Below are 69,224 nucleotides of genomic sequence, written 5' to 3' on the forward strand. Positions count from 1 at the left end.
AGTTTCTGGCCGGATAGGCGGCCGGATTATAGTTGGAATTTGAAAAAAAATGAGGATGGCTACTGCCTCCAATCCGGCCAAGAATCCGGCCGGATATCCGGCCAGGTTCCGGCCGGATTGTGACGTGGCCAGCCCACTTCCGATTTCGATCGTTCGTTTAGCAATTGTTTCGCTCGTACTCGTTTTCAACCAATGATTTTAAGGATAATAATCCGATTTTACTAGAGTCCTGCACCCTTTTGGAAATCCAATTTCAAAGACAAGCCAAACGAAGTTTTCAAAATATTTCCGAACCTTACTCGTGTTCAAACTTTCTCACCACCTAGGGACCTATAGTAATTATCTACTATTCGATGTTCAGGCACGCACGAGGACCTCCAAGAGGACCCTACCGTGGAAGTTTGAACTCTCAATCCAACCTACTTGCTTGCAGAACTTGGTGAGTGTCAAGTGTATGATTACTTGAACTCTAAGGACTTGATTCATGCTTGACTTACCTGATTACATGCGTAGCCTATTCGATTTTGACAAAAATGGAGTCGAGTGTGTACTTGATCGCACTCGTTCTCATTTGAAACGAATGACTCATGCTTAACATGATTTGCCTGGTTACATGACTTGAAATGCCTGCTTAAACCTGTCAAATGCTTGAATACATGACATGGTATGCTATGATTGCATACGTCGTTGGAGTGAATCTCCTCGACACTTACATAATACATGGGGGACGCCCAAACTCATAGGCCGACCTTGGAACTCGAGCCGGCATGGGCTTGGTCGGGAACCTTGGTGAGCCATGAGAATTACATGATAAGCTTGATCTATTTGAGAGATCTTGCTTGGCATACTCGTGGAGTATAGCCTTCTAAATATCGTGCGGGTCCGAAGCGGTGTATGGTGGACGGATGAGAAGTAAGTGGTGAACTACGGATATGAAATATCAACCCAGTTGACGGAGAGTCAACGCGGGGAGATATACGAATGACATCGGCAAAATGTGGAACTTAGCTCCTTAGAGCTACCATATCCTTGAATTGTTTTGGTTACATTTTGTTGGCATTATTAATTACTTGCAATTTATTACTTGAATTGTTACTTGGCTTGTTACCTGAGCTAAGTGCCTACATGTGTGTTCTTGGCCTCACGAGCATTTTGCTCACCCTGTAGATTTGTTTTCCTTAACAGGATTGAACTTGGCGAGGTATCGAAGAAACCTTCCTGCTACGCTTTTGTTTAGGGTTTCTATTACTTTTGATTTTGTCTTGGCTTTTGGGTTGTATTTTGGAATCCGAATGTAACTTTTGGAGCATGATGTATATTTGGGATATATGATGGTTGTTGAACACCCGATGTGCGGGTTGGATATTGAATGACTATTATTAAGTTTGAACGCTTCCACATTTATTGTATCTAAGTTATTGGCTTGTATTGTGTGGTCCGGCTATAAGTTGAATGGAATTGCTTGAGTCCTGGCGAGAGTTAGGCAGGCGTTCCGCGGATACCCTTTGGTTCGCTTTAGGGAGAAGTGGGGGCGTCACAAGTATCCCATATATTTGAATAATTTTTCACCTCATGTGACATATTAATTTTTCAATCGGTTAGTTATCGAGATATCTGATTCAACACTCTGCAAGGAGCCATCTGAACAAAAATTCATATTTAATACCTTTTCTTGAGATTTTAGCCTTTAGGAAGTATAAATTATAAACATGCAAGTCTCATTATATTAAATATCGGAGACATAGGGTTGCTTATCTCTAATATGGGATTCTCAATACATCATTCCCTCTATAGTTGATGCATGATGACAGTTTATTAATGTGAATAAATATACAATGTGATAATTGAAATATGACCTAAAAGTACTCTATTTAAATGTCAGGATAAGTCTAAAATGATGTGCAATATGTACATATTATTAATGCAATAACTAAAATTTAAATGTATTTTTTTACAAAAGGTGGTCTGTCCTAAACGAGTACCATATTAGGACTCTTATTTCTAAGGTTTGTGAATGCCAGAGAAGAGAAAACAAAGAGAAGTTAGTTCAATTAATAAATAACACATAATACGTTGGAACAGTAAAATGATACAGGAATATAAGATAAAGAAGAGAAAAGGAGTAAAATTCATCCCCTCATGTTTAGTGTTCATAATAGGATAAGATTGACTCTATCTTAAACGATTTTCTAACATGGGTGCATGAGAAAAATCCACTTACCAATAAATAGTCTAGACTCATAACCAAAAGTTCTAATACCACTTATTAGGGAGAAAACCTGAGAAAATCTACTGAAAAGGCCTAATATATAAGTTAAGAATCTAACTTTGATCCATAAATTTAAACTATTACATCTCAGACCCTTACTAAGCACTATTTCTCTATCTCTCAAATCAATGTATGACACAATTATTCACTCATCAACCTAATACAACTCCTATCTCCTATTATTTAGGATTAGCATGAATTGGAGTTTTGATCCCCAATCTATAATCTGTGCATGAATCTAGTCCCCATTCTATTTGTGAAAGCAAATGCTGTCCTCAATCTATCTAAATTTGCCTGAAATTAGGCAATTGATAGATTTCATTTAATTTCCTAATGAAATCATGACACGTCCAGTCACGTGATTTCACTTAACAGCTTTTCCTCTTCTTTTTTTTTAATTTGGAAACCAGTCCAAACTTAATTATTTTGTTGCCTTTTACCTCTTATTAATTAAACACACTAAATAAAAAGAGAAAAAAAATAAAAATCTATCATTTTCTTCACAAGCGAGAGAGAGACCCTCAGCTGTAGAGATAGAGGACATTACTGCAAACCAATAAAAAAAATCTTGAAAATCTTGTTGAGATTGTTGGTGGGGTGGAGCTGCAAAGGTGAAATATGAGTGAGGTCTAAGATTGAACGAAGCCATTCCTTTGAACTATTGTACAGACTTTAAACTTAATCTCCTTTTAATAATGTGTAAATGTTGATTTTATTATTATATTATAGATAAAAAGATGATCTTTGTATGTTAGAAGGCATAAAAATTGTCTGAAATATAGTTATGGGCATAACCTTAAAAAAACCCTAAATATAAATATTTAGAAATTTAATGTGGTCTTCTTTATCTCTCTTTGTTGCATTATTTTGACAATGAATGTTTGTTTATGTGAACATAATTAAGTGTAACCTTTGTCACTAGCTTAGTTTTGTATGACAGACATTTTATTAAGAATTGGTTAATTGACTGCAATAGTTATATCTTCTGATTTGGATTCTTCTATGTTTTCTTGTTTTATGTTTTATTTTTCACTGTATCTTAGAAAGTGGCTGAACAAAAATTACTATGAGGTGTCATCTATGGGGTAAGTGTGAAGAAGAACTTGATGTTCATTATGAGAGAGGTGAAGTCAGGATATTTGACCATGTAAAAGTTACAGGAATTAGTTTATTTGATATGGATAGGATACTAGAAAGTTAAGTTGGGGCTTATGGTAAAAAAAAGGTACCATATTTCGATAGAAGAATATAGCTTTCAACTACTTCAATATGATGGAGAATTGCATACCTACTGCGAAGACTATTTTGATTATGGTAGAATAGTTGATCTATTTATAGAAATTTTCTTTAGGAAACTAATAGACTCATAGTGGGGGTTTTAATATGGATGATGATGATGACTATGTTCTAGAAGAGAAAGATGATGAATTTGATGATGACTATAAAGGTGGTTTAGATAGTGATAGTCGAGAGTTTTCAGAAAAAGACTGATTATGATCAACACTCTGATGATGATGGCTATGAAAAAATTATTGATCAAAATTCAGAATAGCTAGAGGGATAAAATCAGAGAAAGGAGTAGTTGAAAAGGGATGCAAATTAGAAAGCAATAGAACATAATTGGAGAAATGAGTCTGGTGATTCTGATTCTAATATTAATAATTCCTAAATAGATGTAGCACCAAATTCAAATTCAAATGTATGAAACCTGCAACATTCAGATAAGGAAGAGCATAGTAGAACCCCTATTTTGATCCCAGGGATATGAATAATCCAAAATTTCAGTTTAGACAAACCTTTACCAATTTTAGGGAGTTGAAAGATACAATCAAAACCTAAAATATCAAAAGGGAAAGGCCATGAAGATTCATAAATAGTGACACAATCAGACTTAGAGTTAAATGTCTTGTTAAGAGTTGTGATTGGTGCATATATTCTAAGAAGATGAAGGGAACGTGTACTTTAGAAATTAGAACCTTCTAGGAAAAGTATATGTAGTGATTTTTCATGTCACAATAAAAGTGTCAAATTTGGGTGGGTAGGAAGAAGATATGTTGAAACATTTAGAGAAAATCTCAAACTAGATTATCTAAGTTTCAAAAATTTGGCAATAAAGGAGAATAGGTGTCATTTGAGCGAGTATTAAGGGTATAGAGTAAAAAAGATTATAAGTGATATATCCAATGGTAGTAAAGTGGACCAATACAAAAAATTGCCTAGATAAATTAATGAGATTAAGAGGAGTAATCCTGACAACATTGTTATCATGAAATGATACATGGCTATTGTGATGTAATCACAAAGCAAGAAAAATTTCAAAAGTTGTATATGTGTTATGCAGGGGTGAAACAAGGGGTCTAAAGGGTCTAACTGGTGATGTACTATTAATAGCAGTTAGAATTGATTTTAATAATGGATTATATCCAATTGTTTATGCAGCCATAGAGGGAGAAACCAAGGACTCTTGGATTTGGTTTCTATCACTATTGAGAGAGGATTTGTAGATTGAAAGAGACTATGAGTGGACAATTATGAGTGACAAGCAAAAGGAAATCATCCAAACATCTTAGACTATGTTTCCAAATATTTTGTGTTAAACACTTACACTCTAATTGGTCAGTTGCTGGATTCAAGAGAATGGTCTAACAAAGGCTTTGTAGAAGACTGCTAAGGCAACCACTGTCCCTCAATTCATAAGAAAAATGGAAGTAATAGCAAAACTTGATCTTAGAGTTTCCAAGTGACTAGATGAGAAGAAGCTAGCTGAAAGGAGTAGATCACACTTCAAAACATTTCCTAAGCGTGATATGCTAGTCAGCAACATTTGTGCATCATTCAATGGTAAAATCTTAAATGCAAGGAACGAGTTAATTGTTGGGTTGATGGAGTCCTTAAGGTAGATTGTGATATCTAGAATGCAAAAGAACAGAGATAGGGCGAGAGACAAGTGGAGTAAGCACAAAATATGTCCAAAAATTAGAAAAAGAGTGACTGATAACATTGAAAAGGCAACTCACTATTTTCCTCACAAAGCCAATGACATACATTATGAAGTTTGGTGTCCATATGGAGAAAAGTATGTAGCTAACATTGAAGATAGAACATGCTTGCGTAGAAAGTGGGACTTAACAGGTATACCTTGCTGCCATCTTTTTAGCACTATGGATTGCAATAAAGGATCCTATGGATTATGTTGATGAGTGTTATAGTGTTGACACTTAAGTGCTACAAATGTTGCATATTGCTTGCGAATGGAGAGCATGATTGGCTAGATATGACTATCAAATCACCACTACCACTTTCTTATGGAAAAGCACCAGGTAGACCCAAAAAAGTAAGAAGAAGATCTGCTGATGAAACAAAGCAAACAAAAGTGAATAAAAAGAAGGTTAGAGGATTTGGGCAAATCTACAAATACACATTTTGTGGTGAAAAAGAGCATAATACCATGACATGCAAGATGAGAAAGGAGGCAATATGTGCAACAAGTTAGAGTTATGAAGTTGACCAAGGTACTCAACCAAGTCAGGATGTAAGTCTTTTACAAATTTTAGATGGATTGTTTGATGTACATTGTAAGTAGTGCAGTCACAAGTAGGTATTGCTACCTTGATTGAGAGCATTCCCATTAATATATCAATTGATGTTCCTTTCGTATCAGAAATATTCATGTTCATCTTGGACTCTCAAATACTAGTGACTGCAGTTGAAAGACACATTCATGAAACACTTACATTACTTTGATATTGACAATTGTAGTGTTGGAACTAGTGATTGACTATTGTAGTATTTTTGTCCCTAATTATTCATCTTTTGATTATTGTAGAACTGGAACAAATGTTTGGCTATTGAAGCCTTTTGTCCTTGATAATTGTGTTTTGACTATTATAGTGATGGAACAAAAGATTTGGGTAGGATTGCTTCATCTTTTTGACGCTTGTAACTGAATTTGGATAGAACTGGTCTATCTTTCGACTATGAAATGTAATGAATTCTAGAAATTAATGCATATGTTTGATTTATAATAAATTCTTGGCATCAATACATGTGTTTGCTCTATTGAAATTTATTTGAATTGGGCGATTGGTTCAGTTTGCTAGGGTTATGATCTAGTATTTCTGAGAACAGGTTAAATCTTGACCGTTGCAATTTGATGTTGATAACAACAAAAACAAATTGTTACCATAGATTTCACTAAAGACAATCAGCCAACTTGAAGTCATTTCTACATCAAAATATATTCTCTCATTCATTAACAAGTACAAAACATGTTGATCTTGTGTTACATTAAACAACAGGGACATCATACACATTCATCCACATCAAACAAGAACTCAAAATTGTGAATGAATCCATTTATCTACCATAACTTAGCCTACTACCATACAGCGGTAGTACATTAATAACTTGGCCAACATTTCTTTTTTCTTCCTTCATACCTCACTATATCTTTACACTAGCAAAATAATCAATGACAATAGGGACAACACCACAATGACAACATAATTTCCGTTCCCTTGGTCTTAGCCTTTCAATGGTTATGTCCCTTATTGTTCATACATCTTAGTAGACTTGAAATTAGGGTAGTAGATTTTTCGCACATGCACTGCCTCTGTTGTCCTTCTCAATCAACAAAATAGAGAGAGAGTTAAGACTAGATACAAAATTAACCTTCCCAACCACAAAAACAAAGAAACAATCCATACCTCACTATATCTTTACACCAGCAAAATAATCAATGATAATAGGGACAACAACACCACAATCACAAACACAGTTTCCATTCCCTTGGTCTTAGCCTTTCAATAGTTACGTCCCTTATTGTTCATGCTTCTTAGTAGACTTGGAATTAGGGCAGTAGATTTTTGGCACATGATGGGATCATGCCACTTAAAATAGTTGCAACCTTTAGCATTGCCTCTACTGTCCTTCTCAATCAATAAAACAGAGAGAATTAAGACTAGATACAAAATTAACTATCACAACCACAAAAACAAATAAACAATCCACACGTTGAAGGTACAAGTGAAGTACCTTCTCTTTGGGTTGTTGCTTGTCCATGATGTAATCACTATTGCTGGTTCACTGCACAGATAAAATTTTTTTGGTACCATGGGTCCAATTCTAGCTGCAATGGGTACAGATTTTTGCCCTAACTAAGAAATAGGAAATAGTAAAATCTCCTACAAATGCTAGATTAGAAGAAACAAGAAAAAGGAATCCAATCTTATGGGGAGGCACCGTGTATTTTTGCTTTGGTTATAGGGTAGGAATTTTTGCCTAAGATGCGGTGAGAAGCTCGATTGAGGGGAAGTTTGGCTACAATAGAGTTTTATTCTCATTTTTTTTGGATTAATCAACTATCTTTTTTTTTTAAATATTAGTGCATCTTAGCTTCACTAATTAATAAGAGGTAAAAACCAAACAAAATAGTTAAGTTTTGGACTAATTTTTTGATTAAAAAAAAGAGAGAAAAACTTGTTAAGTGAAGTCATGAGACTGCATATGCCATGATTCCTTTAGAAAATTCAACAAAATTTGTCAATTGCCCAATTTTATGCAAAATTGGATACAATGGGAGACCACATTTGGCTTTGCAAATAGATGGGAACTACACTCACGCATGGGTTATAGATTGAGGACCAAAACTCTAACTCATCCTTAAGATTAAAAAAGTTAGAAATTTCTTTTTAGTGTAAATGAGAGGTCTCAAATTCAAAACTTATTTTTTATACTCCCCACCCCCGGTACCATCCACATCTTTCTTTTTTTAAAAAAATAAAAGATTATTAGTTAGCATGACACACAAAATTTGTTGCTTTCCAGTATTGTCTCTTTTTCAATTCTCTTGATGCCATTGTTCCAAGGCATTTTCATTTTTTTTATTACTTTACAAAATTTGTAAAACAACTATTCTTGTTCAAAGTTTTTATTTTGTTTTAGGTCACTAAGTCTATATTTTAGAATACTTGCTCGATTAGAAGCAACCAGCACATCTATAGTCTTTTGCATGTAGAAGGCATAGCAAAAATTATAATTGCATTGTAACCTGGTGAGTCTGTCATATTATTAGCTTTTTAATCAATTTATTTTTTGTAATTAGATTCTATTTTGATTACCTAACATTAATGAGGTGGTGTGAAAGTGTTCAATTGTTCATTATTATTTATTGGCCTCCAAATTAAGATTTTTTCCTTTTTTTCCTTTTTAACTCTAGCTCAATCACTTTTGGTAATTAAAGAACTACGTCAAAAAGTATTGACCTAAATGCTTGTACTACTGTGTTTGGGGTTTGCTTCCCTAAATTAAATTTTGAATTCTGTCCTTGGCTGGAGCTCTTAGTTAGGGCCTCAATTATATTTTTGCATGTTTAGTTGCTAATTTTGCTCTTCAGGGGGGGTTTTTATTAAAATTTTATCTAAGTTTTTGCAATTGATGAGATTACCTTTACTAAAGAGGAAAATATCGAATAAAACACTTGATGAAGTTATCAGGTTTGCACAAAAGGGGGTATGCTCAAAATGCTGGTAAGGCTATGTGTTTCTTGTTTTAACAAAGGGTTAATGGTAACTTGCATGGCTAAACAATTCAAAGTTCGCATCTTGGCCCCTAAACTATCAATTTTAGTGGCATGGTATCCCAAACTTTCGACTTTTTGTAAAGTAGTTCAACAACTTGAATTCTGCTAGAACATTGTTGCCTTTTATTAAGTAAAAGGACCATCAATAATTAAGTAAATTTCAAAATTGGCCCTGTTAGAATATTCGTTCAACTAGTAACTTTTCAGATTATTAGTTTGATTATTGACATTTTTTAATCTAGATTTGATATATTTTTCTCAACAAAATACACAAACTAATTTTTATTCAGAAAAAAGAATTATTTATAGTTAGTTTATTCGGAAAGGAATGTGGTGCAAAAAAAATGATGGTTCTTATTGTCTTTTTCTCCTATGAAATGGAAAAATAAATTTGATTTATATTCAAGTTATTGTACTACTTTGGTAAAAAAAAACTTACTAGCTCTATCTCATATTTCTAGTCAAATTTTGGAAACTCAACATTTTGTGAAGACGTATAATCATTACACCTGGGCGTGGGAATTTGTTTATATTAACTAATGTGATTCTATGATTTGAGATAGTAGTGCATTAGGAGAGTTCTGGGAATTGTAAAAAATTATGTATTTAATTGGAAAATTGGATAGTTTCTTTCATCTTTTATTGATGCTAAAAAAGTAACTCTTATTTTGGAACAACGAAAAAAAATGGAAAATAACACTAACAATGACATGAAAGGGTAAAATTTGGGATGCTTTAGAATTGCAATTGATAGTTTAGCAGCAAAGTGCTAAACGCGAATATGGAGAGGCTTATGGCAAACTTTTCCTGGGAAGAATCAGAAGGGGTGCATAAGGTGGTTAACTGGCACAATTTTTGTTAGAAGCAAGTTTTCAAATAATGTAATGATTTGGAAACTTCCACTGAAACAACTTGCAAATGACATTCCCCAGAGAACATTTTGGCCACTCATTTTATCTGGATGGATTATTTTTAGTTTCTTTCATTTTGCATGGAAAAAAGAGTTCAGGAAGACTGTAGAAGTTATTGGGCTATTAACAATTGAGACTTATAAGGACAATGATTTATGGACTTCACTTTTTGGTTTCTATAATTCTAATTCTTTAATTAGGTAAAATGACTAAAATATTCATGACTTTTGACACTTCGCATTTTCTTACCTAAATACTGCATCCAAAGAAGAACTTTTCTGGTCTTGAAAAACAACACAAATAAATTTTGGATATAAAAATCATTACCGTTTATATATTGATAGAAAGACAACAAGTAACTTGTTTGTAGAGGGTAACAAATCTTTCTTTAAGCTTATTTTTCTTGTTAATTGTGTTCTTATGTTTGTATGTAGAGGTTATCCATCTCGTATTTTTAGACTAACGTGGTTAATACCTGTTACCAAAACTTCTGATTACATTTTCCCAAACATGTTTATAAGAATATAATATAATTAAATTAAGGATTAATCTAGTATATACGGACACTATCATCATTAATTATATGACAATTAATACTAATTTGTCAAACTCCATACAAGAAGTACTGTAGTACTTTTTGAGATAATTTTATGAAAAGTACTGTAGCACTTTTTTGATATGATGTATGTGAGATAAAAAGGTGATTGGAAAATGTGTTGATGATGCAAGCAAATCAATGTATGTAAATAAGGTTAAATAAAATGAAATAATTGACAATCCAAATACACTTATTATTTGTTGTTTTTAAAAATTCAGAGAGTGCAATAGTGTATTTGTTTAATTTGTTGGTTCACCCACAAATCCTGATATAAGTCTCTTTAGACTCTCCCTCTCCCATAAAATGGTAGTAGGGTAGATAGTTGCTATTGTAGATAAAAAGAAAAAATTAATACTAATTTGGTAAGTATTTGTTAAGAATAACAACAAGAATAACAATAAGAATGCTTGCTTGGAGGCCGACCCGTCTATGGAAGAGGTGAAGAGGGTCATTTTTGCAATGGATGGCGAGAGTGTAGCAGGACTGGATGGTTTCACGGGTAGGTTTTTTCTTTTGCATGGGAGGTAATTGGTCCAGATGTCTATAATGCAGTTTTGAGCTTCTTTTGCGGGTCTGAGATTCCTCGATTCCTTACTTCTACTTCTACTATATTGATCCCAAAGGGTCCGAACCCTTACGATTTCTCGAAATTTAGACCGATTAGCCTGTGCACTTTCTTTAATAAAGTGTTGTCCAAGATCTTAGCGGATAGACTGGACTCCCTTTGGTTGAGCCCGGTGTCACCTCAACAAACTGGCTTTGTTAAGGGACGGAACATTACTGAGAACTATCTTCTGGCACAAGAAATAATGTCTGGGATACGCAAGTCATCAAGGGGAGGAAATGTTGCTTTAAAGTTGGATATGAGCAAAGTCTATCATAGAGTCTCTTGGCTATTTTTGGTAAATGTCCTGTGGCGTTCCGGGTTCGGAGAAAGATTTATTGATATGGTGTGGAGGCTGATTTCTAATGTGTGGTTTTCGGTTATTATCAATGGAGCCTCCTATGGTTACTTTAAATCGAGGAGAGGATTACGACAGGGGGATCCATTATCACCCGCGCTGTTTGTGCTTGGGGCAGATGTTCTTTCTAGGGCATTAAACATCCTTGCTTCACAAGCGGGTTTTCAGGGATTCAAAGTTCCACTTGGGTGCCCTCCAGTTACGTACTTGGCCTTCGCTGATGATGTGCTGATCTTTGCTAACGGATCTGCTCGAGCCTTATAGAATATTGTTCGGGTACTGGATTTGTACAGAAAATCTTCGAATCAGCTGGTGAATGGGCAAAAGAGTGGCTATATGGTTCATCCTACCATCTCCATAGCGCGGCGGAGGGTAATCGAGTGAATCATTGGCTTTCCTCGACAGCAACCGCCTATTCGGTACTTAGGGGTCCCGCTTCATCTTGGAAGAGGTAAGGCTTCGGATTATGGGGAGGTAAGCCAGGCTATACTTGGAAGAATCCTTTCATGGAATTCCAAGTTCTTGTCTCAGGGGGCCAAGCTCGTTCTCATAAAGCACGTCCTATCATCTATTCCCTTACATTTATTATCGGCCGCAGTCCTACCGGCTGCAATCTTCACTGTTATTGAGAAGGTTTGTTCTAATTTCTTGTGGGGATCGAACGAGGGGGGTCCCGATATCATTGGATTCGATGGGATCAGTTATGCTTCCCGACGGAGGAGAGAGGAGTAGGCTTTCGCCTCCTCCGGGACGTGTATACGGCCTTCTCCTTGAAGTTATGATGGAAGTTCCGCACGAGGACTTCTCTCTGGACCAAATTTCTGCTAGCAAAATATTATCGCTCCTGTCACCCATGTCAGGTGGAGTACAGTGCGGGGGCATCGGTTACCTGGAAACGACTGGTTAATGTGAGCCATCAAGCGGAGCTTTCCATGCGGTGGTTGGTGAATGCGGGTTCGCCTCCACCAGCACCAGGTTCTCCTCATTTGTCTCCACCCTCGCACCCAAATGCGCCTCTCCTTCCTCTGCGCAAACCAGATCAGCCAGCCGCTCAAATTGCTGCTCTGCCGCATGCTGGATTACCTCCTCCACTAGCTGTCCATGCATACCATGACCGCTTGGAGGCCGACCCGTCTATGGAAGAGGTGAAAAGGGTCATTTTTGCAATGGATGGTAAGAGTGCAGCGGGATCGGATGGTTTCACGGGTAGATTCTTTTCTTTTGCATAGGAGGTAATTGGTCCAGATGTCTATAATGTAGTTTTGAGCTTTTTTTACGGGTCTGAGATTTCTCGATTCCTTACTTCTACTTCTATTATATTGATCCCAAAGGGTCCGAACCCTGACGATTTCTCAAAATTTGGACCGATTAGCCTGTGCAATTTCTTTAATAATTGGATAATTGGATAGTTTCTTACTTTCTTTCATCTTTTATTGTTGCTGAAAACGTGACTCTTATTTTGGAACAACGAAAAAATGGAAAATGACACTAACAATGACATGAAAGAATAAAATTTGGGATGCCTTAGAATTGTAATTGATAGTTTAGCAGCAAAGTGCTAAACGCGAATATTTTATGAGTGCAAAGTGCAATTAACACCTAGACAAATACAGTCTATTTTTTTTTTCTCTTTTTGTCAACTTGTGATTTTTGCTATAAGCAGGAACTTGTGATTTTTGGTATGACAATTGATTGGGTAATAGGGCTCTTTTCCATAAAGTTCAGGTTCATGGGACCTTGACATTCAAGGATTTTCTTGTACATGGAAGGTGGAATTCAATTTTCTTTGCCCACTACTTCCCAAGGGACATTACAACTCTGATATTACAGTAGCCACCCCCAGAGGCTGAGCGGCCGGACGAGATTGTGTGGATGCCGTCGACATCCAGGCAGTTTTCGTTATCTTCCGCCTTCCAGGAGGTCAGGCAATCTTGGAATGCCTCATGGCTCTTCTCTCACATTTGGCATCCTCAGATCCCATTAACAGTATCTTTCTTTATGCTCCACCTACTACTGCAGAGACTCTCGCTCGATAATATCTTTGGTAAGTTTGGGATCCAATCGCCATCAAAATGCTTCTGCTGCCGTATGGCAGCAGGGGAATCTATTGAAAATATTTTTGCATCGGAACAACTTGCAAGGGAGATTTGGGATTTTTTTGGGTCCGTTTGTGGAATAGGTTTGCCTAGGGGTCAGTTGCGTGACAGAGCGATGGCTTGGTGGTTGTCCAAGCAATCAGAGGTCCAAAAACGGCTTGTGGTCTCTATTCTCTCGAGTTTCATCTGTTGGCACATATGAAAGGCGATACATAAAGCGCTTTGGGAAGGGATCAGATTGTCGTCTGGAGATATTTGTCATGGCATTTTCCAGGATGTCGCTATGGTGGTTGCGGACAAGTTTAACAATGGCAGTTTCCCATCGACTTTTGGTCAGTTTTTTGAAAGTCTTTCCCAACCTTCATCCTCGCTCCAGTGCAGGTTAGTCTGATGGCGGGCAGCAGGTACAGGGATAGTGACACTTAATATAGACGGGTGTTCTAAGGGTAACCCAGGAACAAGTGGCGCGGGTGGTGTATTTCGGGCCTCAGATGGTCGAGATTTGGTAAGATATTCAGTTTTCTTGGGGGTCGGTACGAGTTTGCGTGCTGAGGTATTGGCTCTGTTAGCGAGTCTCTGACTTTGCGGTCAGAAAGGCTTTACACAGGTTCGAGTACAGTCCGACTCGTTGGTGTTGATAGGCATATTGCAACGCAGATTTCAGTGTCCGTGGCAGATTCGTAGATAGGTATTCTAAATATGGCAGCTGGCTGAGGGTCCAGGGCAATTCTCTCACTGCTTTAGAGAAGCAAACACGGTGGCAGACATACTCGCTAATGAAGGTCTCTTGCACCCACTTGACCCGATTAGGGTTTATGATCAACCAAGTCGCCTGCCACAGCTGGCAAGAGGGGTAGCCAAGTTGGATAAATTAGGTCTTCCCTCTCTCCGATTTCTTAAAAAATCGTCTGCGTAATTGGTCTAGGCTCCGTTTATTGTAGTAGAACAATTAGGAAAGGGCAATTCCAAGACAGATGCGAGGGGAAATTCGTATGGACAGGAGATGGTGCACTCGTACCAGTTGCTTGATAGCTTTATAAGGGGAAACTCTATCAAAATTTTCTTAAAATAAATAAAATACTTACTGCTGCTACTGCTGTTACTACTACTGACTACTGCTACTGCTACTGCTACTACTACTACTACTACTGCTACTACTATTACTGCTACTAAAACTCTGTCAAAATTTTCTTAAAATAAATAAAATACTTACTGCTGCTACTGCTGCTACCACTACTGACTACTGCTACTGCTACTACTACTACTACTACTGCTGCTACTACTATTACTGCTACTAAAACTCTGTCAAAATTTTCTTAAACTAAATAAAATACTTACTGCTGCTACTGCTGCTACTACTACTGACTACTGCTACTGCTACTACTACTACTTCAGACTGTCCCTTGGCCCGTAGGTCCTGATACAAGGTTAGAATTCTAGCATATACCACCACCATCACCACCACTAATAATAATAATAATAAATAAATAAATAAATATAGGAAGATAGCATCATGGATAAAGAAGCTAGGAAACCATATTGATTCCAGATCCTTTGTGCCAAAATTCTTTTCTATAATATCAAGTACCACTTAAGTAATACTCAAAAAGCAATGTTTGAAAGGGCAAAATACACTTTACTCCCCTGTGATTTAGCAATTTTTTTCATAGCCTTCTTATAGTTTCAAAAACTATATATAACCCCTTTATAATTTAGATTAAAGTGTCAAAATAACGGAAATAATAATCTGTAACAGAATCCATAACAATGTCGAAATTATCTTTGTTTAAAAACTAAAATGGTTGAAGTGACCAAAATATATAAATATAACATGCATGACACTCTAATCTCATATGATTTTATATTTTATTATATAACTCCCTTATAGTTTAGTGTTTTACCATATAACCCCCTTATAGTTTTCATAATATATAAATAACCCCCGTAGTTAATAAATAATTTTCAACTTTGTATAATGGTACTTTTGATATTTTAATTGACTTAGTTACAGAATACAAATTTCGTAATTTTGACACTTTAATCCAAATTATGAGGGGATTATATATATCTTTTGAATTCATAGGGGGTTATGTGAAAAATCTCTAAATCACAAGAGGTAAAATGTATTTTGCCCTATTTGAAAATGCTACTAAGATTTTAACGTGTAAAGAAAATATTAGCAAGATTTCCACATTCCATCCATTCCAAAGGCACAATGCCTTAATTATTATTGCTCATGGAGAACAGGAATCCAAGTTCGAACTCTCCTTTCCAGATCATTCCTATCCCAATTCATCAGATATGATTTCTCAATACATTTCCCAGAACTGATGCAATATCCTTGTACCTCTGTACTTCACATTTGTGATGACTCTAACAGCTTCACAGACCATTGGATTGCAAACGAAGTTTGACAAACAGTATAATGTACTTATAAGTCAAGCATTGAGCGGTAAAGTGTGGAAATCACCTTAAAGGCTAAACACGACTGCAATCTGCGGCTTTGATGATAGTAGTTTCGACCGATAAAATCAAATAGAAAAAGCTAAGTGGATCCAATTTTAATTCATAAGAAAAGCTTGCAATGGCTGCTAAATCACAGCACCAAGTTATGAGCACATGACCATCTCAATTAGTATCCCCTGTTCTACCTTGAAAATTTACCTCATAATTAGGCATGTAGCATGAGCAAGATAAAAAAACATGATTCAGCAAGTTTAGAGATCAGTGCAATGTAAATGAGGTCCTACCACTAGCTATTGCTTTGATTACTAATTTGCTGGCTGGCTAGATCTAGAACTGGAGAGACTACCCACCCAAGCTGGAGGCAGCATACCAGTTTGCTCATTCACTGTCTCAAGCAGGGGAGGCAATGCACGGTAAACTGATGCTATCTCTTTCATGGCTGAATTTCCAGCTGCTGCTCCATCCATACCCTCTCCACCATTTGCCCAGACACTTATCTTTGGTTGCAGTCCTTTAATGGCTTCAGCATTAATTTTGGCAATGTCCTTGAACATTCCACCATTAATCATCAAATAATCTCTGAATGCGTGGTAGTTTCCACCTAATGATGTCAGCAAGGTGTTGATGTAAACTCCTTGTGCTTCTGCAAGAGCCACCATCCCTTCAGCTTCCTTTCTCTTTGCATAAAGTTCTGCATCCGCAGCTGCTTGTTTTGAATATAGTTGAGCTTCTGCTGCAACTCTCTGACCCTCCGCAGCTTTTTGTTTCTCATAGAAAGCTGCCTCTGCGGCCTTTTGCTTCTTGTAGAGCTCTGAATTTGCCTCTTGAGCCTAGAGTTGTATATTTAGTCATTAAAATCAAAGTCCATAACGAGGAATTGATGTGATACATGTGCAAATGTCTGTAGTGTTGAAAGCTTAATTCAGATATAAGGACCCAAAATGAATTTCATATAGTAAAAATATGGGATTCTTTCAATGTACTGTAAATAAAAAGCACTCTTGTTTGAGGTGCTCATCCAAAGTGATTTGCAAGAAAGCTTAAAGAGAGTAAAAATTTGAGGTTCCTAAATTGCACCAGATCAACCAGCATGGGTAACAAAAGTTAGGGTTAATTTCATTTTGCACCCTTCAACTGTACTCAAATTCCCACTTTGGTCCTTAAACTCTAAAATAAGACTCTTTGGTCCCTGAACTATAAAATTTGTCTCACTTAAATAACATCTTTAAGGAAGTGAGACAGAATTTCGCCTAAGTGGGTATACTTTAGGGACTAAATGGGAGCACATTTTATAGGTTAGGGACTAAAATGGACAAGTTTTATGCTATAGGGACTAAAGTTATGACAAATTTTGTAACTTAGAGACCAAAGTACCCCATTTTAAAGTTTAAGAACCAAAATGAGAATTTGAATCTAGTTACAGAGTACAAAGTGAAATTAACCCCAAAAGTTACAATTAAGACCACATTACGTAGACATTAAGGAACGAAGTTTAACAGGCTTGTATTAGCATTCACAAGCATCCATTTCAAATTAAAGGTCAAAACTAGAATCTAAAAGACAAAACACCTAATTCCTGAGTCATGTTAAGAACAAAGACATATGAAGCCAAGTTATCAATGCCAACTGACACTTGCGAGCAATAATTTGTAAGGTGGTCATCGAGAAATGCATTAGACAAATTAGAAGCAATTTAAAATCTACAAAGAGAGTCCAGATTTATTTAGATGGATCATAATTAATAAATCAGAATAAGCCTTTTTTTTTTTTTGAAAAAGAAGTAGTCTTAGTCAGGTGCAATTGAGACCAGTGGCATACCTTAATCTCATAGTCAACGCTAGCTTTGCTAAGCAATTGGGCCCTCAGCTGCTCAGTCTTAGCCAATGCATTTTTCCTCTCAACTTCCTTTTGCAACTCAGCCTCACGTATGGCCACAGCTTTTTCAGCTTCCACCTCTGCTATCTTTGCTTGCTGAGCCCATCCAGCCTTCTTCGTAGCCAACTCAGCATTGGCTTCAGCAACATCCGCTGCCTTTTCATTCTCAAAAATCTGTACTTGGGATTTTACCATGATCTCCTGCTTCTTCCCCTCACCTTCCCTTTGTGTGGCTATAATCTTTGTCTCGGCATCAATCTTAGCAGCATTTTGAAGCGTCAGTCCTAGCCTTTCCTTAGCTCCTATCTCACCCTTCATCTTTGCCTCAGCAACATCAACCTTTGCCTGATTTGCTGCCTCCATCTGGGTTTTCTGGCCCAAGTATGAGAAATACTCGTGTCCGGGAACATCAACTAGTTGCTGAATGTTAGCATTATAAATCAAGAGTCCAAACTGATCTAGCTCCAGCTGAACCTTCTCAAATACCTCCTTTTTGAATTCTTTGGTGCCTCGGAAGATTTCTTCCATTGTCATTGAAGCAGCAAGAACACGAGTTTCTCCCTCAATGACACCTTTGACAAGCTCCATGACATCATGTGAATCACGCTTATGATGAGACAGAAGCTTGGCATATTTCACAAGACACTCATGGTCATCAACTCGTGGACCAATAGTGAAAACAGCAGGGAGGAGGAAGGCCAGCTTCTCGGCGCTCATTGCATTAACTTCAAAAGTGTAGTTGACAGGAGTCACGTCAATGATTCTACATTTTTGAAATGGCCAGATAATTGCCTTCTTTGTGATCTTTATGTCATTGATAAACATCCCAGTAACGACCAGAAATTCAGATGCTTTTGCAACGTGATACATTTTTTTTCTGTTGTAGTGTTCCTCCCTAAAACAGAGAAAACCGTGGATTAAATCCATATGGAAGATATTAAGTAGCAAACAACATATACCAAGCAACCTCTTCAGAGGAAAAATAATGATTTGCAGGTATTTACTCAACATTAGCAGGCTGGCAACCTTGAGTAGGATATCACAGATTCATGAACGTTACACTTGTTTGCAACTTTGGGAATACAAGATACATTACAAGTACAAACTCAGCAAGGCTTTTCTTCTATTTAGCCAACCACTTTCGCAGAATTGCTTATTTTCACAATCTAATGAAGCATAATAAAGCTGCATTTATTCACGTACTGATTTCGAAATCTTAAGCTACTGCCTGCCATCACAGAGCTCCTAGAAGCAAACATGGTTCTGAATCCCTTAATTTTGAATCCGATTTTCTAGTAACTTGCCTCGTTTTGGGTTTTTGAAATGCAGTTTCTGATAAATCGGCATGTTAGCAAGTTGTTTTTTAAGAAGTCTTAGATCCAGTTAGCAGTTGGAAAAGTACAAGACTACCATAACAGCCCAAAATGGATTTTGTGCACAAAATTATAAGCAGAACATACATGTAAATAATTTTGCATGGCCAAAGAGTGTCAAAAACATCAGGTGATTTTGGAATTGACTACACTTGGAAATAGACAACAAATGGAAAATCTTGTAATCACATGTCTGTGTTACAATACACAAAACGCCACCTATCAGCGTGAATGTGTGCAAGCATTAATAGAAAAAATATCAAACAGAATGCAATTTGGTAAACAAGTTGACAATCACTAATTCAGTTTCTATTGAAGTATACAACCAACACATAAATGCCATATAATGCAATTAAGAAGTGTAGAAGGAAGACAAGTTATCTGCATTGTTAGAAATATTTACTGTTGTTAGTTTGACCATATTTGTTTGTTTTGTTCTACTTAATTAGTGGAATTAGTAGAGTTAGTGGAGTTATTTTGAACTCTATAAATACAACAGTTTCATGTTATGAGTTTTGAATGAGTTTTACAAAGAAATAAACTCTAGTCCTTTACTTCTCTTATTATGTTTCTTAGGAATTGTAACAAAAATGGCAAACAAAGTGGAAAAAGCGACAAAGAACACTTCAGAAGTTTAACTTCAATTCACACCATCTCCATTCCAAGATTACAGAATCAATTGGTGCTCCAAATATCAAGCCAATCAAAACTATAACTTCATGAAGTAAACAATGAACACCGCAAGAAGAAAAATCCTCACTCCATAAAAGTCTATGAAAATCATAGACAAGATGTATGTTCTGTTTCAACTTCTCTTTTCTGAGTGCTTTATCTCAGACCTTATTTTCAGGGGCCATAAAACAACCTGCCCAAAACCCAAAAAAATGTTTCCCCAAAAGAGATAAAAGTTTTCTATATATTCCCCTGTTTTAGAAAATTAAATTGGATGCAATTCAAGCCCAATAAAATTTTAGTAAAGACGATAAGCAAAAAAGGGTATATTAAACATGTCATTTCTTTTCTGTTCTCTTTTGCTCTTTTTAATCTGGATTTGAAATATTTCCCCTTCTTCAGTAGATAGCCACATCTATTTCACAAACAGAGATTCTAAGGAAGACAGAACAAAGAAGCAAATTCTGAAATTACCCACAAAATTTTCGATTATGGCTTGAACTCCCTCCTTCATGAACTCAGAGAAAAAAATTTTAATAAAAAAAATTATGGAAAAAAAAATAAATCCCTTCAAAAACCTTAGCACAAGGACTACTGAAAACTTGAGGGCCAAGAAAACAGAAAAAAGATGGCTAGCAGAGACAAAAATTATACAGTATCTCTTTCACTGTGTACAGTCATTCAACAATGGTTTTGCCCAAAAAAAAAAAAGGGTTTTCAAATTTTCTTTTCACTGTACTAAAACAAAAAATATGAAGAAGAAGACAGCAGAAATCACCTTACTTTTGCTTTCTCTTTTGACTGGAAAACTTTTAGCCGGAGATCTTAAGCTGAAAGTTGAAAGCTGAAGTCCTTCCAGAAAATTTACACTAATTTATGTGTTGGAAGCTTATTTATATTGATGTGATCGTACGAGATTACGTCTATTACAAGGGGAAGGAAAACAACTTGCAGCTTCCAGGAATTTATTAGGAAATTTACCACCTTTTAATAGATTTATAAATTTTAATTTTTATATTTCTACGAGTATTTTTCTTTTTTATTGTGTGTATTTCCAAAAATGCTACTCTGCATCACCTGATAATATTTCTGTTGATTTTCTTTCTTTTTTTTTTTAAAAAAAAAATTGGATTGCTTTTGTCTTTGATTTGAGTTCTTATGCTATATATATATATATATATATATATAGTAAGATCCCATTCAATATGAGATCATCTAAATTTAGCAATAATAATTTTGATGATGTGACATTTACATGATGTTTAGAGTTTAGCTCTTTCAATCCATTTTTAATTAAAAAGTCTCACTTATAGTTATCGAGTTAAAAATAATTCCCAATTTGCTTTCAAAATGCGAGTTCGAGTAGAGTCCTAAGAAAGTACAATATCTGAAATTTTGATTAAATTTGGTTCAATGATTTGTAAATTACCTGTAACTTCTTTCTACGTTTCAAATGTGAAGAATAATGTTAAAATAAAAGGAAATAGAAATTCTTGTGCCTCTTTAGTTGGTTTTACCCCTTTGATTTAGTTAGTGAATTCAACAAATTTTACGTTACTACCTACTTCGATTTTTTTTTTCATTTTGTGCGAATATTTTTCCCATAATAATTTGGATTCTATAGTCTATAGAGGTATGATTATGTCACAATTATCAAAATTAATAGAACCTTCATCTAAGAAAATTAATTAAATTAAAGAAAGGGTCCAAATATATACTCCTAATTTAGTCATGTTGAAAAGGACAGGAGCTAACAATTAAAATGTTTTGCCTAATGCACTTTCTATTATTGCCTTTTTTTCTTTTTTTTTTTGTTTTCCTTCTTTTAATGGAACTTTTCCGTTTTAATTCTTTTTTTCCGTTTTAATTCTGAAATAGTGATTTAAGAAAGAGTTGCTTTTGACTGTCTGCTTTCTCTGTTGCTATACGCAGTAATTCGACAGCTATTGGGCATTTGGAGGAAACTCCCCCAGCAGCTGCTCGTCTATTTCAGGCTTATGTTTTACCAACTATTCTCTCTCTCAGCACTTTCACTACAAGTAATTTGGAATTTCAGGTAAGAAATTTGTGGTTCTAGAAGGGAAGGCTTCAAGTTCTTTCTCAGCACTTTCACTACATGTAATTTCAGGTAAGAAATTTGTGGTTCTAGAAGGGAAGGCTTCAAGTTGTGTTTAGCTTGGGAAATAGGCATGTCAATAGATTAGATTTTACTCAGATCCAATCCAGATCCAATACATATAGACAGGGTTTGGATTTAATTTTTCAAATCCAGACCCTACCTAGACCTAGACCTTGTGAGAGAGTCATGGGTCTGGGTAGTCATGGGTCTGGGTAGGATCTGATTTTTTGGAATCCATATCCAAATCCAGACCCATATCAGACTCTACCCAGACCCATGTATATTTAATTAAATAATATATATTAATAAATTTATAAAATAATCTAATATTCTATGACGATTGGATGTAAGACTTCATGACCGTTAGATTAAATGATTCGCTCTTAACCTAATAAAACACTAATTAGTTCCACCTATGCCTATCTATTGTGTGCCTCCATTGTCTTTCCCTACCTCTCTATTTCATTTCTTAGAAATCTTGCAAACTATTTCTTTTGCCCTACCATCTCTCAATTTGTCTTTATTGTTTTACTCTACTAAGTTCAAAGATTGGTAAGTTCAAAAAATATTTCATATGAATATATGATTTAATTTGGTAGTAACGAATACTATAATGTTCCCAATTCGTCTATGTGCACAATAAATAGTTGTGCACGATATGTTAAAGTAATAATAAATTCATGATATTATAAAGCATTGATTCGTTGATTGCTTTATGAAATAAAAGTCTTCTACTGATTACTTTATTCATAGTACTTGCAAATTATGGTATATTACTTTTATACGCACTGAATCATGTTAATAATCAATCTATTTTTGCTTTCTACAAAATGGCAACGGATCCCACTCTTAATATTGGAGATGAAGACAGAGTGGTCATCTTGGGAGATGAAGAAAAACACACGCCTGTTGAAGGGTAGAGTGATTGATGAGACTCGTGCCAAATTGCTTCCAGATGTGGAGTATTAGTGACTACTGATGATTGGATTGACTTCAAGAAAAAAATGAGTAAATATTTATAAATATTCTTATTCTATCATTTATTTGCTATTGGTTCTTAATTAAATGACTTTTATCTCATTCACTATTTTAGGGCTCGATTGCGAGACATCTACCAATATTGATACTTAAATAAGAAAAAGAGGTACAAAATTACATTTTTTTAAATAAGGTTGAATATTTATATATGTTATGATTGTTTTCTTTTTTAAGAACTAATCCTAGTTGTTATTGTAATTGGTGCAGACTTTTTCAGGAAAAGGAGAAAAGGTAAAAGCAAACAAATAAAAGATTGGATGTGGATGCAGTTAAATCTTTGAAAATATACACAAGTAGTCAATAATAGTTCTTTCTTTTAAGTTCATAATATTGCATTCAACTTGTTGAATGTTATTTTTATTATTTGAAAACAAAAATTGAATGGTATTTATATTATTTATGAACTCTATACATTTTTAATATATTTTTATTTTAGTATGTTCATAAAATACCCATGGATACCCATTGAATGCCCAGATCCATGAGAGTTTGGGTATGGATTTACTTTTTCAGACCCAAAAGGGTTTGGATCTAGATCTGAGTCTAATTAAATTAAATGGGTCTAGATTTAGATCACAGACCCTACCCATTGACATGCCTACTTGGAAAGGGTTGATGTAGTAAACTTGATAATCTAATTTCAAGTATAAATAGAAATCATCTTTTTAAATTTTTTCATAAATACAATTAGGTTTAGATGCTTGCTTGTATACTCAATCATATTCAACCAATTAAACGGTGAAATATTTATTTGTAAGTATTATAAGAATAGGTTATTATGTATAGTCAACCCTATTTAACCAATTAACTAATATAATCAAGTTAGAACACAAGATGCAATTATGCTGAATTCGTATCAAACGGTTAGGGCCAACAAAATTACAAAAACAAAAAGTTGCTAATGAGTTAAACATTACTTAATTGTTAATCATTTGTTGCATATAATCAAAAAATTGCTCTTATATATGTTGCCTTTGAAACTTATTATTCATAGAAACTAAAATGTAGTGCTTAGCTTGAATATCATCATTTTTTCACTGCTTTATCTTTTTATCTTCATAGGCAATTTTCAGGAAGTGATTCAGAAATAGGTTTATCTAAAGCATTTGCATTCTTGTCACAAGTGAGAATAATCCTCAAATTCCTCAACCAATCAAAAAAATTTGGATTGTGGTTTTGTGCAGAAAAAATTTTACGTTCTCTTTGAACACATTTTCCAATTATCTTTTTACCTTACATACATCAAATCGTTATGATACATTTTTCTAAAAAAACTTCTAAAAATAGCAATCGAAACCAGTTAGTCAAAAGGTTGGTATTGAGAATCTTTGACAATTTTAAAAAAAAACCATAATAATCTATAGAAATGAACAATAGATAATAAGCAAATTGATAATAAACCATAAGATTTGGAACTTTAAATTATAATGATGCTCCCACCATTTTCCTAAGATATTGTACCCTCAATAGTGTGTAACAGTTACTTCTTAAATCCCCAAATGTTTCGTCCTCAAAGAAAATTAGAACATCACATAATAGTTTCTTGGTCTGATTCCTTAGATAAGTTACACCACCATTTGCACATGTGTAAGATTGTGAATGAAATTCCTCACATATTAATTTCTTGGAAGCTGTTGGTTTTTATACTCCATGATATCACAAATATAAATAAGGGATCAAGAAATTTTTGAAATAAATACATCCTTATATATCTGTAGCCGATATATTTAATCAAAAACCCTATTTAATAAAAAATATATCTCATATACTTCTTTGGCGTTACAACTTAATATCTGGGAGGGTTTTTATATTAAATTATGGTCTAATCTAATCAAAACATGTAACATGCATCACAAACTTAAATTACACTTCTCATATGTCATTATTAGTAAAATACAATAATTTGACTTATACTACCACTAAAATTAAGACAAAACACTTTCCCAAAAGATTCTGCTATTTCATTGATTTGTTAGAGTAAATGACTTTTAAGAAAGCTTTTGCATTATTTTATTGATCAAAACTATTAACCTGATCTCATCAAGTTGACCACCATAGGCATATTATCAGTACGTGGCAGATTAATTCTTTGAACTTAATAAAATAATCTCCAGATTTGTCGTATGATCATATTCATATTACGTCGTTGCCTTTTGTTTCTTAAACAGCAGCAGGAAATTTAATTGTCCCAGGAGCGGTGCTAAAGAACAAAAACCCTGTCTCGTTCTTCTTGAAGAACAACGAAAAAAAAGGAAAAACCAGATTTTCATCCAAGTATTTTCTGAAAACCAGTCGGTATGAATTATTTGTGAACTTTTCAGTTATCGATTGCTGTCTAATTCAATTCGTCTATCATAAATTATCTTGGTTAGTCTATTTAGAGTGTAGAATAAGTGGCAAAATCCTGGACTTGATCACATATGCCAATTTACAAGATAAACTTTGAATAATTACAAACTATTTTCTAATTTTCTCATTCTAAGGACTTCTAAGTTTTTTTTTTAATAGTGTAAGTGAGAGGGTTCGAACCCAAACCTCTCACTTACATTTCTTCCCTCCGAATCACCCAACCCTTTCTGCCCGTCAAGGACTTCAAAGCTCTATCTTTAGAAGATCACATGAGATATTCTCCCTTTTTTCTTATTTTTTTTTTTACTGAGGGTGATAATTCTTTGTTGACCCCTTACATGTTTCCAAATATAATTCAATACATCCAAGAACACTTATTTATATTTGTTGATTAGAACATAAATATATTGTACTATTAAAGAATGCGTTAATCTGATATATACTGTTACAGTTTGATGTATATACATACACAAAATTTGGATTTCAAATTTGAATTCAAATTAATTGTCAAATTCAAATCAATCTGATGGTCCATTGCATTAAATTCAAATTTAGATTACAAGCAACATAAATATATCGTGCTATTAAAGAATAGGAATTATACACAATATAAACCATGATGTTTCAGGTCTAAGAATCACATATACAATTATAACTAAGAATAATCATTTGACAGCTAATAAATCCTTTTCGTGTTCTTGCTTCGATTCACGTTCATTGAACTTATTCACTAATAAGCACTCACATGTTGGTCTTAACTTCTGCACGAATGATGATTGTGATTCAATATCCTCTCAGTTGAGTAGATACAACATGTCTAGTCTTACCGAATTATTAATATTCAATCAACAATCCTATAACTACGAACATTTTAGATTAAAGTACGAAAAGCATAAATATTATATATTCTCAATACTGGAGAACAAATATTCTCAAGTTTAATGCAATGGACTTATCATATAAATAATCAACAGAGATGTGTGATCACGACAAATATTACCCCAAGCAACAGTATCGGTCCTTCTCCAACTCCTTCGGGATTCGGATTTATCAACTTATCAACATCAAACAAGTCATCTACTGCAATTAACTTGTTCAGGATACATTTGTCTACTAATCAGGATCAAACAAGTACTCTACCACAACGTAGAAGGTACAAACAATACAACAACGGTGCGACTCAACTTTAATTAAATATCCTTTTAAAACATGGGTAAGTTTTAAAGCATTGTCAGCCTACAATTTTCTTTATACGAGTAGGTTTAAATAATGTCACATAACATGAATTCAAATTTAAAATTCAAATTATGTACATGTGGCATAAATCTATAACTGTTAGTGGAAAAAAATTGCTACAGTGCCAATGTATAAAAAGTTAAAATATAAGAATTATCCTTTCTTCCACCACTTTATGTTTTACTTATTATTGGTATATTATCATCCAATTACAATTTATTTAACAAAGATATGTGATTTAGGTTCTGATCATGTTGTGTTAATATAAATCATTTTAATTAATAGAGAGAAACAATAATATACATACATTATACCAAATTTGAAACTAACTATGCAAAAAAAAAGGATATATTATTAGCATGAATAAATGAAATAAAAATTAAAAAAGAAGAAAAAGAAGTATAATTGGAATTTTTATTACCCATTTAATGCTATTTCATCTAATTTGCATCTCAATTCATGCTAAAACTCTTAATATCACCATATAAAAATTAAAAAAATATAATGATTCAAAATCAAAACATTAGGAACCAAAAGTGCAAAATCAAAGTTTTTGACTAATGGCAATTTGATATTGATTGTTAATCATTGTTCCATTTCCATTAGTTGTCCTAAGTTTGGCTAAAATCAGAAACTTTGGGGACTAGATTTGTTTTACCCCAACTATTGGGGACCAATTTAATATACACACATTTATTGGGGGACCAACATTGCAATTCTCCCTTTATTTTATTAGCTTTACTTAAACTAATCATTGGTGGAACTAGAGATTGAGGTTAGAGGGGGGAGGGGGTGCGAAGGCTAGTCAAAGTGTATATTTAATTAAGAGGGAATTTTCTATTTTTGTAAAAAATTTAAGGTGCAATGTCTAATATTTACAAAGATATAAGTGAAAAGCTTGAATGCTTATAAGAATATTTAGAAGTATCTAAAATCTTGGGGGGTCAAAGTCTAATTTCTTCAAGGCCATAAGTGAAATTCTTCAATTTTTTAAAGGGATGCAAGAAGATCTCTAAAATGTTGTGCACCCCCCCCCCCCCTCACCCCCTTTAGATCTGCCGGTGGAGCTAATGATCTGGTAACAAGGTTAATTTCCTTCCTTCTCTTCACCATTTTTTTTTGTAAGTAAGAACTTTTGAATTTACGACCCCCTACTTATAATTTCTCTTACCTTACTACGTAACCCAATCCTTCCCCCTTGTCACTAGTTAATTTGAGTAAAATAAAAAAATTTAAAAATTTCTATTATTGTAGTAGACCTAATTGCATATTTGGCACTTTTTTAGAAAAGCTTGAGGATAAATTTTTAAAGTTTACATCTTTTCCAAAATCAAGTTGAAGATAAGCTGAATGAAAGTATTGAAACCAACGAAAGCTTATCGGTTTTTTGCTTTTGAAATGAAAAATCGAGAAAATAATAAAGTAAATAAGCTAGAAATTTTGAGTCACATGTAAGCTAGAGGCTATTAATAGAAAAGATATTTTTATAGATGCATAATCAAGAAATTGTGAGTATGACTGGTAACATAGAAATTTTGGTTCCGAAAGATAGTAAATGGTCATACTACTCTTTTATGAGATTTTTAGATGCTTTCTCTTTTCTTACTTCCTGAATTCTAGAAATATTACAGACTATGCATCTTTACAATTCACATTGATACTCATGCCCTGAACTTATATATGCTTTTCATAATTATCTTAGTGTGAGTAAATAAAACTCAAAAATAAAACGTTTGAGTTCTATTTCATATCAAGTTTGATTGCTGGTAAACATTTTCCTTTTAACACATGAAAATATTCTCATTTTACTTCAATATCGCTCAAATAAAATGTCTCATCAACACATTTGTAGAAAAAACAATTTAATACTCTGAAAGTTAAATTATAGGCCTTGAGGCTCTCAATTCCTCATATTTAGTAATTTTTTTTAGGATAGATGCTATAATATATGAAAAACAAAGTTTCTTACAGTGTAATTTCTGTCAAATGGAGCGCAAGGGAGTACCTCTGCATGTGCATTTTTTGCTGGTCATCTGAACAAGAGCCTTAAGGTTCGTACTGACAGATCCTGTTTCTTTTTCTATAGTCATTGTATCTAAACATAATATATAAAGCCCTTTCTTTTCTTTTGGGTGGGACTTAAGTTGAGCAATTTGTGATACTGATTCTAGTGTTGGATTTTTCATTGTTTTATTTACAGTACATCCTTTTAAGAAAAAAAATTGGAGTAATTTGTTTTAGCGTAGTGTGTGCCAAGAGATTTTTTTTTTCCTGAAATTAAGCATGACTACAATTAACTCACAATTATGGAATCAATCTATAAGGATTACGACTTTATAGCATTACAAATAATAAAGCACAGATAATGGTATAAAAATTAAATTTAGTGTTTGCTAAGTTTTAGGAAAAGGATATTTCTGTTATAATTGTAAATAATCTCAAAGCACAGAACTATCCAATATGGAAACACCTAAAATCGAAGGTTAATGTAGCTCTCTTAAGCTGCAAAATATGTATTATTGATTGTAATAGAATCTTGAAGGAAATAAATGTCATAACATTCTTGAGTACGAAAGCATTGTGGAACGTTAATTTCTGAAGAAATTAGGTGTTTTGAGAATAAAATGGGAATTATTGCATCAAATTTCATCTAAATAAAACTAAACAACATAAATCAAAGGAACCAAAGCATATAGTTTGATGGAGTGAATTTCATACACATAAACTCTAGAATGAATATGAGTTTGCACCTTTGAACTTTTATCCTTTTTTCACTTTATATCATAAATTTTAATTTGGATGCCTTGCACCTTAAATTCTCAATTTTAGATACTTTGCACCCTAAACTCTCAAGTTTGTCTCATTTAAATCCAATCAATGACAACTTTAGTTAAATCAATGGCATAGAAGATCCAATAAATCAACTTTAGGTCAAAAGATGCTAAGATATTGTAGCAAATGTGTGTGTGTGTGTGTATATATCACTAATGTGCACCATCTTTTATCTAGTTAATTTTGCTAATGATATTAGTGATTGTAACCTTATAAATCAACGACAATATGCTGAAAGTGGTAAAAAAAAAAAACTAAGTGATTGTAGTTAGAACAAAACTGTACAGTGTGATTAATTTTCACATTTTTTATCTTATTAATTTTGGGAATGTAACTATTGATTGGATTTGAATAGAACAAACTTTAGAGTAGAGGGTGCAAAGTGTCCCAAAAATTAAGAGTTTAGGGTGAAAAGTGTTCAAAATTAAAATTTAGGGTGTAAAATAAAAATGTGGTACAAGTTTAAGGGTGTAAAGAGGAGTTAGTCTAGGAATGGCATCGGGGTGGGTTTGGCCCCGCCCAGCCCCGCTTCTCCCACGGAGTTAATAAAAATTTGTCATATAATTTTATTGTAGTAAAATTTTAGTAAATAATTAAGTACTAAAATATCAACATATTACCAAGTCATTATCCATTGTAATTTCATAATTAAAACCCATAAAAACAATCAAACAAAAACTATTTGAATATATCCAACATAATGAAACAAATACAATTAAAGTAGTCAAGTTTTCACTTTTGAAATAAATACAATCACTAAGTCATTATTGTATTTTTTTGAGAAAAAGTGTTATTGTGTTAAGTATAATTAGGAATTTAGCATAAATGTATTAGTAAATTTAGGTATAACTAATTAATAATTTCTATTAGTAGACATGTATAATTATTAGTATAATTGATAATATCAATTATATTACATTTACTAATATACATTATATAATACTTATAACTAATAATATTATTATAAGTTTGTAACTAATTAAATTAAGTAATATATATATATATATATATAAAAGGGGTGGTGGGGTGGGGGTACACTCCGCCGTCCCCCCGCCCCGTTTCTTAATGGGGGAAAAAAATTCCTCCCCCCCTTCCCCCCGCCCCCGCCTCTTTAGCCGTCGTGGACATCAATCCCAATTGCCATCCCTAAGTTAGTCCTATAATTTTGGTAAAAGTTATAAGATAACTTTTTGATATATTGTCAGTGTATAAACTTTTTTATATTAGTAGGTTTAGATCATGTCACATAATATGTATTCGAATTTGAATTTCAAATCATACATATATGGTATATATTCAAAACTGTTAGTGTAAAAAAATCACCACATTGTCAGTATATAAAAAGTTAATCCAAAGTTATAATCTATAAAATACATTTTTTAAAATCTTTAAGTTTTAAATGAGGGAAAACATAAATTTTAATTTTTTATAAAGTACTCGATTTACACCTGAGCAGCCCCTTAGGTAAACCAATATGAGGTGTAACTGTAATTTTGATCATAACTATTTCCTACTTAACCTACAGACGCAACCCTTTGGAATAAGAACGGAACCACCAGATCTCACAAGTCTCATTCCTTGTTATACCAAGTAAAGTTTCAGTTATAAACATCAGGATTCTATGTGTAATTAATAAAAAGGTAAAAGTAGTGGAAATGTATCATAATAAATTTTGCATTTGTCACAACTAGAATTAAACCTTTGGCAGAAAGAAACCATGAAGTTGTTGGATTAGAAAATTAGTGTATAAAGATGTACGCATTGGTTGCAATTACTTGTGAGCTTTGAATTTCTTAAAACAAAGACAATGAAATTTATATACCAATGCAACAAGTTCCAACAGGCTTTATTGGCACCCGTCAAGATAGCCTCAATGTTAATTTTATCAAAAAAAAAAAAGTGAATAGAAATTATCTGAATAAAGGAAGACAATAAATAATCGCATATAAATGGTAGTTTTGTTGGCACCCGTAAAGTTTGTCTTTGAGTACACTTGAGGTTAGCCTAAAGTCTGAGAATACACACACACACACACACAATACTTTTGAACTGATATAGTTTTACCCTCTCAACTTTTAATAATATGAAGTTACCTACTCAAGTAGCAAATATGTATATTTTGGGTCATTTTGTCTATTTTTATTATCAAGTCTGTCTATCGATTCATACAAGTTCTTAGATGTGGCAGACTTGATAGTAAAAACAGACAGAATGACCTAAAATATACTTATTTGCGAGTTAAATGGGTAACTTCATATTCTTAAAATTTGAGTACCAAAACTATACCATTTTAAAAGTTTAGTGGGTAATTGGGTAATTTGTTAAAAAATTGTCATTGAGAAAATTATTCAATAAACATAAGAAGAAAATTAACCTTTGAAATGGTCTGAAAACATTAAAAAAATAGAAAATTCAAATGCTCTAGCGCTTAAGTATAAAGAATAAGGCCAATGTCATTTTCCAAATTAACTTTTACGAGAATACGACATTTTTTCTCATGTCCAATACTAATAGCGTAATGTACACTTGATTCTTACCTGGAATGCAGAACAAATAAACGAAAATCACACAAGAAACTTATTTGTAAATTTTTAATCAATATGTTAATGGCTACCAAATAATAGAATAGTCTATTCAACAAGCTCATACCCACGAAACACCTAACTCATGATACATTTGATTACAATCATGAGTTAATAATCGTGATCATAATTGCACGTCAAATTGGGTAGCTTCTGTTTTATGCCATCCAAAGAAAGATATGTTCACTCCAAAATAGTATAGGGTGAAGAAATAGATCAAAGATATCCCTGTGTGCACCACATCACCTTCCTCAGTGCCTAGATTCATATGTTTTATCAGTTCATAGTAAAAAAAACACTGTCAAATTCAATAGTTAAGCATACAAAATAAAAATTGATAAAAAGAAAAATCAAGGCTAGAAAGTAGAATAACTCCTAGAAAAAAAAATGTCCAAATCAAAATTGGTTCTTTAGCATTGGACTAGAAAAATTAGACACACACAGCTCCAAAATTATTACAACACTTGGCTTTTATCATAAAAATTTGAATGAGGAAAAGTGATTGGGTAACAAGAACTAATATAAGTGTATAGATCAATCCTCAGTGTGTCTAACACTCTTGTATAGTACTACTTGAGCCTTTGCTCATATAGGTGTATATCCTTTTGTCTATCAATACAAAAACTATCGTTGCTGGAAAAAAAAAAAGAGGAAAAGTGATTGGGTAACAAGAACTAATATAAACAAAAGTCTGATTTCGGCTGTTGAAAAAAAAAAAAAAAAAAAACAAGAACTAATATAAACGATTAGTTATTATTATTATTATTATTATTATTATTATTTTGGTTGTTAAGGACTCCTATACAGCCAACCGGTCTTAAAATTTGTAAAAAGATGCATGATTTGTTTTTGGCGTACTGAGGTTTATGTGTAAATCAACATTGCCAACCAGATCAAGACTGTTGTGTGGCTGAGTGACTACTGATACTAATGAATCCTCAGTCAAATGTATTCTGGTACGCCAAAAACTAAGGTCGCCCACGTTTTTCCCGAGTGGAGGCTTTGTTATACCTACACTATTAATTATAACATTTGAGTCGAATGATTTGGTTAGAGCTCAAGCTAGCACGAATACAGGTTGCTCTTCTTGTCATCTCTCCCCATATCCCCCTTTTCAGAAGAAAAGAGAGGAGAAACCTTGAACTAAAATACAAAATTGTTTCGATTGAACCTTCTGTCCTACCATATATTTCATTTGCAGTTTTTTCGTTACACATTTCTATGTTACATAACTTCTCAAAAATAAAAAGTTTCCCACTAAGAGAGATATTTTAAAAGTTGAATTCTTATCCATTATAGTTTGAGACACGTGTCAATTGAATAGATAGTGAAACAAGAGTGTAATATTGAATGTTGTAACAAAGGATCCCTTGTCCATATATTTGGCTTATTTCCCTAGCTTCCTTTCGCTCGCTATATATTGTGCTTTCTATTTGTCTGGAATTGTCCCAATATCAGCGTGTGGTAGCAAACTAGTTTACGTACCGTATGGCACGACATCATCTCAAGGTGGCAGTGATCGGAGCAGGTGTATCCGGACTTGTAATAGCCCGTAAGCTTCAAAGAGAAGGTCATCAGGTGGTGGTCTATTAAAAGTCAGACCAAATTGGTGGAATATGGGTCTATGATCCTTAAGTCGAGAGTGATCCTCTAGGGCTTGACCCTAATAGAGATGTTGTTCATAGCTATGTTTTCAGAACCGGACCGGATAGCGACTCGGTCGAGGTCAGGGGTCAGGGGTCAATGGGTTCGACCGGGGGTCGATAGGGGTCGAACCGGATGACGTCATAAATAAAAATTATTTAAAAATTAAAATATTATATATATAATATCTAATAATATATTGATATTAATAAAGGTATATCCATATATATTTGATGTTTCAAATATATTTAACAAGAAAATACAAAGAAATTAGAACAATCAAGTAGCAATTTATATTATTTAATAAATATTAACAAGTTTAGAATTAAAATTATGAATTTAATTGAAAAATAACATCAAATTTTAGGACAATATTTATAAAGTATCAAATATTTGAGGTATATCAATAAGTTTTAACAATTTAGGGGGTCAAAACATAATATTAAAAAGTTTGAATTTTTTAAAAAAAAATTACTGTTGAACCGGAAAAATCGGTTTTTTCCCGGTCAAACCCGGTTTTTGACCGGCTTTGACCGGGTTTTAATTTTCCGGTTTTTTAATGTGACTCGGACCGGCTACCTGGCCGGTTCCCGGTTCGACCGGCCGGTCCGGTCCGAGTTTGAAAACAGAGGTTCATAGTAGTCTTTATAACTCTCTTCGAACAAACCTTACCACACAGCTTATGGAATTTACAGAATACCCTTTCATAGTCAGTAAAAATAATGGTAAAAAAGTGTGTTTTCCTCACCATGAAGAGGTGCTCAAGTTCTTGAGCAAATTTGCTAGAGATTTGGGACTCAATCGGTTGATTCGGTTGAATAGCGGAGTAATCAATGTCCAGCAGAAGGATGATCCTCACTGGATTATTGAGTCGAAAACATGTGGTGAACTTGATTCAGAGGAGCTATTTGAGGCTGTTGTGGTTTGTAATGGTCATTATACCATACCCAAGTTGGCCAATCCTCCAGGTACTCATTCCTAATTGAAAACCCCTAATCATCTTTTGATCTTATGTGGATCCAGGACTCACCAGTCCATTTTAGGGTAAAATGATGATTTCAATTTTTTTTTTTTTTTATTTTAACGCTCTACTCTAACTTGTTTACACTCCAGGGACAAACTGATTTGAAATGGATTTGTGAGGCCCCATTTCGGATGTGGATCATGTCTTGGATATATCAGATGATGACATGAAATTTTAATGCATGAAGCATTTTCTGCCAAATGAATCTAGATGCATCTGTGCAACCCCATAATACAATACGTTTATTAACACCAAGTTGGTTCATTTGATAAAGATGAGTCATTTTCTCACATAAGGTCGTGTGTTCGAATTTTGCTACTGATGTGAGGATTGTATTGATAAGTGATTTATAAGAACTTCTGAAAGTAACCTAGTCCCAAAGGCATACCTAACCTGTGGTGATGATCGAAGCCGATCTATTCAAACTTTATCTCTTACAAAAAAAAAAAAGAAAAAAGTACAACATGTTTACATACCTTGCATGTTTACTCTTGAGCATAACCATTTGAATATATTTTTTATCAGTAGTAATCTAGAAAAAGAAATCAAAGGTATTTTGGATGCTCCAAGTAAAATGTAAGTGTGGTGGCTAAAAATTAGGTGAATTATTTGATTTTATGCACCTGTTTATTACCTGAAGGAATCAAGAAATGGCCTGGAAAACAAATCCATAGCCACAACTATAGAGTTCCTGAGCCTTATGGGGATCAGATATCGATATCCAATATTTTCTTGCCTTTTTTCATATTGTTCTTTTGTATTTTCGGATACTTCAGTCCGATTGTTTCTGTCACTAAGTTTGTTCTTTCAAAATATTTACGTTGTTGTTGTGATTGGATATGGACCGAGTGCATATGATCTTGGCATCGAAATTTCTAAGGTAGCCAAAGAAGTTTATCTTTCATCAAGATTTCCACAGGTTAAAGTCACAAAAATGGATAACTGTGGCAATATGTGGCTGCATAAAGAGGTACAAATCTAGCTCCTTGGTTTGACATCCATTGTGTCCAATGTGAATACTTTTGGCGTAAGTTTGACTCATGAGCCAATTTGAGAAAAAGATAGTGGCGGAGCCACATGGTGTTGAGAGGGCGGGCAATTGTCCCTCCTCAACTTTTGAAAATTTAGAGAATAGTCTTGAAATTTTTGAAAATTTTATTTTTATTTTTATTTGCTTGTCCTGAATTTTGAAAATTATTCTTTTCTTCTAACATTGATTCGCACGCATCACATCCCTGAGTAACAAATTTATTTCACATGTCTCTCCTGTGGTACAAATGTTTTAAAGTTATTAAATCAGAAAATTGATTACTGCTTGAATAGAAAAAGATTTCAATACTTTTACACTACAAAAAAAAACTCATAATGAAAACATAATCTTTCTTCAATTTTTCTTTTGATAATAATGAAATCATTTTTATGCGTTCAATATTGTCCCATTGACTATAGATCCTGACTCTGCTACTAGAAAAAGATATTAGTAGCTTGGCTCACTGCTGTGAAATTGTGGAAGCAACATATTTGTCAAAAACAGTGTCCTAGTTGAATAAATGTTCAAGACAATCGGTTTGTTTTTTTTTTCCCCGAAACGCTAAAAATTTTTATTTTTACTAATAGAGAAATTACACTATTCGAGTAAAGGCTCAAGTTTTTCTTCACAAAAGTGTACTGAAACACTGAGGATCGAAGAATTCCTCATCAAAATGTAAATGCATTGCCTGCTGACTCAGTTTATGACTGAGACAATTGATGCTATCATTAGCAGACTGAAACTCAAATGAGCATATCGTAAACATTAAGCTAAGATCTGTTATGTCTTGTATGTGGGCTGCTAGTAGCATGTTGCATGAAACTTGATACTTGAGAAGCTTGTAAACCTGAAGGCTTGGTGTCTGAAGTTTGATACTGAAGCAGCCACGTTCCTTAAGCTTGCAAAGTGCCAACTGTATAGCCACAAGGTTGTCCAGTACTGGTGATCCGATGCTTCTTTCTTTCATCAGCCACACTGCACTTAGTTGATGCAATCTGTTTTCTGCCGTAATGCCGATTCCCATGTTCAGACCCTCGAGATGCTGTCGCACATGTACACTAATGGTCAGTGTGTTTGTATCTTCGACCACCCTCTGCTCTTGTGCATCAGCTATATCTGTTTCTGAGATGCTCACTTGCTGTTCAGTCTGTTGGGATTTCAAATATTCCTCCCATTCCATAACTGCCTTTGTAATCACTTTCATTGGATGTCTTTCTTTGTCCTCGAACTCTACTGTATTCCTGGCTTTCCAAATTTGCCAAAGAATGTCCACTGTCAATGCTATATGTTCCCTTCCTTCCTTCCTATCTGTGACTTCCATTAGCGTACTCCACCATTTCCTGAAGTCGCTTGTAAACTGCTGCAGACCATCCCATTGCAACGGAGCCATCTTCCAAATCATCCTTGCGGTCCTGCACTGGAAGAAAATGTGCTCCACTGTCTCACTGTTTTCACCACATTGCTTACACATTAGGTCACCTTTTCCCGTTCTCCGAAAGATTGCCTCTCGACCTGGTAGCACTTGATGGAGGCACTTCCATAAAAACACCTTGTGTTTGTGCTTTACTGGAAGACCCATAGCTGTTTCCAGATTTTCTTATTTCCCCCTGACCAGCTTGTTTCCCCCTTTCCAGAAGACAATCGGTTTGTTGTTGATTCATTATTGCTATTTTGCTATATCTTGAAGTACGTCTGCACGTGATCGTCAAGACAATTAGCATTAATATTTCTTCTTTTTTCTTTTAATCTCACTTTGCATCCTCAAACTTATATACCATTCTTATTTTTGCACTCTAAACTTTAATTTTAAACACTCTAACCTCTCAATTTATCCCACTTAAATTCAATCAATAATAATGTTTGCAAAATTCATGAAATAGAGGACTACAAATCAATCACAACGTATTATTTTGTTCTAACTATGATCACTTCACCTTTTTTGACCACTTTCAGTACTTTTTTTTTTAATAAAAAGAGAATTTTCATTACTAAGATTGTTGAAAATTGTCCAGCAACAAATGATAAAAGGAGAACTTTCAATAGTTTGTCATTGGCTTTACAGTCCTTTATTCAGTTAATTTTGCTAGTGATATTATTAATTGGACTAACTAAATGGGACAAATTTACAAGGTTAAGGTATAAAGTGTTTAAAATTAAAATTTAAATGGAAAAGTGAGAATGTGATACGAGTTTGGGAGTACAGAGTAGTCCTCCATTGTTTCCTTTCGAATGGCCTTTTCTTTGGGGCCTACATTTGTCGATGATCAGTATGCAATTTCAACTAAAGTTTCTTGTAGGTCGAATATTGCTATGAGAATGGTGAAATTGCTTTTAAGGATGGAGCTTTCGTTGATGCTGATATCATTCTTCATTGTACAGGGTATAAACCGACAAGTGTTTCTTCTTTTTCCGTCTTAATCCGTTGATCACATACATTAAGCATGCAGGAGTAGGACTTTGCTATCTTTTTCAAATTTTTCTAGTACTTATTGAACAAAAAGCCCACACATTATATTTGGAACCATAATAATAGCTTGAAATTGGCAATGGCCCTAACCTGGATATGATACAACATTTTGTGCTTAGAGCCAGTACAGGTGTGTTTTGGCTCTGTTCATGCAGTTGTTATGTGCTACAATATTTGGTTTATAACAACGTATAATATTGTTTTGGATTATAATTTTTTAAATTAATCCTGTATATACTAACAGTATATATATCATTCATCATGAGTGCATGCCACTTAGTCCTACTTCGAATATGAATTTTAATTCTTGCACATGTGGCATCTATTTGTACCTGCTAGTATATACATTATCAGTATATATGAGATTAATTCAAAATTTCTATTTATGAATTGAAGATTTTATATAAATTAGAATAATTTGGTATTAATTTACACCAAATACTACACATTATTCACATATATATCAACAAATCTCATGCAACTGCATGCATCATATGCTTGTCACACATATATCAACAACGTTATGCAACTGCACAAAAACATATACTGTATTGGCCCAACCAAGTCCCCACATTTGAGGGGCTATAATCTGTTATAAACACAGGAACACCACAATGGTACAATTTTGAAATAAAACTTAGCACAATAACATGAGATCATTGCTATTTAGGCCGAAGGGGACTGAAGAGTGTTTGTAATTAGTGGGGATTAATGGTTATTAAACTGTGCTGACAGTTACAAATACGATTTCCCTTTCTTAAACACAAAGGGAATTATAACCATTGATGACAATCGTGTTGATCCATTATACAAACACGTCTTTCCTCCGCAATTTGCTCCTACTCTTTCCTTTGTTGGAATCCCAAGCCGGGTTAGTATTTATTAGATCATTTTTTTGTTATGTACCTCTTCAAATACTACCAATATTTGCATTCAGTCTATAGATTAAGGGCCTGTTTGATAACATAAAAAAGTGCTGAATCTGAACTTTTTCAGACATTCAGATGTTTTGAGCGTTTGATAAATAAAAATCCATTTGCTGAATTTGTTAAGTAGTACTGAACTTGTGTGTATTTTTTTCAGCACAAGAATCCTAACTGAATGCTTAATTCTAATAAGAATCAATAGAATTACTTCAACTACCTTATCTTATTAACCAAATCTACCGTTGTTTATTAATTATATTCAAAATTCTTATCTAACTAAACAACTTAACATTCTCTATCTAATGATTTTCTATTTCTCTTTTCTGCCTTTTTAATGACTTTCACATATTCTCCATACTTATCATATAATATATTTCATCTTTTATATTAATTTGATTTAAAAATAAATATTGTCATTTTCATACCTAAAAATTTTAAGTTAATTAAATCATAGGTTCTATTTCTTTTTTGGATGAAAAGATATAAGGGCAAAATTGTTAAATTTAACTTATTAAGCATCCAGTTATAAATGTTTATCAAACAATATAAATAGGTTCAGCATTAAAATTCAAACATTCATATATTTCTTTTCAGTGCTTAAAATTCAGTAAATTAATTATTTCATTATTCAGATTTCAGAATTCAAACTTCAGAATTCAGATTCAGCTTTATCAAATGGAACCTAACATTCTATACATAGATTGTGCTATCGATTTTAAACACATGATGATTATGCATAAACTAAATTCAAAATCCAAATATTGTATATATAGTATGCATCTAACCCTGTTAGTGTATATGTTGTTTGTGCCTATAAGATTAACCCTTGGTTCTAATTCCTAATTTGCAACTAGAAGATGAAATATTTCGACTTACTAACGTGAAAGCTAATTTTGACATTTTTTTGATTAATAGACCGTAAATTTTCGTATGATGGAATTCCAAGCCAAGTGGGTGACGCAAGTTTTGTCGAGACAGGTGACTTTGCCGTCCAGAGAAAAGATGTTGGCGGATGTGGAAGAACACCATCGGCTTCTGGATGAAACCGGAATTCCTAAGCACCATACACATACACTTCCCTTCGGTGTAGATACGATACGTATCATGTAGATCCTGAACACAATTGTCTTTTTTCGTTTTACAGGTTTTGCTAACGAATGTCTAATAGATATTCGTTAATACATTTTTTTAAGCATACTTGTTAGTATATTTAAATCACATCTAACCTAATGTGTGAATGCACTCTCTCTCTCTCTCTCTCTCTCAATAGACCACAATAGACCACCATGTGTTGGTTGGTGATTTGAAACTCAACCTAAAAATTTCTTATTCGAACAAAATATGTACCTAATAACCGATCATTTCTAGTGCCCATTTACTAATGAAATTGTTAGCAGTGAATAAACACCTTGAAGCATAACCTGCTGTTTTTTTAACTTTCAAAATCTATCAAAAGATAGTTGTATTACAATTGAAAAACCTAGACATTAACAAGGGCGCCTTTGTGTTGTTTCATTAAGTTTAATCTTTTCTATATCTATCATTTCTTATTTATTGTCAAATTATATTGGGCAAATTATATTTTACCCCTCTGTGGTTTAGCATTTTTTACATAACCCCCATATGGTTTCAAAAGTTATACATAACTCCCTCATGGTTTAGATTAAAGTGTCAAAGTGACGGAAATAGTCACTCATAATAGAACTTCTAAAAGTATCAAAATTACCCTTATAAATACATGACACATTAACCCCGTATAATTTTTATATTTTACTATATAACCCCCTTATGGTTTAATACTTTACCATATAACCCCCTTATGGTTTTCAAAATATACACATAACCCCCCTTGGTTAACAAATAATTTTCAACTTTACATAAGGGTATTTTTAACATTTTAGGTGACTTCGTTACAAATGGTCATTCCCGTCACTTTGATACTTTAATTCAAATCATAAGGGGGTTATGTATAGATTTTGAAATCATAGGAGGATTATGTAAAAAAACGTTAAACCACAGAGGGTAAAGTGGAATTTGCCCAATTATATTCAACCAGATTACAGGTGATGGGTAGATAGAGCATACTATAGAAATTGGAAACCAAGCTCTTCAAAAAAGGCTAATGTAGTAGATATCAAGAACTAGAGTCATTAGAGAATCTGTTTTCTTTGCTTTTCACTTGTATGATTACCTCCTCAGGTCGGGTCAGTGAGAATTCCGGCCTTGGCAGAGACAAAGTTGTCCGCAACTCAATTTATGCAAATTAAGGGCTCAAAAAGTTAAATGTTTACTATTAAAATAGTTACCATTGTCATGAAGTATATGGAAAAATGCGGTTTTGGTTTTCAATATTTGGCCAGTGTACTAAACGGTTCTAATATATTTACCAAAACAATTGGTGGTTAAGGTTTCTGATTTAGGCAAATTTAAAACAATTGACATTTATTCAACAATGATTAAAGGTCAAAATCAATTTACCGTTAATTGACAGTTTTGACTTTGAATCTTGGGTCTTCAATGGTTAGAATTTGAATCATTATAGTTCCTTAAGTTTCAAATATCAATATTGAGAGTTTCATGACAAAAGAATATTCAAATTAGATCCAAAATTGTGTTAGATGTATACTATAAATTCTAATAATAAAAAAATATTAAAAGGTTAATTAAACTACTTTTTCTTTTTTGAGGACAAAAGCCGAACACTGGGGAACTACAAACCAAACATTTTGGGGATTCTCGCAACAAAGAAATTGCTATCAACTAGTAACAACTTCCAAATTTTCAAAGCTATAGCACATTATTCCTTATGTCCAATGCTAATAATGGAATGTGCACTGCAATCTTACTGGGAATGCTGAACAACATAAATTGAAATCACAAAAGGAACTTAATCAGACATGGATGACCATTCTACTGTAATCCAGCAGTGATAAAATTTTCGTCAAATATGTTCTAAAATAACAAGTAAATTCTTCTAACAAGAACAATGAAATGAGCAACCGTCTGGAAGCTTATTGTTGGAAAATCTCCACCTAAGAAACTGCACTATAAGAAGCAACTGTCCTGATATCTAATTCTCTGGCTGGTTTGTTATAGCCTTGCCTGCACCAGGACTAGGTAGACTGCCCATCCAAGCCGGAGGCAACATACCGGTTTGCTCGTGCACAGTCTGGAACAAAGGTGGCAATGCACCGTAAACTGATGCTATTTCTTTCATGGCAGAATTTGCAGCACCTGATCCATCTCTGGTGTCTCCATTTGACCAAACACTGATCTTAGGTTGCAGTCCTTGGATCGCCTCAGCATTGATTTTGGCAATGTCCTTGAACAGGCCACTTTCAATCATCAGATAATCTCTCAAAGCATTGTAGTTTCCACCCAGTGATGTCAATAAGGTGCGGATTTTGAATCCTTGTGCTTCTGCAAGAGCCTTCATTCCTTCAGCTTCTTTCCTTTTTGCATAAAGTTCCGCATCTGCAGCTTGTTGAGCTGCATACAGTTGAGCTTCTGCTGCCACTTTTTGAGCTTCTGCAGCCTTTTGTCTCTCGTATAGCACTGCCTCAGATTCCTTTTGCTTCTTGTAGAGAACTGAATTTGCCTCTTGAACCTGATTTTTAATGGAACATGAGTACGGGAATTTTTTTTTAAAGAGCCAGTCAAATGAAACGTACAGACTAAATCTGGTAGCACAAAGAACAATGATACACTTGCTTAAAACTCTTGCTTATTTTGATTGTCAAACTAGACGAGGATTGGGTTGGGAGAAGCTTCCTATCAGAAAATATCAAAAAATAAGCCTTGTATGATTAGTAACAACCGCTATACTTTTCTACTTGATGAAGATATATAGAGGAATTTGACTTCGCAAGTCCAATATTTTTCTTCCTTGCCCCCCAAATAATTTAGAACAGAGACTGATATGAAAGGTTATGAAGAGTACAAGTAAAAAAAAGAAAGCTTAATCAGGATATGATCAAATCACTTTTGATAAAGGACATAGAGAAAACATTGAAATACCTTAATCTCATAATCAACAGTAGCCTTGCTGAGTTGTTCAGCCTTTAGTTGCTCAGTCTTGGCCAATGCATTTTTCCTCTCAACTTCTTTTTGTAACTCTGCCTCCCTAATAGCTACAGCCTTTTCAGCCTCCACTTCAGCCATCTTTGCCTGCTGAGCCCATCCAGCCTTTTTGGTAGCTAGCAGAGCATTGGCTTCAGCAACATCAGCCTCCCTTTGATTCTCATAAATCTTTACTTGGGATTTCACCATGATCTCCTGCTTCTTCCCTTCACCTTCCCTTTGTGTCGATATGATCTTTGTCTCAGCATCAATCTTGGCAGCATTCTGAAGTGTCAGACCTTGTCTTTCTTTTGCTCCTATCTCACCCTTCATCTTTGCCCCAGCAACATCCACTTTTGCCTGGTTTGCTGCCTCCATTTGAGTTTTCTGGCCCAAGTAGGAGAAATATTCATGGCCTCTGACATCAACGAGTTGCTTGATGTTAGCATTATAGATCAAAAGGCCAAATTGGTTGAGTTCCAGCTGAACCTTGCCAAAAACCTCCTTCTTGAAATCTTTGGTGCCTTTAAAGATTTCTTCCATGGTCATTGATGCAGCAAGAACACGAGTTTCTCCCTCGATCACACCTTGAACGAGCTCCTTGACATTATGAGAATCGTGACTATGATCAGAAAGAAGTTTGGCATACTTAACAAGGCTGTCATGGTCATCAACTCTTGGACCTATTGTGAAAACTGCAGGGAGGAGGAAGGGTAGCTTCTCAGCACTCATTGCATTGACTTCGAAAGTGTAGTTAACTGGAGTTACATCTATGACTCTGCATTTCTGCAATGGCCAGACAATTGCCTTCTTTGTGATCTTGATGTCATTAATGGAAGCACCAGTAATGGCCAGAAACTCAGATGCCTTCGCGACACGATACATTTTTCCTGTATTGAATTCTTGCTATGGTCAATAGTGTCCCAAGATATCAACTAAGGCACAATAAACATACATAAACATTGAACTAAATCACATGAAATGCTCCAAAATTTAAGCATCTACATCAAGCCAGTTAAGCTGAACTATGTTAGGACGGTACAAATTCATGGGATTGGGACAGGTACAATTCCATTCGGTTTGGTGCGACTCTGTACAGTTGTTGTATTTCTTTCAAAATTTGATTTTGATGTATCTTTATACATATGGTTTTATTTATACATTGAGTTTGTGTCCTCAAATAAAATTTATACGCATAATAATGTTATATAAGCATACACCAAATTATGTATGAAATACAACAACCATGCAACTGTATAAAAATTTAACCGTACCTGCCGATGGTACCAAATTCATTGACATTAACGAATCAAGATGTAATACTGCATCAAGCACCAGCCCAATTTGTTCAATGATATTTCGGTTATTTGTCAATAAAACCTTTTGCTTTATTAACCAAAATATGTTGAAAATACTTGCTTATTGATAAAATAATGAAGCTTAATCATGATGCATTATTGCACTTATTTAGTGGATGGACATCATTTTTAAAATCTTAAACCACACTTTTAAAATCTTAAAATACTGGATTTCATGACGGCAATTAACCTAATAATACATATGTAAAATTTTCAATCAGATATTTTACAACTATTGAGTTCATAATAATACTATGCTTGCAGGAAAGATAAGCAACTGCACACGAGTAGGCAAGCAATTGCAAGGATAAAACCAAAGACATAAATTCTACTAATGAGAACAGTAGAAAGGGGCAAAAAATCAAAAAGAAAGGAAACTAGTACAAGCAAAATGAAAACTACTAAAATTGCATCAAATCTTCAAATATTCTACACTCAAGTGCACAAAAAATTTAGGGATAATCAATATGACAAAATTTCACTTATTAAAACTCAACCAACACTGATTTAGCCAGAAAATTTCAGACCTAGACCAAATCAACCTAGTCAGAATTACAAATATCAAACTAAATAATAATCAAACTAGAAGAAACAACCATATATTTTAAAATATTAACGAACATAAAAACCCTTCAAAAATAGCTAAAAAGGAAAAGTAAAAAAAAAATTCCACAAAAGCTTCAATCCTGGGCTTAAACTATCTATTTCATAAACTCAGGAAAAAAAATGCAAACAATAGGGTTTTAGGAAAAAATTTTTGTGACACACGTTACCATACATAGAAGGCAAGAAAACAATAAAAAAAAAAAACGAAGAAGAGAAGGCGACAGCGTGACATCACTTACGTTGAGATCTTTGAAAGCGAAAGTTGAAACCCTTCCAGAAAATTTACTGAAAGAATAAAAGATTGAGGTTTCCTGATTTATTAGGCAATTCTGCTTTATGTAGATATTTATAGTTGGAAGCCTAATATTATCTCCTCTGTAATTGGATCACAAAAGGAAAGGAATATGTATCTTGTAATTGAAGGAAAAGAATATGTATCTTCTTGGAAATCAATCATCTTTCTAATTTTTCTTAAGGCCGACTAACATCACTTTAAGATATTTCTCTTGAGTTTCCATTTTTTTTCCCTCTTCTTTGGTTTTGAGTTTTAGTCCATTTATTTTTGTTCTTCCGTTTTTTGAGTTCTTATAATTTATCTGAAAACATATTTTAGAGTAATTTTACTATGACCATGTTATATTTGGAAAATGACTTAGATTGCTCGATTCCAATTATAAGCCTGAAAAAGTATGGCAAATTAGTTGTTAGTAAAATATAAAGAACTTGGAATCCAATGAATTTCATTCCTTGCAGAATTCCAATTGTATTTGTGAGTACATATACATGATGAACTGATAAGGATCTATATGATGAAGTGATAAGTATCTATATCATCAATATGGTTATCAATATCCCTTTTTTATTTGTATTAGTTTTTATTTGTGATTTTTAAAGGTAAGCCTGAAGTTACTTACATTGCCACTAAAACGCGCTGTTGGACATGCAGAATTTATGTTTTTTTTTCCCCTCAGAAAATTGTATGGGCTAGATTGCAAAGATGAAACTTAGGGTCTGTTAAGTTGGACGGAAAACATTTTCTCGAAAACGTTTTCCTAATTTGCCACTGTTTGGATATAATCTAATTTGGGAAAAGGAAAAAAATCCCAATGGCCCTTCAACTTTTTTTCAAATAAAATTTAGCCCTCCAACAATTAACGGTAAAGTTTTGGCTCTTGATCTAATAAAAGAACATATTCGTGGCCCTTCTGTCAAATCCAACAGTTAAGATTGACGGGAAGCATCATCAAGTGAGATGCACGACCGAATATCAAGGGCATTATAGTCTGTGCAGAAGTGTTGACCGAGTAAAAATGCACTTTCTTCCCTTAGCTCAAATCCCTAGATATATTAGGGTAAGAAAAATCTCTATTGCTATCAAAACCGAAGCTGAAAATGCAAAGATCTATTTGCTTGTCAACAGGGTGCTAAAATTAATTTTATGGTCTATTTGCTTGTCATAGAGATCTATTGCAAATGATTCTTTTTTGACGTAGAAAATCTTTTGCAAATTCTTCTACAGGTTTTGATCACAATAGTTCAGTAGTCCTTGTTGGTCTCTTTGCTGGTGGTTGTGCATTGGGCTCTTTTGTTGGTGGAATAATTGCAGATCAGATGTCACGCTTGTACCCACATTCAGGCCGTGTCATGTGTGCTCAGTTCTCTGCTTTTATGGGCATTCCATTCTCATGATTCCTTCTGAGAGCTGTTCCACAATCTATGAGCAGCTATTCGCCATATGCTGCCACCCTCTTCTTGATGGGCCTTACTACTAGCTAGTGTGCTACTGCTACAAATGGTCTAATGTTTGCTGAGGTTGTCTCTGTGAAACATCGGACCATGATTTATGCATTTGATCGTGCTTTCGAAGTATCCTTTTCTTCTTTTGCAGCTCCTATGGTTGAAATTCTTGCAAAAAAGATGTACGACTACGATGCAAAGTCTATTGATCTCGAGTCTGGAAGAGCAGCATTAGCTTTGTCGAAAGGGCTTTTCTCCATGATGGCAGTTCCATTTGGTTTGTGCAGTTTATTTTACATACCATTGTATTGGAATTTCAGACATAATGAGCAATAGATCTCTATGGCCGATCCAACTATTCATTCTTTGCATTTTTATCACAGGCTTTGAGAGCAATGGAGATTTTTGTTTGCTCTAATATATCTAGGGATTTAAGGTAAGGAAATAACCTGCTTTTTTACTCTCCTATACAAACTATAATACCCTTGGTATTTCGCCGTGCATCTCACGTGATAATGCTTTCCATCAATCTTAACTACTGGATTTGATAGAAGGGCCACAAATATACTCTTTTATTAGATCGAGCACCAAAACTTTATTGTTAATTGTTGAAGGGTCAAAACTTAACTTGCAAAAGAGTTGGAGAGCCATCGGGACATTTTTCCCTTTGAGAAAATGATTTCTGACGGAAAATAACTTACACTGAGGGTCCGTTTGGTTGGATGGAAAATATACAAAATATTTTCCCTAGGAAAGTATATTTTCCATCGAAATCATTTTCCTGGAAAATCACTTCCTTCTCCATAATTTTTCAGTGTTTGGTTATTTAGTAAAAATATTTTTCAAATTCCTTTTTCATAATTTTCTGGTACTTGGTTTGTAGACACCAAAATTTCAATACTATTTAATTTCATTTTAATTTTAATTTTAATTTAATTTTATATTTAGTTAATCAAAGTTCTCAAAATGATAGTTAGCTATTTTTATTAAATTAGGGTTCATTTTCTTTTTAAATAATTTCTGAAAAAAGAAAAGTCTCACAAAAATTTGTTCTTAATCTTTTCAAATTTAATTTCTTGAAAATAAATGAAAATTTGCAAGGCAATTTCAAATAGAAGTTTAATATTTTGTTTACACTAAATTTATTTTGAAAAACAAAATAAAAAAGAAAAAAATAAAAATAGGTGGAAGGCATGCATAGTAGCTAAGTGGGATAGGTGAGCATTAGCTATGTGGTTTTGGCATTTTGCACATACCATTCAAAGGATAGGTGGCAAGACAGATGGAAGATGGGGAAAAATCTGGAAAACAAAAAAAAAAGGAAGGACGGAAGGAAGCTGCGGGTAGGAAAAGGGAAGAAAAGAAAGAAAATGTTTTTCGGGTGAGAGCTTTTGGGAGGCAGGAAAGAAAAGGAAAAAATTGAGAAAGGGAAACAAGAGAGAATCTGGGGGAGAACAAGAAAAAGGAGAATGAGACTATGGAAAAGAAGGGGAGAAAGAAACTAGGGAAGAAGAAAAAGGAAAAGTGAGGAAAGGGGTTTTGGGAACAAGAAAGAGATGAGGAAAAAGAGAAAGAAAGGGAGAAGAGAAAGAGGGGAGAATCAAGGGAATCAGGGAGGAAAACAAAAAGAAAAACGAGGGGAAAAAGGAAAGCAAAAGAAGGAGAAAATGAGAGAGAAAAAGAGAAAAGTACAGAATGATAATGCTTTCCATCAATCTTAGCTGCTGGATTTGATAGAAGGGCCACAAATATACTCTTTTATTAGATCGAGCACCAAAACTTTACTGTTAATTGTTGAAGGGCCAAAACTTAACTTGCAAAAGAGTTGGAGAGCTATCGGGACATTTTTCCCTTTGAGAAAATGATTTCTGACGGAAAATAACTTACACTGAGGGTCCGTTTGGTTGGATGGAAAATATACAAAATATTTTCCCTAGAAAAGTATATTTTGCATCGAAGTCATTTTCCTGGAAAATCACTTCCTTCTCCATAATTTTCCAGTGTTTGGTTATTTAGTAAAAATATTTTTCAAATTCCTTTTTTCATAATTTTCTGGTACTTGGTTTGTAGACACCAAAATTTCAATACTATTTAATTTCATTTTAATTTTAATTTTAATTTTATTTTATTTTATTTTTAGTTAATCAAAGTTCTCAAAATGATAGTTAGCTATTTTTATTAAATTAGGGTTCATTTTCTTTTTAAATAATTTCTGAAAAAAGAAAAGTCTCACAAAAATTTGTTCTTAATCTTTTCAAATTTAATTTCTTGAAAATAAATGAAAATTTGCAAGGCAATTTCAAATAGAAGTTTAATATTTTGTTTACACTAAATTTATTTTGAAAAACAAAATAAAAAAGAAAAAAATAAAAATAGGTGGAAGGCATGCATAGTAGCTAAGTGGGATAGGTGAGCATTAGCTATGTGGTTTTGGCATTTTGCACATACCATTCAAAGGATAGGTGGCAAGACAGATGGAAGATGGGGAAAAATCTGGAAAACAAAAAAAAGGGAAGGAAGGAAGGAAGCTGCGGGTAGGAAGAGGGAAGAAAAGAAAGAAAAGGTTTTCGGGTGAGAGCTTTTGGGGGGTAGGAAAGAAAAGGAAAAAATTGAGAAAGGCAAACAAGAGAGAATCTGGGGGAGAACAAGAAAAAGGAGAATGAGACTGTGGAAAAGAAGGGGAGAAAGAAACTAGGGAAGAAGAAAAAGGAAAAGAGAGGAAAGGGGTTTTGGGAACAAGAAAGAGAGAAAGAAAGGGAGAAGAGAAAGAGGGGAGAATCAAGGGAATCAGGGAGGAAAACAAAAAGAAAAACGAGGGGAAAAAGGAAAGCAAAAGAAAGAGAAAACGAGAGAGAAAGAGAAAAGTACAGAAATTGTTCTTATGCAAAACCCTATTCAGGCTGACGAATCTGTCTTATTTCTTGCTCATTTCTGGTCTCGATAGTGCTTTTTTTGAGGAGATTTTTCTTTCTACACCTTCTATGGATATCTGGGAATAACTTTCGTTTAGTAATCATTGAATGAAAACACCTCCAAGGCAACCAAATTGGGGCTCGAATTCGCAGGTTTGTCAAGGCTGAATTTTCTTCAACAGAGTTTCTTGAGTTCCATTTTCCAGAACAGCTCAATTTCTTTGGGCATCTCACGTTCGTTTAGCAGCTCTAGTGCTTTCAAGTAATCATGGATTCTTCTCAACATTGGTTTAATGCAATTTTCATAGAGATTAGAGTCCCTTTTGCATGATTTTTTGTTCCTTTTCTGAGTTTTGGTCGTTGCTAATGCTAGAGGACTATGGTTAAGTTTGGTGCTGATTGTTGTGTTGTTGATAGGCCTGGTGCTGGTTCCTTTGTTCGTTTAACATGTATCTAAAATTGTGAATTCGATTCAGAAGTCATGACAGATAGTGTTTTTCTCATATATGTAACCTGTGTAGTTGATGAACTAAAGGCTACACTTTTGGTTCTTGTTTGTGTGATCTGGGTCTGAGGATTCCTAGGAATGTAAAGTATAGGATTCAAGTCTGATAATAGGATTGAGCAGCGTCGTTGTCTTGATTTGAAAGTTTGGGGCTTGATTGGAGCTTGGTTTCTTCATGAAAACCCAGAAAGAAGTTGCAGAAAGCTTCTCGGATTGCAAAAGCTTCTTCGAAGCTTGCATGAAATATTTCCACAAATTACATTTTGACCCCCGGATTGTTACCTAAATCTACTATGGCCCAAAAATAGGGAAAATCAATCAATTTTACCCTTTTTGAAATTCAATCATCTTCTCATGATTTAACTATGTTTTAAGTAAGTTTATTTTCTAGTTTTAGGAGATAATTAGTAGAATTCCATTAATTTTTTAAAGCTTTTATTTTGACTTCTAATCTTAGCAATAATAACATTGCTGTAGACACCAAATTTTTAGTTTATTATTTTTCATGATTAGTTATCATTACTTATTTTTGTCTCTTTTTATTTTCTTTTTTTTAAGACACTTTAGCGCAAAATTCATAAGAAAAGAGGAAAAATTACTCACAAAAATATACTTTAATTCTTTAGATTCAATTTATGAAATTTTGTTGGAATTAGTGAAAATAAAAGGAAATTGCAAAGAAAAGAAAAAAAAAGGAGAAAAATTATTTTAGCATTTTTTGGCCTTCGCTGCCTTTGCGTTGTTTCGATTTGTGATCAAGAAAAATCATTTTCCCTTTACTAATTCATTGAAAATACTCATCATCAATCAAACACAAAATTCCGGTATTCTGATTCCTTTGTAGTTGACTTTGTTTAAATTTTATTTTTATTTTGTTCCCGTTAAAATCATTATTTTCACTATTATTAATTCATTGGAAAGAAAGGAAAAATCCAGTAAAGGAATTAATGAAATACTATGAAAAAAAAAAGAGAAAACGCGGCATGCCAACAGAATGCAAGAAACAAAAATGCAGTTTTCTTCCAGTGGGTTTTCCGGTCATTCTGCCCGATATTTTGCTCCATCGGATTAGCATAGTACAAGGCCATCTGACCCTTCATCCGGCAACTCAAAATTCTGGAAAGCAAAAGCCATCTAAAGGCTCACAGAGGGCCACAGAAAAATGCAGAAAAGGGAACCGTAGATGCTAGGTTTGAGGGATGGCTGATGCCTATATAAAGTCATGAAGTTGAAAAGGAAAAGGGGATGGACGGCAGCATGAGTGAAAAAAACAAAGAGACCGAAAGAACCAAAAAAACAGAGAGGAGGAAGACGGCTGAGGGAGAGTTTGAGACCGAGTGACGGCAAAAGAAATTCTGGTGAGGGGACTGAGAGGAAAGGGAGGAAAACCGAGAGCTAGGAAGAGGGCAAAAGAAGAGGAGTGTGACGACTAAGCTTTGGAGTGAAGGCTAGGTCTTGGGAAGAAACTTCAAGGAAGCTACGGCAGTGAAGAAAACAGAAAGAGGAAGGAGAGAAAAGATAAGGCGAGTTGGAGCAATCTGGAGAGAGCTGAGGCAGTGGGTAGACTAGACTGAATAGGGAAAAGGCTGAGAGCTAAAATGGTTGGAACTGGTGGCAGTCACGGAAGAGGGATTCACCACCACCATTTGTTGCCGAGAGCTTTACCAAGAACGTGACTGTAAGGTTTTCCTTTTTCTTTGCTTCTGTTTTAGATGTTTTCTGTTAATTAGTAACGGGACTATGAGAATCATGAGTTTATTTGGTATTCTTGATAACTGATGTTGAGGTTTCTTTCGTGAGTATGGCCCTTTGTTCTTGGATCCTTAGATTAAGAGTTTTTGCTGCAACAAGATTAAATCTTTCGACTTGTTGCAGCAGTTCGGGCACGTCGTTTTTCCTTTTCCTTTGTGTTGCTGAAGCTTGTGACTTGTTTGACATTCTTGTTTTTATTTGTCGCTTGACTGAGGATGCCACGAACATGTTTGCTACCAAAGTTGTGTTTAGGACCCTCTTGTTGCAAACTTAGGAACCGAAAAGCTGTTAGCTTTCGTGCCTTCTCTCCCTTGTGAAACTGAATGAGTGTGGCCCGTGAGTTGCAAGTGTTGTTCTTAGTATTTTGTTTGTTCTCATGGTTTGGGTATTAGAGTGTTTTCTTGAAGCTTTAGGTTTGAAGTTAGTAGATGTCCATACGCCTTTGTACTGCCGGACCTTGTTTGAGGTTTTATGAAATTGTTTTGTTGTCCCCCTGCGCATATGAAACCCGGAAGGTTGCAGAATTTTTTTTTCAGAAGATTGGTTTGCTCGAATGCTCAATTTCTGTGATTTTGATTGCTCAATATCATGCCTTTGCTGTTTGGTTGAGAAGCTGTCCGTGTTTGAATGAAAGTTTGCATCTGATGAACATCGCAAGCATAGCTAGCTGTAGCTGAAAAATTGCAGAATGCTATTTCGATGCTGGCATGATTTTTTTTTTCTTTTTTTGTCTGAGTTTGCTGATGTTCAAACATAATGATCTTGCGTCGTTGCGTGGTTTGTTTTTGGGTTGAGTTTTGTGGGTAAATGATTAATGCAATGTTTCGGCATTTAATCTGCACGAGCTTGAATCTGCAAAATTAGCAGCAAGACAAAAAGCTATCGCGTTTTCTGTGCTGTTTTCTTCCCTTTTCCGTGGCTGCTTACTGAGTCTTTACACTTAGGTTGCATGTCTAATCTGGTGTAAAGGGCAAGGAATGGAATGATTTGGTGTCGGGTTTGTGTGTTTGGGGTCTAAAAAAGAATGTTTAAGCCATGATCGAATGCTTGCCGAAGGGAAGCAAATCATGATGGCTGAACCATTTCTGCACAATTTTCTCCAGCTTTTGCCGTGATTTCCTTTCTGTGTTTTGGCTCGTGTTGGATATTTGAAGTCATGAGTCTTGTTGTTTAGCCAAAGTTTTGCTGCCTGGTTGAAAGGATTTGGATCGAAATTGTGGCTTTTGGGTTTGAAGTGCCGAAAATAAAACGCAGCAAGTGTTGCAGAAACCATCTTCGTAAACAATTTGCATGAAATTCTTTCAATTTTTGGCATTGTTAAGGGATGTCCAGCCATGTTTAATTGGAGTAATTTAAAGCTATTGTATGAATCTGCTTTGCTGAAATTGCGGAACCTTGTGCATGAAAATATGCAACAAAGCCTTGCCGAGAGCTTCATCAGTTGCTGAAGCTTTGTTGTGAAATGTTTTACTACGTTACTTGCATGGAGTGTGCATGGAAAATTTCAATAATTTCACTTTGACCCCTTGGCTTCCAACTAGTGCTGCTATGACCCAATCAAATTGAATAATCTCCTCAATTTGGTCCTTGGTAGTTTTAATTTTATAACTTCATTGCTTGTTTGCTTCAATTAACTACCATGCTTTGTTTAAATTGCACTTAATTCATGATTTTAAGAGTTTTATGATCAAGAGAGTTTGTATTTACATATTTTCTTTAATTGTTTCAAATTAAATTGGTGCCTTGACCTTTTCTTTATTTTTGGAGGGTAAATAAGTCATTTCACCCCATTGGAGCTCCAACTCAAGGGAGGTACACTCTATCCTTCATTTCTTGACTTTATTTGACCCTACGTGCATATATGTGTTTTATGTGTGCAATTGCATGACTTCAAGTGTTTATTTCATTTTTACCTTATTTATTTCTTCAGTTGCTTAGTTTTGCTTTAATTTTAGTTCAATTTCGTCATTTGGGGAGGCACTCGAATGCCAAAATTGTAATAGTTAGGGATTTAATTGTTTTATTCCTTCTACTTTCCCTTTTAGATTGTAGTAGGTCTTTCCCCCTAAAAAATGTAATAGTTAGGGCCTTATGTGTTTCGCATGTTTATGTGCTATGTGTTTAATCGTTTTCTTAGGTTTTTGGCATCTAGATATGCATGCTTATGTGTTATGTGAATTACGTGTTCACATGTCTACTTGCTTTAATTATGCACATTACTTATATACGTGTATGATGGATGCAAATGCACGTAACCGTGACTAGTCCAATGCTAGTCATGGTTGTCCCCTCGAACTCTTGCAAGTCCAATGCTTGTGAGAGAGCGTAGATGTGGGCTAGTCCAATGCTAGACCCAATAGGGCCGTCCCTCGCTAGTACATACTCGCATGCCTTCACTACATCTTCATTCATTCTTTCCTTTTAGTTTTTACATTTTTGCATGACCCTGCACTCCCTTTCCCTTACATATTTAGGATTACATTTTCATTTAGATTAGCTCATTTGCTTGTATAGGTTAGGGAAGCCCCTTGGATATGGGATATGGACGAGTTTGCCTTTCCTAGCCTTAGCACGCTCGTATTCCCTCTATTAAAGGGAAAATTGAGTCACGAACATTAGTCCCCCGTACCCGACATGATGCATTCCTTTAAGACATGTATATTTCTATAATTATTTTATCCTTTTCCTCTTTTTAGAGTCTCATATTTTGCATTATTCGTGACCTCTCCAAAGAGTCCACATTGGGCATCACAATTAATGTGATTGGCACCACTCAAGTTTTGAAGAGAAATTTTGCCCCCCCGATACCCTCCTAGGTCTAGGATTTGCATTCATATAGTACATCCAAATGTGATAAATTCTTTAGTTAAAACAAGAAAATCTTTGACTAAATCGCGGAACTAGCCTTGGCTAGGTCGAATGGGTGCCTTGGATTTTTATCCTTGCCTTCCCCTTCGTCAAATGTGACTCCCGAACCTTTTTCGTTGGTTTATGTGAACTAGGAGTCGTTTAAAAGGGGTTTCTTTCTACATTTTCCTTTAAAAAATTCATTTTAGGTGACTTGGTACACCTTAACTCTATACCAAGTGGCGACTCCGATTTTTATTTCAAAAACCCTTTTTAAACTATATTTTGGGTCAAATCGTCGCATTTTCATGTCCCATTTAGACCCACTTTCTTTGTAAATCAAAAAATCATTTTTCAAATAAAAATTCACTTTCTAAACCATTTATTTTTATTTATTTTTCTTGTAAAAAATGGGGCGCGACAATTGCTTGTTTTAATTTCTTGAATATAGGTTGTTTACTTTCATTTAAATACTTTAATTATTCAATTTCATGATTATTTCTATTTTTTTTTACATATTATTGCTTTTATTTGTTAATTAAATTGGTACATTGACTACTTTGTTGATTTTGGAGCTTTAAATAGGGTAAATCCAAACCCAATTAACTACTATTTCAACGGGAGTATTTTCTTTTATTATTTAAAAATCCTATGCGCTCCTATATGATTTTATATAGGGGTGGCAATTTTTGACACGACCTGAAAACACGACACGAATCTAACACGAAATTAATGGGTTTGGGTTGAGGTTTCGGGAGTTCGGGTCAGAATCGGGTTGAACCCGAAAAGAAAACAGGTTGATTTCGGGTCAACCCGTGGTGACCTGATATGACCCGTTTACGAATTAAAAATAATTTAATAAACATAAAAATAATTTTATCTAACTAAACTAAGTTATTCTTTTTTTTTTCAAAGGCATTAATTACTTAATCCTAAATGAATTTATTTAATCTGTGTGAAGTTGAAATTATTATATTTGGACAAATATTATTTTTTGCTTTTATACCGTTTTAATTTATTTTATATTTTGTTTGGGATAAAACACTTTTACGGTGTTTAATTTATTTTAGATTTGATTTGAAATTATTTATTTAAATTTTTATTACTTGATTATGTAATTAGTTTTGTGAGAAATTGATTTTATTAGAAATTACAGTGATAAATTAATAAATTAAAATTAAATTTTGGGTCATTTCGGGTCGACCCGCCAACCCGAAATTTTCGGGTTCGGGTCAGCATACCTGACCCGTCATGGGTTGACGGGTCGGGTTCGGGTCAACAGACCTGATTTGGACCCGATTGCCACCACTAATTTTATGTGTGTAATTACATTTTTTTGAATTTTTTGAATTTAATTTAATTTATTTATTTATTTATTCACTTTATTTGTTTTTAATTTTGTGTATTTATTTTATTTTAGTTTTTGATTATTTGAGAGACAATTAAATGCCAAATTGTAATAGTTAGATTATTATTTTATTCTTTACCCCCTTTAGATTATAGTTAGAACCCCAAATGTAATAGTTAGATCTCTATTTGTTTTTATTTGCTTGTGTGCTTGCATATTTAAGTGTTTACTCGCTTTCTTAGGGTCATTGCATCTAAATATCATGCTTGTGTGCTATGTGTTATATGTGATTTATGTGCTTACTTGCTTTTATTATTTTTATATGATTTATTTGATTATAATAAATGCATGACGTCACCACACTGGTCCAACGCTAGTTGTGACCCTTTTTTTCGATTTTCTCACTAGTCCAACGCTAGTGAGAACTTATATACATGGGTTAGTCCAATGCTAGACCCTTAGGAGCCGTCCACGCGTTAGATCATGTTTGTGTGACAAATCACTACATTTTCATTCATATTTTCTACTTTTAGGATCCTTATCATTTTTGTTGATCTTGATCCCTATCTTTTGATGTTTACAAAACAAATGGATGATACTAATATTTCTTCAAGATATACTTTCAGTTTTGAAGTTGTTTTGATTCCATGAACAAGTGCAATTGAAAGGGGACTAAGTATGCTGAAACTGTCGGACGCTCAAATAGTCAGGATCGGACGTCCGAAAGGCATGAAGAACATCAAGAAGGAAACTCTGTCGGACGCTCGTAAGGAAGCATCGGACGTCCTGAAGGATCGGACGCATGCTTCGGACGCACATCAATCTCATCGGACGTCCTAAAAATTCCACGAAGATTTGATAACTCTCTGAATGACGTTCGGACACAGAAGCTCGGACGATAAAATCCCATCAGACGTCCGAACGACAACTTGGCTGATTTTCGGACGATGGGATCGGACGGTGATTAATCTGTCGGACGTCCGACGTCCCCAACGGCTAGTTGACTGTTCAGCTACTTTCTATCCGTTGGATGCTTTAATGAGGCACTCTCTTGGTCCTATATAAATAGTGGTTGGTCAGATACTTCAGATAACTTTTGCACACTTTGTTTACAAGATCTCAAGAGATATTTTAGCTAGAAAATAGTCTCCAAAGCTAGATTTGTAGTCTTAGTGGTGTGAGATTCATTGTAAGCTTTTCATTTGTGAGTGAATCTTTCATGAGTGTAGCTCTGTGAGGGTTGTCCTGAGGGATAGTAAAACGTCCTGGCTTGACCGAGTGCAGTTCGGGGCAAGGAGGAGGTGAACCTTCCTTTGTACACAAGAGTGATTATAATTCATCAACTTGAAGTAGCTTGTCTCAATTAATCTACAAGCTCAAGAGGAGTTGGGTAGTTAATTGGTTTGCAACTCTTTCCTTTTTATTTACTTATTGTTACGTTTATGATCTTTAATTTGTTTATCTCTTCTACTCACAAGCACTTGTGCTTTCTTATCAACTGTCTCATTGGTTGTCTTCGGGCCTTACAATTTAATGCGGAGGGGCTCAAGGCTGCTCAAACTTCTAGTGCTCAAGTCATGCAAATACCCAGTGGTCCAATTACAAGAGCACGTGCTAGGAGAATTCAAGAATCACTTCAAGCTCTTGTTTGCACGATTCAAGAACGAGTTGGTGATGACTTGAGGTCCATTGAAGGGTTACATAATGGAGAAGCTACTCTATACACTTTCCTTCAAACGGAAGACCCAAGTGAAGACTAGTCCACAAGTTCTAGTGCTTGCTAATTAGGGTTTTCGTTACCATTATTAGTTTTTGTTAGCATTAATAATTTCGGTCAATTTCCACTTCACTTTGGCCGAATTTTAGAATGTTATTTTAGCCAATTAGTTGTTAGATATTTTACCCTTAATGAAGGGCGAGGTCGTCCATTGGACCTTCTAGGGTTTGAGTCATGTAAGGCTATATATAGCCTAGGTTTTCATTCATTAGGGACAGAATTCAGATTTTATAAAATATTCGTGAGTTTATTCACTCTCTCTTGCCTCAAGAGAATTTCCTTTGAATACTTGAGAATTAATCTCAAGTTGTTCAACGAACTTATCAATCAAGTAGTCTCCTTGATTGTGGCGTTCTTCTATCTATACTTTTGGTTCACTAAAGTGGCTAGTCGTGGGTTAAGGAATCTCCTTAGTTCGTGGCTCGTGATTCTAGAAGGGTCAAAGTTCCGCAAAACATCCCAACTTGGTGTTCGTCTAGATCCGTCTCACATCAGTTGGTAATCAGAGCTAGTCGACAACCACCAGGTTATATCCTTCTTTTCTTTTGTGTTTCGAGTCACATACTCTTGTTCCAAATCAGTTTGTGTGTCAATTCAAAAAAAAAGTACTGTAGCATCGTACTGTTCATCGCTACTGTTCACCGCGCCGTACTGTAGCGATACTGTTCATCGCTCTGTAGCGACACTGTTCATCCCGAAAAAAATTTTTTTTTTTTTTCCCATAACTTGTGTTTCTTTCTTATTTTGGTGTCTTGTTATATTGTTCTTGAAGTTTTGTGTTGGTTTAGAAGAAAAAAAAAAATATCCAGCCGCTAGGGTTTTGTGCCGTCGTTGTGTTTCCTTGGGCGCAAGTTTCGTACCAAATCTGTTCCAGCTTTAGTTTATTCCCCAAGTTGTTTTTCATTAATCTCCTAAACTGATTTTTTGTGGTTAAACTTGTTTGGGGGTTGGAATCTTGAAGAGGGACTGCAATAATCTAGGGTTCTTGAGTTTCTTGAACTAATCTTGAAGTCTTGAATTTTTAATAGTTATTGGGGGACTGAAGGAGAACTTTGGGTTGACATTACATTCTGGAATTTTACCCACAAGTAGCCGAGTAATTGTGTGTTCTTAGAGTCAAAAAAAAAAAGGAAAAAAGAAAAGAAAAGAAAAGGCATTCGGGTAGCAAACAACAAAGAAGGAAGCCGCACATTTATTTGCCAAATTCTGTCTTGTTGCAATTGTTCCCACAAACCAGAAAATTACATCAAGAAAAGAATACTTAAAAATTCTGACCAACCTCCTCTTGAAGGTCTCCAACACTTGGCCTCTTGATTGTTTGAATCACCCTTTCAGATTTTTGACCATCTTGATTCGTGAAGACCTGTACCTCTCTTCGCACAAAAAGCTTCTTGTACGCTCTTGCATCCATACAGGGCCTCCTTGGTTTAGGGATAAAATTCTGGGGAGTTTCTTGGGCAAGCCGCTTAGGAAATTCTTGTGTAACATCGCTTGCATTACCTTGTGACGCCATTGCTTAGGACCAACAGCCCAATCTGTCCGTGTGTGGTGTGGTGTAGTGCGAAGGGGAGGGGCCGAATTGCTTGTTCTTTGAGGGGGAGTAAGGAACGAAAATTTGGGAGCAAGGAGAGGGGAGTATAGCCGAGTTTTATGGAAGGTTTTTAGAAGCAAAATTCTGGAAAATTTTAGAGGTTAGGAAGTTACCAAATCTGGAAAATTTTTCAGGAAGTTCTAGCCGACTATGAGAGGGATTTAAGAAGAGGGAATTCTGGAATTTTCTGAGATTAGTTTCGGTTGGAATAGGAAACTACCAAATTCTGTTTTGCACTTGGTTGACCAGCCGACTTTAGGAAAGGAACAAGGAGAAGGAAATCTGGAAAATTTTTGGAAATAATTCTGTTTTGGTATAGCTGATTTTGAGGAAGGTTAAGGGGTACAAAATCTGGAATTTTTTGGGAACCAATCCTATTTCCATTTAGCCGACCTTAAGGAACTTTCCAAAAAGTACAACACCTAATTTGTTTTCCAGAAAAATCAATTAGGAAAATTAAGGAAACACTTGGGAAACTCCATCATTGTATTTGGACATTCTTCGTTTCATTCCTTATCATTTCATTCTTCATTTCATTCCGTTTCTACTTTTGTTCCTTGTTACTTTAGTACAATTGGGAGCTATTTTGATTAAAGTGTGATTGAACTTCCTTGAGAAAATTTCTGATTTCTTCAAAGGAAACAAACAAGTGGTTTGAGAAGTGAATTGGTGAGATCATTAGAGTGACATAAACACTTGAGTGAAAACACGAGAGGAGTGAAACACTTCAGGGAGCAAGTGAGGCATTTTCTACTAACAATTTGTCAAGTTTTGCAGGTTTCACCATGTCTCAGGAACATGAAATTACCATTGCTCAGTTATCACTTACAATGGATAATATGTGGAAGGAAATGCAGAGGAGATTTGACCAAAGGTTGGAAACAATCCATGAGCAAATTGATCAACTAAGTTCGTCTAGGGCTTCTTCTAGGAAATCTAGGGGAAAATCCACCCTGGAGGAATCTAGTGACTCCAATGCTGATTCGGAACATGAGGCATACGAGCAAAGAAGACCAAAGCGAAACCCAAGAGCAAACGGTGATGCCATCAAGGGGATTAAGATGCAGATTCCTCCTTTCCAAGGCAAATCTGATCCGGATACGTACCTTGAATGGGAGAGTCGAGTGGAGCTAGTATTCGGTTGTAATGACTACACCGATGCACAAAAGTTGAGACTTGCCGTAGTAGAATTCAACGACTATGCCATAGTTTGGTGGGAACAAGTGGTTACAAGCAGGAGAAGGTGTGGAGACCCACCTATAACCACTTGGACTGAGCTCAAGAGAATGATGAAGAAGCGATTTGTACCAAGTCACTACCATAGAGACTTGTACCAAAAACTTCAAACCTTGACACAAGGTCAACGCTCAGTTGAGGACTACTACAAGGACATGGAAATCTCCATGTTAAGAGCTGATATTCAAGAAGATAGAGAGGCTACAATGGCAAGATTTCTCAATGGTCTGAGGGTTGAAATAGCCGATCAACTGGAGCTTCAATACTATGTGGAGATTGAAGATATGGTGGAGAAGGCTATCAAGATTGAGCAAAGGCTCAAGAGGAGGGGTACAACCAGAAATTATAACCCTCATCCACAAGCATTTACTCGACCATTCCAGCCTAGAAGGGAAGAGAGAGGTTCGAATACTTGGACCACTCCAAAGCCGAAGCAAGATCAAGGGTCAAGCTCGCGGCCACCTTTTACTAAAACCGACTCCAAGGTTGTTTCAAAACCGACAATTGAAACTTCAAAACCTAGGAATCGTGACACCAAATGTTGGAGGTGTCAAGGAGTTGGGCATATTGCAAGTCAATGTCCAAACCCAAGGACCATGCTTGTCCTACCAAATGGAGACATTGTCACTGATGATGAAGAGGAGGATTACAAGGACATGCCTCCCTTGGTTGAAGAGGAAGATGAGATAGAGGAAGTTCCAACTCAAGACAAAGTTGGATTGGTAGCAAGAAGGGCCCTAGCTACGCAAGCTAGTAAGGATGAGCTTCAACGTGACAACATCTTTTACACTAGGTGCCATGTGACCAACAAGGTATGCAGCTTGGTGATTGACCCCGGAAGTTGCACTAATGTTGCTAGTGCATTGATGGTGGAGAAACTAAGCTTGCCAACTAGTGAGCACCCCCGTCCCTACAAGCTTCAGTTATTAAACAACAGTGGAGAGGTACGTGTTCTTAAACAAGTTCTGGTTACTTTTCGCATTGGTAGGTATGCAGATGATGTTATGTGTGATGTAGTACCAATGCAAGCTGCACATATACTCTTAGGGCGTCCTTGGCAATTTGACAAAAGAGTCACTTTTGATGGTTTCTTGAACAAGTACTCTTTCATGCATAATTGTAAAAAGATTACACTTGCACCTCTTACACCTCAACAAGTGCATGAGGATCAAGTTAGTCTCCAAAAAGAGTATGACTTACATACTACCGCCAAGAAGGACAACACCAAAGCCAAGAAATTGGCATTGGCCGACCCTTCTTCAAGCAAATTGGATCCCTCTCATTCGGCCTTTGAGCCCACACGGGAGAGAAAATCCAGCATGCTTGCCAAGGTAAAAGATGTGAGAAAGGCCTTGCACTCTAACCAGGTTTTATTTATTTTATTTTGTAAGGGGTCTTTATTCACTAATGCTCCTGATGCTTCTTTGCCTAGTAGTATTACTAACATTTTACAGGAGTATCAAGACGTCTTTCCTGAGGATATACCTACTGGTTTGCCTCCATTAAGGGGAATTGAACATCAAATTGATTTCATTCCTGGATCTTCCCTTCCAAACAAGGCACCATATAGAACCAATCCTGAGGAAACCAAGGAGCAACAACGACAAGTGGAGGAATTGCTTAGTAAGGGTTGGATTCAAGAGAGTCTAAGCCCTTGTGCTGTACCAGTTCTACTTGTTCCAAAGAAAGATGGAGGATGGAGAATGTGCACTGATTGTAGGGCAATTAATGCCATCACGGTAAAGTACCGCCATCCCATACCTCGTTTGGATGACATGCTTGATGAATTACATGGGGCTATCATTTTTACTAAGATTGATTTGAAGAGTGGTTACCATCAAATTCGCATGAAAGAAGGAGATGAATGGAAAACTGCATTTAAAACAAAACATGGACTTTTTGAGTGGTTGGTCATGCCTTTTGGGCTAACCAATGCACCAAGTACTTTTATGAGACTCATGAATCATGTTTTACGATCTTTCATTGGTAAATTTGTGGTTGTTTACTTTGATGACATTTTGATCTATAGTAAGACTCTAGATGAGCATGTTGTGCATTTGCAAATGGTCCTCGATGCACTTCGCAAGGCAAGCCTCTACGCTAACCTTAAGAAGTGTACATTTTGCACAAACCAATTGGTTTTTCTAGGCTATGTTGTTAGTGAGCAGGGAATTCATGTTGATCAAGAAAAGGTGAAGGCTATTAATGAATGGCCAACCCCTACCAATGTAAGTGAGGTGAGAAGTTTTCATGGCTTGGCAAGCTTCTATAGGCGTTTTGTCAAGGATTTTAGCACAATTGCTGCACCACTTACATCAATTATCAAGAAAGATGTGCAATTTCATTGGGGAGAGGAACAAGCTAAGTCTTTCCAATTACTTAAACACAAGCTCACACATGCACCTGTTCTTAGTTTACCTAATTTTGACAAAGCTTTTGAAGTAGAGTGTGATGCTTCTGGTATAGGTATTGGAGCTGTTCTACTCCAAGAGGGTCGCCCGGTTGCCTACTTTAGCGAAAAATTGAATGGAGCTGCTCTCAACTACTCCACCTATGATAAGGAGCTAATGGCCTTGGTACGGGCTCTCCAAACATGGCAACATTACCTACGCCCTCGTGAGTTTGTCTTGCACACCGACCATGAGTCGCTCAAGCATATCAAATCCCAAGACAAGTTGAGTAAGCGACATGCACGATGGATTACATTCATTGACAGTTTTACCTTTGTGATCAAATACAAGGCAGGTAAGACGAATGTAGTGGCTGATGCACTCTCGAGAAGGCATACCCTTATCATTACATTAGATGCTAAGTTGCTTGGGTTTGAATTCCTTAAAGAATTTTATGCAACTGACTCAGATTTTGGTGAGATTTTTAACTCTTTGCCACGACACTCTCGTGAGCATTATTTCATCTTTCAGGGGTTCTTATACTACAAAGACAAGCTTTGCATTCCCAGGAGCTCCATGCGCACGCTTCTAGTCAGGGAAGCTCATGGAGGTGGTTTAATGGGGCATTTTGGCATTGCCAAGACCTTGATGATTCTCCAAGAGCATTTCTTCTGGCCCCGCATGAGGAATGACGTGGAAAGGCACATTGAAAGGTGTGTGACTTGTCACCAGGCAAAATCAAAGGTACACCCTTATGGTCTCTATACACCTTTGCCTATTCCACATGCACCATGGGTTGATCTGTCGATGGATTTTGTGCTTGGTCTACCTAGGACTAGAAAAGGACATGATTCAATCTATGTGGTAGTTGACCGTTTCTCCAAAATGGCTCATTTTATTCCTTGTCTCAAAACAGATGACGCTAAGCATGTTGCAGATTTATTCTTTCGTGAGATAGTTAGATTGCATGGCATGCCTCGCACTATTGTTTCTGATAGGGACGCCAAATTCCTTAGCTATTTTTGGAAAACTTTGTGGTGTAAACTAGGTACTAAATTACTATTTTCTACTTCTAGCCACCCACAAACTGATGGTCAAACCGAAGTGGTTAATAGGACCTTATCCACCCTATTGCGTGCCATTATTAAAAAGAACATTAAATCTTGGGAAGACTGCTTACCACATGTGGAATTTGCATACAATCGTACTGTTCATTCTGCTACACATTATTCGCCGTTTGAAATTGTGTATGGTTTTAACCCTCTCACACCTTTGGATTTAACTCCTTTACCTGTTCATGAGAGAGTTAACTTGGATGGTAAGAACAAAGCTGCATATGTACGTGAGCTACACACTAAGGTGCGAGCCAACATCGAGAAGCGTACCCTTCAATACATCCAAAGTGCCAACAAGGGGCGCCGCAAGATGGTCTTTGAGCCTGGCGATTGGGTATGGATACACATGCGCAAAGAGAGGTTCCCGGTCAAACGGCGTAGTAAGCTACTTCCACGGGGAGATGGTCCATTCCAAGTCCTGGAGCGTATAAATGACAATGCTTACAAACTTGAACTTCCAGGTGAGTATGGGGTACATGCTACTTTTAATGTATCTGACTTGAGTCCTTTTCATGCAGACGATGAGTTTGATTTGAGGACAAATCGCCTTCAAGAGGAGGGGACTAATGCGGAGGGGCTCAAGGCTGCTCAAACTTCTAGTGCTCAAGTCATGCAAATACCCAGTGGTCCAATTACAAGAGCACGTGCTAGGAGAATTCAAGAATCACTTCAAGCTCTTGTTTGCACGATTCAAGAACGAGTTGGTGATAACTTGAGGTCCATTGAAGGGTTACATAATGGAGAAGCTACTCTATACACTTTCCTTCAAACGGAAGACCCAAGTGAAGACTAGTCCACAAAGTTCTAGCTTGCTAAGTGCTAGATTGCTAATTAGGGTTTTCGTTACCATTATTAGTTTTTGTTAGCATTAATAATTTCGGTCAATTTCCACTTCACTTTGGCCGAATTTTAGAATGTTATTTTAGCCCATTAGTTGTTAGATATTTTACCCTTAATGAAGGGCGAGGTCGTCCATTGGACCTTCTAGGGTTTGAGTCATGTAAGGCTATATATAGCCTAGGTTTTCATTCATTAGGGACAGAATTCAGATTTTATAAAATATTCGTGAGTTTATTCACTCTCTCTTGCCTCAAGAGAATTTCCTTTGAATACTTGAGAATTAATCTCAAGTTGTTCAACGAACTTATCAATCAAGTAGTCTCCTTGATTGTGGCGTTCTTCTATCTATACTTTTGGTTCACTAAAGTGGCTAGTCGTGGGTTAAGGAATCTCCTTAGTTCGTGGCTCGTGATTCTAGAAGGGTCAAAGTTCCGCAAAACATCCCAACTTGGTGTTCGTCTAGATCCGTCTCACATCACAATTGGTATCAGAGCTTGGTCTCCTAGAGATTAAGCTTAATCGCTTAGAGTAAAGATCATGGCAACCATAAATGTTTCTTTTTTAGAAGGGCAATCTATTGATAGACCATCTATGTTTAATGGTTCTCATTTTAGCATGTGGAAACAAAGAATGATGATTTTCTTACAATCCGTTTATATTGAATTATGGTATGTGGTAGAAGATGGTCCTTATGAAACTAGAATAGTTGACTCTACCACTAATTTGAGTAGATTAAAGACTAGACAAGAATTGAATGAAAAAGACAAGAGATACCTTTATTTGAATGCCAAGGCCATGTATATATTGTACAATGCATTAGATGTAAATGAATCTAGTAGGATTAAAGGTTGTAAATCAGCTAAAGATATTTGGGATAAATTGTGTGAATTTCATGAAGGTAACCAAGATTTTAAAGAACAAAAGAAATCTTTGCTTGTTTCTCAATATGAATTTTTCAAAATGCATCCTCTTGAAAATGTTGATAAGATGTGTAGTAGATTTTGTGACATTATTCAAGATCTTAAATTGCTTGGAAAAGAATATTCTTTGGGTGAGAAAAATAGAAAGATTTTGAATGCCTTGCCAAAAGAATGGGAAAATAAAATAAATGCTATAGAAGAGGCAAAGGATTTAAATTCTATGTCCATTGAATCTCTTGTGAATTCCCTAACCTCTTATGAATTAAAGCTGAAATTCAAAGTGCAAGAGGAAGAAAATGCAAGAATGTATAAGAGAGGCATAACTTTTAAAGCATCTCAAGTGGGGGATAACCCATCCTTTATGGGTAATGAAAACATGGAAGTGGACAATGATATAACTCCTCACATCAAAAGTTTCAAGAAAATCTTCAACAAGAGAAGTTCAAGAGGAGATTGCAAAATTACATGGGATGAATGCAATTCAAAAAGAGAAAAAGGAGAGTTGGCCCAAATGGCACTAATGGCCATTGGAGATGATGAGGTAACATCTTATAACTCTCAAGTTGAAAGTGATAAAGAAACTGATGATGATATTGAATCTTTCATTATAAAATTGCATGATAGTTTGAAACAGTCCTATGCTAGAAACAAGGGGTTAAAACAGAAAATTGGTTTTTTGCTTCGAGATAATGCAAATCTTTTTCAACAAAATAAAAAGTTGAAAGCTGAAAATGATTACTTCAAAAAGAGTGAGACTGCTTTACATTTTGAACTTGATAGAAAAACAAAACTTTGTGATTTGTTCAAAAAGGAACAAGGTGATTTGAAAAGAAGAATGGATGGTCTAAATGAGTTGCTTAAACACAAGAAACAAGTCTGTTTTCAAAAGAATAGGTTGAATTCTAATTTCAACGAATTTGCTATCCATAGGAGAAGACAAGTAAGATTTATTAAACCTGTTCATGTAGATAACTCTTTGGTTATGTGTAATTTTTGTTGTCAAAAAGGTCACATGAAAAGTGATTGTTATGTGAGAAAGAATATGAGAAGAGGCATGAAATGCATGTGGATAGTTAGACATGATGCTAACTTTAACAAATAGGAGATTTTGTTAATCATTGCAGTGATTCTTGTTCACAATATTTTTTTTTTCTTTTGATATTTCCGATACTTTGATCTGTGTTTTCGCTGATATTTTTGAATACTACTGAATTTGTATGGTGTCAAAAAGGGAGAGAAAAGAACTATTCTGATCTAACGATGATTTGCTAATCTCTCTGTGATATGTTGGTATGTTGGTATTGCTGAATTCTGGTATCATTTCTTTGTTTTGTTTTGAATATTGGATTCTCTGTTATTATTGTTGGATTATGGTTGTTGGGTATTACTCTCATCTTATGATGACAAAAAGGGGGAGAAATGGATGCTATGTGTTAGGGGGAGTTATTCTGAAATTATAAGTTTGGTTGAAATGAGTGAGGGGGAGTCTATGCTCATATGCTCAATCTTTTTCCTTCCTTCCATCCATTGTTTTGTCATCATCAAAAAGGGGGAGAATGTTGATCTTGATCCCTATCTTTTGATGTTTACAAAATAAATGGATGATACTAATATTTCTTCAAGATATACTTTCAGTTTTGAAGTTGTTTGATTCCATGAACAAGTGCAATTGAAAGGGGACTAAGTATGCTGAAGCTGTCGGATGCTCAAATAGTCAGGACCGGACGTCCGAAAGGATGAAGAACATCAAGAAGGAAACTCTGTCGGACGCTCGTAAGGAAGCATCGGACGTCCTGAAGGATCGGACGCATGCTTCGGACGCACAATCAATCTCATCGGACGTCCTAAAAAATTCCACGAAGATTTGATAACTCTCTGGACGACGTTCGGACACAGAAGCTCGGACGATAAAATCCCATCGGACGTCCCGACGCAACTTGGTGATTTTCGGACGATGGGAATCGGACGGTGATTAATTGTCGACGTCCGACGTCCCCAACGGCTAGTTGACTTTCAGCTACTTTCTATCCGTTGGATGCTTTAATGAGGCACTCTCTTGGTCCTATATAAATAGTGGTTGGTCAGATACTTCAGATACTTTGCACACTTTGTTTACAAGATCTCAAGAGATATTTTAGCCTAGAAAATAGTCTCCAAAGCTAGATTTGTAGTCTAGTGGTGTGAGGTTCATTGTAAACTTTTCATTTGTGAGTGAATCTTTCATGAGTGTAGCTCTGTGAGGGTTGTCCTGAGGGATAGTAAAACGTCCTGGCTTGACCGAGTGCAGTGCGGGGCAAGGAGGAGGTGAACCTTCCTTTGTACACAAGAGTGATTATAATTCATCAACTTGAAGTAGCTTGTCTCAATTAATCTACAAGCTCAAGAGGAGTTGGGTAGTTAATTGGTTTGCAACTCTTTCCTTTTTATTTACTTATTGTTACGTTTATGATCTTTAATTTGTTTATCTCTTCTACTCACAAGCACTTGTGCTTTCTTATCAACTGTCTCATTGGTTGTCTTCGGGCCTTACAATTGGTATCAGAGCTTGGTCTCCTAGAGATTAAGCTTAATCGCTTAGAGTAAAGATCATGGCAACCATAAATGCTTCTTTTTTAGAAGGGCAATCTATTGATAGACCATCTATGTTTAATGGTTCTCATTTTAGCATGTGGAAACAAAGAATGATGATTTTCTTACAATCCGTTTATATTGAATTATGGTATGTGGTAGAAGATGGTCCTTTATGAAACTAAGAATAGTTGACTCTACCACTAATCTTGAAGTAGAATTAAAGACTAGGACAAGAATTGAATGAAAAGCACAAGAGATACCTTTCTTTGAATTGCGCAAGGCCATGTATATTAATTGTACCACTGCATTAGATGTAAATGAATCTAGTAGGATTAAAGGTTGTAAATCAGCTAAAGATATTTGGGATAAATTGTGTGTATTTCATGAAGGTAACCAAGATATTAAAGAACAAAAGAAATCTTTGCTTTTTTCTCAATATGAATTTTTCAAAATGCATCCTCTTGAAAATGTTGATAAGATGTGTAGTAGATTTTGTGACATTATTCAAGATCTTAAATTGCTTGGAAGAGAATATTCTTTGGGTGAGAAAAATAGAAAGATTTTGAATGCCTTGCCAAAAGAATGGGAAAATAAAATAAATGCTATAGAAG

The 69,224-nt window shown here is 35.1% G+C and overlaps 2 protein-coding genes and 1 pseudogene across 2 annotated transcripts; 1 reads left to right on the plus strand and 2 right to left on the minus strand.

Annotated features, from left to right (window-relative positions):
* Window positions 1-16,068: 16,068 nt before the first annotated feature.
* On the minus strand, window positions 16,069-18,627 carry LOC113754109 (flotillin-like protein 3). Its single transcript, XM_027298450.1, has 2 exons — window positions 17,701-18,627; window positions 16,069-16,712 (listed from the first exon to the last, which is right to left on the minus strand). The coding sequence occupies exons 1-2, from the start codon at window positions 18,625-18,627 to the stop codon at window positions 16,188-16,190; spliced, it is 1,452 nt and encodes a 483-aa protein (XP_027154251.1). The 3' UTR covers window positions 16,069-16,187.
* Window positions 18,628-33,446: 14,819 nt separating this feature from the next.
* LOC113752151 lies at window positions 33,447-40,159 on the plus strand (annotated as a pseudogene).
* A 1,960-nt stretch (window positions 40,160-42,119) lies between these two features.
* LOC113752152 (flotillin-like protein 3) lies at window positions 42,120-43,993 on the minus strand. The gene is made up of 2 exons (XM_027296285.1): window positions 43,067-43,993; window positions 42,120-42,656 (listed from the first exon to the last, which is right to left on the minus strand). Exons 1-2 carry the CDS (start codon window positions 43,991-43,993, stop codon window positions 42,120-42,122), a joined length of 1,464 nt encoding a protein of 487 aa, XP_027152086.1.
* Window positions 43,994-69,224: the final 25,231 nt, after the last annotated feature.

Source organism: Coffea eugenioides, chromosome 11, assembly GCF_003713205.1.
Source record: "Coffea eugenioides isolate CCC68of chromosome 11, Ceug_1.0, whole genome shotgun sequence".
In the NCBI taxonomy this organism is placed as follows: domain Eukaryota; kingdom Viridiplantae; phylum Streptophyta; class Magnoliopsida; order Gentianales; family Rubiaceae; genus Coffea; species Coffea eugenioides.

Bases quoted from the DNA above. Each gene is read 5' to 3' on its own strand.
- LOC113752152 (XM_027296285.1), bottom strand. From the start codon at position 43,993: ATGTATCGTGTCGCGAAGGCATCTGAGTTTCTGGCCATTACTGGTGCT. The intron at 42,657-43,066 runs GTATTTCAATGT...ATTAAAAATCAG, and splicing joins CTGTTGATTATGAGATTAAG to GTTCAAGAGGCAAATTCAGT.
- LOC113754109 (XM_027298450.1), bottom strand. From the start codon at position 18,627: ATGTATCACGTTGCAAAAGCATCTGAATTTCTGGTCGTTACTGGGATG. The intron at 16,713-17,700 runs GTATGCCACTGG...ATACAACTCTAG, and splicing joins GCGTTGACTATGAGATTAAG to GCTCAAGAGGCAAATTCAGA.